This window comes from Xenopus laevis, chromosome 1S (assembly GCF_017654675.1).
Source record: "Xenopus laevis strain J_2021 chromosome 1S, Xenopus_laevis_v10.1, whole genome shotgun sequence".
Taxonomy (NCBI): domain Eukaryota; kingdom Metazoa; phylum Chordata; class Amphibia; order Anura; family Pipidae; genus Xenopus; species Xenopus laevis.
The window spans coordinates 20,318,445-20,390,533 of record NC_054372.1 but is presented as its reverse complement, the minus strand read 5'-3'; the positions used below and the strand labels follow the sequence as shown (position 1 = coordinate 20,390,533).

General features: G+C 38.1%; 1 pseudogene; it reads right to left on the bottom strand.

Annotated features, from left to right (window-relative positions):
• Nucleotides 1–39,224: 39,224 nt before the first annotated feature.
• Nucleotides 39,225–71,857, bottom strand: LOC108704208 (annotated as a pseudogene).
• Between the last annotated feature and the right edge of the window lie 232 nt (nt 71,858–72,089).

Sequence of the window (72,089 nt, the reverse complement as noted above, 5' to 3'; positions counted from 1 at the left end):
AGTAAGTGTTTTACAACTTGCACTGCTATCCTTTGAGAATATACCAGGATCACATGCTTTATTGCTTCTTGTATAGTAAATTGTTGTTCACATTTATCTGTAACTTGTTCTCTCTGGAATAAATTTAGAGTAGCATCTAATAAACAATATGCCTGCGTTCACCGAGGGATAGTAAATTGTCTGCTTTGGAACAAAAGGGAAAACAGTAAGATGTACAGCGACTGTACATTTGACAGAGATGGTGTGTCAGTTGAGGGATTTTTTTTCCTCATTTATCTCTACTGGCACTGTCCCATAAGGCAAAGGTGAGCCAGTAACTATGTATAAATATAAAAGGCAAATAAAATATGTAAACACGGCTGGAGATGATATGCTTCATTTTCTTATTTTTATAGCATGCCACTTTTATTGAAAACAGCAGGTGAAATTCAAATTGAGCCCATTTTTAGCCTCAAACTATCATGCAGATTGTTTGCTTTTACGTAATTGCAAAAAAAGACTGCTTTGGTCGAAGTTTTTCAAAACTTTAATGCTAATTTTGTCTATAAACCTGCTAATGAGTTAATTATAAAACATTAGTGAATCAAGCAATAAGAATCCATCTGTTTATAACATTTCTGAGAACTCTCTTGTGTACACTGTGTGGAGACATGGCAGCAGCCCCAAAAATGATGTCCCCTGCAAAATTCCCATTTTTCTTATTCATAGACAACACTGAGTTCACTTTTCAGATTGACACATTGTTATGTCTGTTTGAAGAAGGCACCGAAAGGACTGCTGCAACTTCAATTTGAATTTGTGTAATACTAAGAATAATTTACTAAGAAAATATCATTTATCTATGAAGTGTCATATTCAAACCAACTCAAATTGCCAGCTTTGAAAAAACAACAACAAGCTTATGAGCATTTAAAGATTCAGATTGCTAAACGTAGGTTAAAAAACCAATAATGAACACTCAAAATATTCGAAGTCTGATAATCTAAAGAGGTGTATTGAAAAATCTGTAAAAAATCTGTAAAAGAAATTATGTTTAGAAAAACAAACAGAACAAAATGGACTATGAACAAAGTGTACAACTGGTCAAAATGTATTAACAAAAAAATATAGCTTGATGTATGAAAGAGAGAAAAATGTACTCACACGTCTATACTGAATAGAGATGGCGCGAACTGTTCGCCGGCGAACTTGTTTGCGCGAACATCGGGTGTTCGCGCTCGCCGGAAGTTCGCGAACGTCGCGCGACGTTCGCCATTTTGGGTTCGCCATTGTTGGCGCTTTTTTTGCCCTCTCACCCCAGACCAGCAGGTACATGGCAGCCAATCAGGAAGCTCTCCCCTGGACCACTCCCCTTCCCTATAAAAACCGAAGCCCTGCAGCGTTTTTTCACTCTGCCTGTGTGTGCTGAAGAGATAGTGTAGGGAGAGAGCTGCTGCCTGTTAGTGATTTCAGGGACAGTTGAAAGTTTGCTGGCTAGTAATCGTTTTGATACTGCTCTGTTATTGGAGGGACAGAAGTCTGCAGGGGTTTGAGGGACATTTAAGCTTAGGTAGCTTTGCTGGCTAGTAATCTACCTTCTACTGCAGTGCTCTGTATGTAGCTGCAGTGGGCAGCTGTCCTGCTTCTGATCTCATCTGCTGACTGCTGCAATAACAGTAGTCCTTGTAAGGACTGCTTTTATTTATTTTTTTGTTGTTTTACTACTACTACTACTACTAGCCCAGTGCTATTAGTCTAGCAGTGTTGGGGAGTGGGACTGGTGTGCTAATCTGCTGCTCCTAGTAGTTCAGCAGCACCAACTTTAATTTTTTTTTTTTAATATTCATTTTTTTTTATTTTACTTTTTTTTATTTTACTACCGCTGTAGTAGTGTATAAGTTGACCTTTTAGGCATTATTTGCCCTGTAGGCATTTTTTGCCCAGTGTGTTATTCAACCAACTGCCATCTAGCTGTGTGACCTTGTTCACATTCTGTCTAAATATCCATAATATTACCGTCTCCAGAAAAAACACCGGAGTGACTTTTTTCAAGCAGCCATAATATATTTTACGTAATCCGTATCCATCGCTGTATTAGTGTATAAATTGACCTTTTAGGCATTATTTGCCCTGTAGGCATTTTTTGCCCAGTGTGTTATTCAACCAACTGCCATCTAGCTGTGTGACCTTGTTCACATTCTGTCTAAATATCCATAATATTACCGTCTCCAGAAAAAACACCGGAGTGACTTTTTTCAAGCAGCCATAATATATTTTACGTAATCCGTATCCATCGCTGTATTAGTGTATAAATTGACCTTTTAGGCATTATTTGCCCTGTAGGCATTTTTTGCCCAGTGTGTTATTCAACCAACTGCCATCTAGCTGTGTGAACTTGTTCACATTCTGTCTAAATATCCATAATATTACCGTCTCCAGAAAAAACACTGGAGTGACTTTTTTCAAGCAGCATTCATATATTTTACGTAATCCGTATCCACCGCTGTAGTAGTGTATACGTTGATCTTGTGGGCAGTATTTGCACAGTGTTTTCTTCAAACCGCCATCTAGCTGTGTGAGCTTGTTCACATTTTGTCTAAATATTGATAATATTATCGTCTCTAGAAAAACCACTTGAGTTACTTTTTTTCAAGCAGCATTCATATATTTTACGTAATCCGTATCCACCGCTGTAGTAGTGTATACGTTGACCTTGTAGGCATTATTTGCACAGTGTTTTCTTCAAACCGCCATCTAGCTGTGTGAGCTTGTTCACATTTTGTCTAAATATTGATAATATTATCGTCTCTAGAAAAACCACTTGAGTTACTTTTTTTCAAGCAGCATTCATATATTTTACGTAATCCGTATCCACCGCTGTAGTAGTGTATACGTTGACCTTGTAGGCATTATTTGCACAGTGTTTTCTTCAAACCGCCATCTAGCTGTGTGAGCTTGTTCACATTTTGTCTAAATATTGATAATATTATCGTCTCTAGAAAAACCACTTGAGTTACTTTTTTTCAAGCAGCATTCATATATTTTACGTAATCCGTATCCACCGCTGTAGTAGTGTATACGTTGACCTTGTAGGCATTGTTTGCCCAGTTTTTTTGGCCGCAGCCACTGAAGCACAGAGGCCAGAAAAAATATGCCATATAAATGCTGAAAATAGTCATTTTTTGCCATACGTTGACTCAACGTATATGGCAAAAAATTACTATTTTCAGCATTTATATGGCATATTTTTTCTGGCAACTGTGCTTCAGTGGCTGCGACCAAAAAAACTGGGCAAACAATGCCTACAAGGTCAACGTATGGCAAAAAATGACTATTTTCAGCATTTATATGGCATATTTTTTCTGGCAACTGTGCTTCAGTGGCTGCAACCAAAAAAACTGGGCAAACAATGTCTACAAGGTCAACGTATGGCGAAAAATTACTATTTTCAGCATTTATATGGCATATTTTTTCTGGCAACTGTGCTTCAGTGGCTGCGTCCAAAAAAACTGGGCAAACAATGCCTACAAGGTCAACGTATGGCAGTTGTTTAAAGAGAACAGTAGATTACTAGCCAGCAAAGCTACCTAAGCTAAAATGTCCCTCAAATCCCTGCAGACTTCTGTCCCTCCAATACAGAGCAGTATCAAGCAGATTACTAGCCAGCAAACTTACTATCATCTGTCCCTGAAATCACTAACAGCTCTCCCCCTATACTATCTCTTCCAAGCACACACAGGCAGAATTTTCAGATACATTTTTGCCCTTGATCCCCCTCTGGCATGCCACTGTCCAGGTCGTTGCACCCTTTAAACAACTTTAAAATCATTTTTCTGGCCAGAAATGTCTTTTTTAGATGTTAAAGTTCGCCTTCCCATTGAAGTCTATGGGGTTCGCGAACCGTTCGCGAACCGCTCGCATTTTTGCGCAAGTTCGCGAATATGTTCGCAAACTTTTTTTCCGACGTTCGCTACATCCATAATACTGAAATCTTCTACAGACAAATGAGAGTTTTACGGAAACCAATTTTGATTTCAGTTCAGATGATATGAGAGAATTAGTGGCTGCTCCTCCTCTTTATTCCCTCAAGTGTCTAGAGACTCCAGTGCCCTTGAAGTGTTCTAGTGGGATGAAAGACAAATAAGTTTGACATCCTCAGAAAGTGAACAGAACCCTTCTAGGGTTTCTACATTTAGGGGCACATTTACTATGGGTCGAATATCGAGGGTTAATTAACCCTCGATATTCGACCGTCGAAGTAAAATCCTTCGACTTCGAATATCGAAGTCGAAGGATTTACCGCATTTCTTTCTTTCGTACGATCGAAGGAAAAATCGTTTGATCGAACGATTAAATTCTTTGAATCAAACGATTCGAAGGATTTTAAATCCATCGATCGAACAATTTTCCTTCGATCCCAAATTGACAGGAAAGACTATGGGGACCTTCCCCATAGGCTAACATTGATGTTCGGTAGGTTTTAGTTGGCGAAGTAGGGGGTTAAAGTTTTTTTTAAAGAGACAGAACTTCGACTATCGAATGGTCGAACTATTTTTAGTTTGAATCGTTCGATTTGAAGTCGAAGTCATAGTCAAAGGTCGAAGTAGCCAATTCGATGGTCGAAGTAGCCAAAAAAAACTTTTGAAATTCGAAGTATTTTTTCTTCTATTCATTCATGTGCCCTTTAGAGTTGTTTATACTGTTTCTACAATTAGAAGATTTGCAGAGAGAAACCGATAAAAAATGTAGCAGTAGGAATAGACACCACAAGTAAAAAATGTACTTGCCCTTTCTACCCTGTACAGCTCACAGACCAAACGAGTCCTTTTTTTCAGAAACAGGAAGAACTCAAGCTGACAAATTTAAATCATGTGACACAAAAAAAATGAGATAAATGGGTTACTGTGGATGCTACATCCTTATATCCCTGCATACCTGACCATTTGAACTTTAGAGCCATTCAGTTTCATTTGCAATGTTACTGCACCTACGACATGAATTTCATTTTTCTGAAAGCAGCTGAATAGATCCTAACTCAAAACTATTTTATGATTGATGGCACTTGTTATTTACAGTATTGTGTCATCACTATGGGAGCTAAATTGTCTCCATCATATTCCAACCTATATTTAGGTTGGTGGGAAGTGATCTATAAATATGGACTTGAACATATTTAGCGATCACATCCACTATTACAGGAGATTCATTGATGATGATTTCCATCTGATCAGTCAAGCAATTTGACACACGAAAAATCAACTTAAAGGTGAACCTCCCTTTTATGTGCCCTGGTGTGGCACAAAATGTAAGGCTTCATAGTACCACAAATAATATCTTGTATATTTTTTAAATAAAAGTTTTTAAAGCAAGATCAAGTGAGGTCTGGTTTTGTGCCAAACCATCTACAAGGTTCTGAGACTCAAACCAACATTTAACATGAATCATCTAAATCATGGAACCTTTTTTAACCATTGGGTACAATTTTATGTATCAGTTGTCAAGAATCTAAAAAGGTGTAACATCTTTAAAAAAACATATGAAAAAGAAGAAATTGCTGGCTCCAATCCCTCATTGTGTAAGTAGCCACAGGTCTCTTAAAAGGCAGAATACATCTCTGTCGGGCAGCACTCGATCCAAGAGTGTCAGGAGGGGGAAGCATGTAGGCACCCACCTACCCCTAACGTCCGTGTCATTCAGATTTGAAAGCTAAGGAGTACCGGGAGTCGTACACAGAAAACACAGAAAAATTGCCAGAGCTCTGTCTAACCCACGCTGTGGCGTTTACCAGCTTCTATAAACAATAAAAAGACTATATTTGTACACAAACAGAGAAAAATGCCAGCGAACGGTTTGCCTTTAAAAATAATTATTACAAAAAGTGAGGTGTTCGTAGCATGTTTTGCCCAAAATATGCTAGCTCACGTGCCACATCAAGGCCCCTCTTTGTACGTGAGTCCTACACTATCTGTGAGCATTCGAATATCGGAGTCGAGGGATTTTTACCGTATTCGATAGATTGAACGATCATATAGAAATTGATTGAGGGATTTTTATTCGACCAAAAAAAACCTTAGAAAAGTGCTCTGAAAGGTCCCCATAGGTTAACATTGCACTTCAGTAGTTTTAATTTGGCAAGTATGAAGTCGAAGTTTTTTTTAAAGAGACAGTACTTTGATTATCGAATGGTCGAATAGTCAAACGATTTTTACTTCGAACCGTTTGAATCGAAGTCGAATCGTAGAATATAGCCTAATCGATGGTCAAAGTACCCAAAAATTTACTTCGAAATTCAACTTTTTGAAATTCGAGCCATCACTCAAGCTTAGTAAATCTGCCCCTAAGTGTGTAGTGCATTTCAAATCAAGAAAACTGGGAGCTTTTAAACCCCAGTCAACAAACCTACACCTCTGAATAATTCCCTTCCTCCACTATCTATTAACATTCTAAGTTTGTAGCGCATTTAAAATCAAGTCCCCCAGTAGACAATGTGATTGAGTAATAAAACCATGGTGCCCTTCTCCTTTACTCAGGAGCTCTAGTTAAAAAGCATGGAGCTTTTAAGTCCCAGCCAATTAACATACATCTATAAATAATTTCCTGCTTTAAAGGCTGAATGGTAGTTCTAGGCAATATATGTATATTAACGCTCAATCCAGCTGAAGTAGCAGAGTGCAACCCAGGATGCAAGTGCTTATTAAGTGACCACTAAGGGGCTAGCACTTGCGACCCTTTTCACTCTAGTGTTTGCACCCCTTTATATAATTAATATTGTCCAAAACTTACCACAGCAAAAACTGTTACTACTATATTACGTGATAAACCTGATGGAGTAGCATCTAAATTGAATAAGAATAGTTAAAGTTAGAGTTACAGAGGGACATATTATCCTAAAATATGCTATTTTTAACTGTGCACATCAGAAGAAGTAACAAGTCTAACCTTGTCTCTGCAGCCTTCACAATGCTAGTTAATCATTCGTAGCTTGTTGTGGGCAAACGGAAGATGAAGAGTCTTCTTTGGGCACCAGAACTGTAAGTACTAATAGAAAACAAAGCAAAGGATTTTTGAGATAGCACAAAATAACGCTCTGAGAGCCTACACCGCTTCCCTGAACAGGATTTAGTGATAGTTAAACTGTTCATATTATTTTATAAGTTGGTGTTTTACATTTTAATCTGCTTTTTCATCGGCAAGCAATGCACCATATTATATTACTAAAAGCTATATTGTCTTATAATTTTACACAGTATTTTCCAAGAACAAGCTAGGAATAAATGTAAGAACTGCTTTATGTGTAATTTTATTTGTGTTGCTAGTGTCTTGTAGTCAATGTCTTGGATATGTTTTGCTCTTTTTATTGTTTTGTGGTTAAAAGATGAAATTATGAAGAGCCAGTGCCATAACTGTTAAATATTCAATATCTTGCAACAAAATCACCATTGTACATCATAATAATATGTCTCATAGACATGGCTGCATCTCGCTGCTGGTATAATAAGGCATAACGTAGCAACAGATCATACTCCTAGAAAAAACAATCATGCTGCCTTGTCCACAAACTCACATGATTCCTTTTCTGGTATAATTTATTCAGTCCAGTTGATTTGACTTTTTAACATAGATATACCATGACCTGGGTGATTGAGAACCTTCTCAGACACTTACCCATGGGTTCATAAATAATTGTGACTTCAAAAAAGTGCCTACGGTAAGTTAATTTGCAGTTCTGCCACAATCAGGCAATAAATGCAGCACCCTATATAATTGTAGGTGTTGCCTGATTTAAAGGGGAACTATCGTGAACATGAAAATTTAGTATACGCTTCATCATCCTCAAATAAGAAACTTTCTAATACAATCAGTTAAAAATTATGAACCGTTTCTGAAATAATCAAGTTTGTCCTCACTATTCTTTTCTCCGCATCTGTTTCTCTTTATTCTGTCTTCATGCAGGAGTTGGGTGTCAGATATTCATTGACAGATCCAATATATCTTATAAGGGGGCTCCCTTTGCCTAGAATGTATTAGAGCTCACTCTATTAAAATTACCAGAAATCTTGTCTCTCTACATGCAGAATTGGTGCAAAAGGCAGTTATTTTGTTAGAATTTGTTTGTACTGGAATCAGTTATTTGAGTGAGCTCTAATACATCTGCTAGGAAAGGAAGCCCCCCCCTATGAGATATATTGGATCTAACTGTCAATGAATATCTGACACCCAACTCCGACAAGATGAGAGAATGAAAAGAAACAGATGCTGAGTGAGGATAAAATTGATTATTTCAGAAACAATGCAGAATATTTAATTGATTGTATTTAGTACATTTCTTATTTCAGTATGATGAAGCTTATTTTAAATTTTCATTTTCACGATAGTTCCCCTTTAAGTAGAAAGTTGCTATACAGCTGTTGCTTTGGCTGTTTATAGTGCCTATCTTTCATCATCTCTTTCTCTTGTTGCCCAGATCCAACTTTCTAAAAGGTAAACTAAATCTTAACAAAGGAGTAGGCTAGAAATGCTGTATATTATGCTTTGGCGTTCTGGACCAGCCCAAGTAGCTCCCCATCTTCTTTTCTGTTGATTTCCGCTTAGCAGCATATTCTCTGTGTTGCTGTCATTTACTTGAGCCAACTTACAATATATTTTTTATATATAGCATAGGATAGGACACAATATAAGGATAATTAGTCACATGACTGAAATAATGATTCAGTTTGCATTTAAATGTAAGACTCAATCCTGTACCATCAGCTTCTATAACATTTGTATCTCATTCTCTAGGTAACATACTCTGTTGGTCTAGCTGGGACTAGGGCCCGGCCCCCTCTTGGTTCAGCGCTAGTGTCCTCTATGGCACATGCGCCCGCTCACTTCCGGGTCTATGCCGGCGGCGCGTGACATCATCATGCTCTGCGCAAAATTCAGATGTATTTAAAGGGGCTTCGGGGAAGTAATCATTGCCTGTTGTTAGGTCTAACTTATTAGTATCTGGGTGCGATTCTGTTTTGTCCTGATTTCGGTTTTGATCCTTGCCTGCCTGACTATTCTTTGAACTCTGCCTGTACCGACCACTGCCTGTCTGACCCTGCTTGAACTCTGCCTGTATCGACCCCGGCATGTCTGACCACGCTTTTTGTCTACTCCTTGAACTGTTGACTTTTGTCCAAAACCTTGGAAACGAACATGCTTGTTCAGAACACTTGCTTTGTTCCTCTCAAGTTAAGACCTGGGGGCATCTGAGTAGCTGAGGGCTCCTCCTGAGGTCAAAAGCGGCTGCTACAGGCAGAATATTGAGCCAGGACCAGGGAGCTGGTCACATGACACTCTGCTTGATGATTTGCATGAAAGAACCCTAAGCTTAGCTTCTCAACCACTACCCAGAGCACACTGAGCATATGAGTGTCACTGGCACTCCAAACAAAATTCAAGGTGATTACCACTTGTGTATAACTTAGAACGACTGTATTATTACTGTTGTAACAGTCCTGAAAGGGGAACTCCGTGTTCCAAACCAAAATTTGATAAAGAGGACCACATAACACAGAAACCCCTAATATACCCATCACAGTTACCTGGTTCTTTCAAAAGTCAGCATGCAGGAACTACATAACCCACAATGCATTGCACTGTGATGTTCCTTTCCTTATTGAAATCACGTGTGCAGGGATTTGTGGGGTTTGGAGGATGCAGGCTAAGGACAGAAGGCTGCTGATACAAAGTAACAGTAGTCAGCCAGCTGAGCAAAGTAGTCAGAAAGATCAGCAGAAGAGCAGGGGGCTTGGCATAGGGAACTGTTCCAAACCATTAAAAATAATGAAAAGTCTGCATATTTTTCAATTGTTGTAAATTGCAAAGTTGCTTGAAATTATGTTTACTTTTCAAAAAAAATAACTTTTGTTGAGTTTCCCTTGAAGCTTTAATCTGGCGCAGTACATTCAGTATATAAAATATGGCATTTCTACTCATCTATGTTTTTAGGATTTAGTTTTCCTTTAAATGCCCCATATTTTGAATACTGACCTAAATATATTAAGTGGCTTTTCTAGTGAACCTGTATATAATTCAGAGCAAATGTATGTAACCGTTGTCAACAATGATGCATGGTTAATCCATAGATATTAATGCAAAGAGAATCTGTAGTGACACAAACATAAGCCTGTGTGTCACAACCCACACGGATAGCTGTCAAAGAGTGTCTGTGGTTCCATTATACAGGTCACAAAGCTGATTGAATTCTAATTTCCATTTTTTATATATTTTAGAGGAATCTTAGACCCTTTTATCCCTTATTCCAAATAACCAGTATTTGTGTCATATAAACCCTGTTTAACCATTGAGACAAAATATAAGCAAACATCCACTTGTTTATAATGATTAGGGGCATGCTTCACTTTAGCAAACTATTGTTACTCCAAACCACTACATTGAATATCCATGATGAGAACCTAGGCATAGCATAGTTAGACTGCGTATCTAATTTCCTAGTCTTTTAAAGAATGGATTATATGTCAGCCCCATGTATGTTCTTTGTGTGTTATTGGTAAACTTAGAGTGATCTGAGCACACAGAGGATCAATATAATTGAGCAGGCTTAATCAAATTTGCTTATTCCATACATGATTGTTCAGATTTAGATGGAGGTGAAACATAAACTCAATCCATATATAATCCATATTTTAATTTTTTTCCCACAATTTCTGTTAATCAAATATTTAATGGGCATAATAATCAAATTCATTCATTTTTAAACCATTTAAATCAACAATGTAGTGTAATATAGTACAGGTATGTGATCTGTTATCAAGTATGCCTGGGACCTGGGGGAAATTGAAGAGCTGCTGAATAAAAAGCGAAGTAATTAAAAAAACCTTCAATAATAAAAAATAAAACAAATTGCAAATTGTCTTAGAATATCACACTCTACATCAAACGAAAAGTTATCTTAAAGATGAACAACCCCTTTAAGTCTAGTTTCATTAAGTTTATTTGTTTGGCACAAATTATGCAGAGACAATTAATATATTTGTCTGTAGCCGGCTAATATTTCATATTAATATGACAAGCTCTGTTGCAAGCACTGAATTGAAAATACATCTACTTATCAGTTTTGCTTGACCATAACGTTCTTTAACATAGTCCTTTACTGAGTGATTATATATATTAGAATTCAAAAATTACATAAAGAGAATATAAGTATGATACAATAATACAACAATATGGCCATAAATGAGTTAGAGGTGATCACCCCACCTCCACTCCAGCATGCCTCTGTCTATTCCTGCTGTGTGGCATGTCATATTAAGTTACATTTGGTTGGTGCATCTGGAACCTACGTACTTAGCATAGTCAGAAAGAATACCCAGAAATCCAGGTTATATCACAAAATATTTGGTGTGAAAAGGCAGATATGATAATAATAATAGTGCTCATTCTTTGGCCCAGCACAGTCACCTTAAAACTTTAACTAACTAGCAATGGGGAGCACAGTTCTATCTTGAGTACTTAACCCAATACAGCTCTCCATTGCCAAAAGAACTAAGGGACTGACTTACTAACAATCGAATTTCTATTTTTTCCAACAATCTTGAAAAAGTATGGTTATTTTGTATTTCTGTATGTACAAGTTGTCAATGTCCTAAAGAAGTCAATGGCAGCTGCATTGATCTTATTAGACCATTTTTAATCAATTAAATTTTTTTTCTCTAGTAATTCTAATTTTTAGAGCTTTTAGAGGAGAACTTATTTTTTTTTGCACATTTTTTTTTCATTCATACTTTTTAAATTCGGATTTTTTAATACATTTCAATACTTCGTTGGTTTAAGAGAAAGTGAGTTTAGTCATGGTTAGTGATGGGCGAATTTGCGACGTTTCGCTTCGCTGAAAAATTCGCGAAATGGCGAAAAATTCATGAAAAGTCGCTGGCGTTTCGTCCGTTTTTTACACCAGCGTCCGTTTTTTTGACACCAGCGTCCGTTTTTTTTTTTGGCAAAAATGAGCTGGCATCCAAAAAACAGACCCCGGCGAATTTTCGCAGCCGTTTCGTGAATTTATTCGCCGACGGCAAATCGCGCAAATTCACCACGAATTCACACCTGCCGAATAAATTCGCTCATCACTAGTCATGGTATGAAACTTCTCTAAATACACTAAAATTCAACCTGTAATAAATAGGCTTCCTAAGTGCAGAAATGTATTACAGAATTTGTGCTTGGATAATTACAGATTGATTTTAAAAATTAATTTCAGATGGATATCCCAAAAAAGTGAGTAAATCAATATACCTACATTTTTTAACCTCTTGAAAATGTTACAAACATAGAGGAAGGCAATGGAACTCTTCCTGTATACTTTTATTATACATAATATTTCATCTTGTTGAAAAGAAGCTCATATACAAATCAAGGCAACACTGAAACAGTATCATTACACTGAGGTGCAAAAGGATACAAGGAATTCTTAAAATATATCCCGAAGTTGAATCATTTTACTGCAAATACATCTTCGTAAACCAGTTATATCAAGAGCATCTGGCCTTTGCTTCCCTTATAAATACTCTATAGTGGCTATCAATTCTACAGGATGACCTCTCCCTTGAAAAGAAGTAGCACCAGAGACCAGAATAACAAACTTGTCAATATCTACAGAAATAAAGTGGTGATGTCAATATTTTTAAACAGATTTTAAAGGGACAATATCACTTTTTCACTAATTTTGTTTTCATCTATAAATTCAGAACCCAAACCAGTAAGTTATTAATTGTTAATAATATAAATAGATTGAGCTAGCATTGAGAACCATAAACAATTGGCATTGTTCATGTTCATTTTCTGAAACCAGCCTTTCTACGACTACAACGTCTTTGAGAAGATTGCCTCCTTATACAGTGTTTCCTGATGCAAATGTTACATGGGCTGTTTGGGAGCTACTTGCATCAGGTTGAACAACCTTTGCCAAACCTTTATGAACTGACCTGTCTGTGATTCACGCATTTCACCGTGGGCATGTTATTGCCTAATGGCAGTGGTGGTCAAAACTTCCTGTTTAATACATCTAGAAGTGATGAGCAACTGAACTTACTGAGTAATCATCTGAGCTGTTCTAAGGCTGTGGGTTCAGGATATCCTCATAATTTATAAACCTTTAATGGTAATATAAACAACAAAATATGATCCTGGAACATAATATTCCCTTTAGGGCAGAGACACATGGTAAGACTAATCGCCTCTTCTTCAGGCAACTTATCTCCCCGAAAAAGTCTTCCTGCCAGCTAGAGTCTAAATCACTGGTGGGATGGCACTCGGAGTGCTTCATTTTCTGAAGTTGCTCAAAGTTGCCTAACGAGGGAAGGCTTTTCAGGGAGATTAGTCGCCCGAAGAAGATGCGATAAGTCGTCAGCCGGCTAAATCTCCCCGAATCTTCCCATGTGTCTCTGCTCTTTAGCATTTTTTCACAGAAAAAAATGTGTTGCAGTGAGAATCTCAAAAAACATGAGTGTTTTTTATGAACTGAGAAAATAAACAAAGTTGTTAGAGAACATTCTCGTTGATATTAAACCTTGCCAGCTTATACTTGCTGGGTTTTTTTCTGGCAACTTTTGGTGAGTTTTTTGTTTAATAAAACTAAGGCACTGGTTAGGAGAAAGCAGGGTCTGTCTAAATATTCGGAAAGGGGTCTTTACAGTAAGAGCTTGTGAAGTTGAGCAGCTGTGGCATTCACTCCCTGAATCAGTTTCAGGCTGATACATTAGATAGCTGTAAGAAGGAGTTGGGTAGATTTTTAGCAAGTGAGGGAATACAGGGTTATGGCTAAGGAGGAACATACAGGGTTATGGAAGATAGCTCACGGTATAAAGTGAGCCAGGGACTGGTCTAATTGCCATCTTGGAGTCAGGAAGGAATTTTTTTCCAGCTCTACAACAAATTAGAGAGGCTTTAGGTTTTTTGCCTTCCTCTGGATCAACTAGCAGATTATATATAGACATAAAAGTTTGAACTTGATGGACGTGTGTCAACCTAACTTACTATAAAGTATAATGACTATTCGATTCTTTAAAAATATTCAGGTTTTTTACCATATTTTTCTAGAACTTGGGCAAAATGCAAACTCGAATTTTGATGAATCAATCCCATAGTGTGTCAGGAAAGTGGTGGCAGTGTAACATTATTATAGGTTCCGAATGTTGTGGGAGTCTGGCATAAAAATGGCAATAAGATAGACGGTACTATGTTTGCAATGACATCATTCAGCCGGTGCAATTATTCTGAAATTCTGCATCGAAATGTGGCATGACCTATAACAGGTTGGTGACCTATAACATGTCTTTACTGTTTTCATAATTAGTATGAGACTTGTTGTAGGAAAGTATTACTATGATCTGTTAAAAAGTGTAAGCAGACATAATACAGAACATGTCCATAGTGAGGTTTTGCTTACTTTTGTATTTAATATTTATTCATGCAGCATAAAATATTTAAAGACATCTTTAAATCTTTACAATCTTAGATTTGTGTCCAAGTATGCATTTGAGAAGTTGTTTTAAGTGTTTTCCTTTAAGTTGATGTCGATATCACCTTTCAAGGAACCTTGAAAATAGATGTCAATAAGGATGTACCCAAGCTTGCCTTCTTCGGTTCAAAATGTTATTTCCCTAATCCTTATGGATTTAGAACATTTGTCATTGCATTCCTGGTGTAACTAAGTAGGCTTTTAGACTGAGATGGAATGATGTGTCAGAGATGTGACAGATCAGATGACACTAACCAAATTTTTTTGTAAGAAAAAGATGGAAGGGTAAAAACAAACAAAACGTCATTATAGTGCTCTTTCTTTTTTCCTTTGCTTTTCAGGCTTTACAGTAATTATTAGATCATAAGGACATATTTTCTTGCTCCCTAATGTTTTAGTTGACATACAGGCAAAATAAAGGTAGGATGGAATACATTCCCTTTTGTAACTAGAAAATACTATTGATCTTTATGCTGCTTCTTTTCACTGAATCCCTTTGAGAGGACCCTAAAGAAAAATCTCACAAATTTAGAATACTAAATACTGAAGCAAACAATGAGACAAACAGCAGGGGTACAAGAGTTCCATGAGGAAGACCAGTCAACTGAGTTCTAATGTGGGAGTTTGTCTTTGCTTTTATTAACATTATTTATTTTATTAACATGTATTTATATAGCGCCAACATATTGCGTAGCACTGTAGTAAATGTGATTATACAACTAAATCACATGAATTATATACATAGAACATATGGAGTTACATACATCACAAAAGGCAAGGAAGGCCCTATGCAGAAAGAGCTTAAACTCTAAAGGGAAGGGAGTAATACACAAGGTATAAGAGTGGGCAAGATGGAATTAAGTGGGTGAGAAATGTGGTACTGTATGTGGTGTTGCGTTTGGTAGTTAAGCAGAGTGACGGTAGGCTTCTCGAAAGAAGTGCGTTTTCAGAGATTTCTTGAAAGCAGAAAGGTTGGGAGAAAGTCGGACAGACCGTGGAAGTGAGTTCCAGAGGAGGGGTGCAGCCCTTGCAAAGTCTTGAATGCGAGCATGTGAGGAGGTAATGAGAGAAGAGTTGAGTAGCAGGTCAGTAGAGGAGCGTAGTAAACGGTTGGGTGAGTATATAGAGATGAGTTCAGAGATGTAGGGTGGGGCAGAGTTATGAAGTACTTTGAATGTCAGGGTCATTAATTTGAATTTGATTCTGAAAGGTAGCAGAAGCCAGTGCAGGGATTGACAGAATGGCGAGGCAAAGGAGGAGCAGTTACTGAGGTGTATGAGCCTTGCAGCAGTGTTCATTATGGACTGGAGAGGTGACAGTCTCTGGAGGGGAAGCCCAATTAAGATGGTTACAGTAGTCTATATGTGATATGATGAGAGAATGAATAAGAATTTTGGCAGCATCTTGGGTGATGAATGGTCGTATTTTGGATATGTTCTTTAGGTGGAAGTGACATGATTTAATAAGTGTCTGGATATGAGGAGTGAATGACAAGGCAGAGGGGGTGATGGTGAAATTGTTAGCTGTGGTGGATGCTTCCGGGATGTTACTGGTGTTAGTTGGAGGAAAGAGAACCATTTCAGTTTTAGAGAGGTTTAATTTAAGGTAGCGTTGCGACATCCAGGTAGAGATAGCGGACAGGCAGGAGGAGACGCAAGTTAGGAGTTCTGGGTTGAGATTCAGGAGATGAGCGATAGATCTGAGTATCGTCATCATAGAGGTGGTAGTGGAAACAATATGAGTTGATTAATTTGCAGAGGGAGGAAGTATAGAGGGAGAATAGTAAGAGAAAGACAGAGCCTTGAGGAACCCCAATAGAAAGAGGTAGGGGAGAAGATGCTATTCTGTTGTAGGAGACACTGAAGGAATGATTGGTGATGTAAGAAGAGAACCAGGACAGGGCTGTGTCACGAAGGACAAGCGAATGGAGGGACTGGAGGAGGAGAGGGTGATCTACAGTGTCAAATGCAGCTGAGAGATCAAGCAGTATTAGTAGTGAGAAATTATTGTTGGCTTTAGCAGTTAAAAGGTCATTAGTTAGTCGGTCAGGGCAGTTTCAGTGGAGTGTTGTGGCTTAAAACCAGATTGTAGGGGGTCCTGCAGGTTATTGTCAGAGAGTGAGGTTAGTAGGTTAGTCGGTTGTAGACTAGGCGCTCAAGTAGTTTAGAGATGAAAGGTAGCAGAGAGATAGGTCGGAGGTTGTCAAGATTGGAGGGATCAAGTGAGGGTTTTTTCAGAATGGGGGTGACAAGAGCATGTTTTAGTTGAGAAGGAAACAGTCCAGTTGAGAGGCCAAAAGCTTTGAGACTTTCTCATCAGTGACAGGGTGAAGGAGCACAGGAGAGACTGGGGAGTGTGGAGGGAGGGTGGTGGAAGTCTAGGGGGGTTGAGTAGTGTAATGTCCCTTCTGATAGTGTCAATTTTGTTTTTGAAGTGCTCAGCAATATCTTGAGCAGAGACAGATGTGCACGGTGGGGGTGGAGAAGTGGAAAGGAGAGTGCTAAAGGTGGAGAAAAGTTGTGCTGTTTTTTTAAGAAAGGGAATTAATGAGTGAAGTAAAGTATGTTTGTTTGGCTTGGAAGAGGCTCGTATTATAGTAGCGCAGGGCAGATTTGTAGCTCCAAAAGTCTGATTCTGAGCAGGATTTGCGCCAGTAACGCTCAAGTGCACATGAGTGTCTTTGGAGCACTTTTGTATGAGCAGTATGCCAAGGTTGAAGTGGTTTGGGTCTAGAACATTTAATTTTTATAGGAGCAAGCTCATTTAGGGCAGTGGTGAGAGTACTATAGTAGACAGAGGTAGCCACATTAGGACATGAGATGGCTGAGATATTAGAGTGAAGAGAGTCAAAGGAAGAAGAGAGATGTGACACGTCTACAGCTTGCAAGTCACGGTAAGTATGTGTTTGGGGAATAGCAGGTGGTGATGAGGGAGTTAGTGAGAGTTGAAATGTGATGCTAAATGCTATACTTTGTATATCTATAGCTATCTATATTGCATACTAGGAGACCAACAGGGATAAACAAACTTTTTTTAACTTTATTCATTAATCTAAAGTTAAAATAGTCTGATATCAAAATGACCCAATATAATTTTCCTGTTTGGCCAAACTCGGAGGACCCTATTTTGTGGAGGCACTGAGATAAATGTGCTACCAGTAACTGACCCGAGAGTGCCAGAATCAAATTAATTATTCCCATTATATTAACTTGTAGGACTGGCAGGTGCTTCAAAAACCTGATCCCATTTTTCATTGTTTGTGGTGTTATTGAATTGAAAACCGTCTATATAAAAATAACGTTTTCTCGTGGAATTGAATCTGGCCAGGTCTTTTTTGAAAGAGAGTGTCAGGGAGTTCAGTTATTCATTGTACATAGAAGTTCCATATATTTCTGGCAAAAGGAACATTGTAACCTAGGGCAATATTTAAAGACTCAGTTATAATTGATTTTTCTGGTCAAAATAAGTTGTATGCTAAACAAGTTAAATTTTGCATGAATTGACAAAATTAAAAAAGTAGTTCAACTTCCTGTTTTTATCCTTGGCTATTCTGTCCTTAACCCTTTATCATTGCTTTATACTCTCATCATCATCATCATCATTTATTTATATTATATATTATATAGTGCTTTACTGCAGTTATAGCAAACAGGGAATAAATGGTGGATAACAGACAAGGATTACAGACTACAATAGGGTTTACAAACTAAAAGGTTAGGGTACAATTGAGACATTAGGATTGTATAAACACTTTGTCATTTTTGATACAGCAATGATTAATTAAGGTACATTGAATAGGCCTCTTTAAACAGATGGGTCTTTAAGGAGCGCTTGAAAGTTTGGAAGGAAGGAGAAAGTCTGACAGCTTGTGGCAGAGAGTTCCAGAGAAAAGCAGAAGCCCGAGAGAAGTCTTGTAGACGAGAATGGGCAGTATTACAGTATCCACCACCTTCCCTTTTCTTTTCATCTTTTCTCATTGCTCTTCCTTTTTTGTTGTCCCATTTAGTCAGCTGAGAGAGATGTATTAAGAGTTTACCACGTTTTTATTATATTTAATTACATTTTATTATGTTTTCTCTACTGCAGAGCTCGTGAAAAATCATTATTTTCTACGGGGAGTACTGGAAATGCTACAAAGAGGTTTTCCAATTTTTTTTTTTTCCAAAGACTGATTTTTTGTTATTTTAATCCCTAATGGAAATACAGTTTGAGACAGGGAGGAAGCACTTTAACTAGATCACTGCTGTAATATTATTCTTTATCGTAATGTTATTAAAATGATTCTGGTTGGATACTCATTAATTCAAGCAAACAACTACCCATGCTGAAGGTCAATGTAGTGTGTTGCAGGGCAAGACTTTGGGGCACATTTACCTAGGGTCGAATATCGAGGGTTAATTAACCCTCGATATTCGACTGCCGAATTGAAATCCTTTGAATATCGAAGTCGAAGGATTTAGGGCAATTCGTTCGATCGAGCGATTCGAAGGATTTTAATCCATCGATCGAAGGATTATCCTTTGATCAGAAAAACCTTGTAAAGCCTATGGGGACCTTCCCCATAGGCTAACATTGGCCTCGGTAGGTTTTAGGTGGCGAACTAGGGGGTCAAAGTTTTTTTAAAGGGACAGTACTTCGATTATCAAATGGTCGAATAGTCTAACGATTTTTAGTTTGAATCGTTCGATTCGAAGGTCGTAGTCGAAGGTCGAAGTAGCCAATTCGATGGTCGAAGTACCCAAAAAAACCATTCGAAATTTGAACTATTTTCCTCTATTCCTTCACTCGAGCTTAGTGAATGGGCCCCTTAGACTTTGAGCATATATGATCAACTGTGTTTGTGGGTTTATCACCATATGGAACTCACACTGAGCAACCCTAAAAACAGTAAGCTCCACTTGACCAATTACCTGGGAGTAAGAAAGGTGATTTTCACTGCATTGTTCCTAAACCAGCAAATTAATATTTTTTACATAGTTTTAGCCAAAGTAGACAGATTGAAGGTCTGAGTCAATGCACAGTCTTCTGTAGCTATGTAGTATTGTGGTGGGTGTGAGTGAATTGCCACTTTAGAGGCTCATGTTAGAGATCTAGAACAACGAACAGTTAAACTGCAGTTGACTGATAATCTTGAGAAAATGACTCTCGGCAAGACCAAACTGGGTCAGAGAGTTTTGATGGAGAAGAAAAGCAGCAGGATGCAAAGGCAGACACTTGTGTAAAGGAGGCTGATGGGGGTTTATGCACCTCAATAGATTTGCCAGATTGTGTGTAGAAGATGAGTGTTTGAATTCAGGAATGGCAGTCCTAGGTTGGGCTTATCTTTCTAATAGCTGGGAAACCTGCCTCTCTAGTAGCGGTGGGGAAGAGAGCAGGGCAAGGCCTAGACAGATTGTGGTTACAGGGAATTCAATTATTAGAAAAGAGGCTAGGGTTAGCTCTCATCTGGATTGCTACAACCACCTAATTTGTTGTTTGGCATGTGATTGATTGGGTAGACAAAATATTTTGTGTGGCTAGGTGTGACCCAGATGTCTTGGTACACATGGGTACTAATGAAAGAAATGTGGTAGATGGAGGTCCTTTAAGAGTGAATTTAGGGATCTAGGCTCTAAGATTAAGGAAAGGTATTGCAAAGTCCTTATTTAAGGAAATTATTTGATGCAATTTTTGAAAACATTGGGAGCTAAGTGTATGGCTAAAGTCTTATCAAAAATCCATTTTTTTCCACAATTCAAATTTTTTTGCAGCCAAACTCATTCAAATTCTATTTTTGAAAACTCAAAAATTTTAATGTAAAAATATAAAAGCTGGTGAGGTCATGTAGAAGTCAATGGGAGTTGTTCTTGGCAAAGCTCAAGTTTTTTTGGATGATTTGAGGGGTTTTATCCAAAAACTCAATCAATTTGGGTTTTGAGGACATAAACAAGATCAATTCGAGCGATTCAAGTTATTTTGGGACATGAACTCAACCATTAGAGTTTTTGACATTCAGATTTTTTCATAAATAACCAAACATTCGAAATTCGAGTTTATCTGTGTTAGCAAAACTCACACAACTCACAAATTCAATTCTTGCTAAATATGTATACAGTATATACAGTATATGTATACATACAGTATACAATCTCAATTTTCAGTTTGTTGCTCCTGCTCTATTAAGATGCCAGTTAAATCAAAGTTATGGAGTATTAAACTGCTAGCAAGCTTGCTCAAAAAACCTTAGTGTCTCAGATCACACGGAAACAGCAGTTACTTACAAATATAATAGCCAAATAACCACTAACGATATATATTTAATTTAAAACTGCTGATTGTAAAACTGATCATCGCAAATGCGTCATTGTGAGCCAGTTCAAAACAGCCTTTAAGCTATTATATTGTCAATTATGATTAGCTTTAAAATGAAAATTCGAAGCTCAAGTTTCTAGGAGATTCTGAAACTTTAAAGTGAACTCCCATTGGCACCTAATATTATCTTATAAGCTGCATATTGCCTATTGTGCATTTTCTTTTTCGTCTTGTGCCTCCTACATATTTATATTGTTAATTGGTGCTGATTAAAACAACCTCTGATTCTATTCAAGATCTACAAATAGTAAAGGTATTGGAATATTTGCACTATTACATTATAGTTATATATATAACTGTTCAATAAGTAAAATCTCATATCTCCCAATACAAATCAACTATAAACTTTGGGAACATGGCATTACCACATTTTAAAGAAGATGGCCATACTATTTATGGTACTTGAGATGAGACCGTGAAATGAGATTTACAATGGGAAGTTTGGTGGATCAACAGGTTGAACTCACTTCACCCACAGGGTTTAAATATAGATTATAATTTGTATCTACTGTATTTTTATGATTTATATCTGTTCCTCCAATTTGTTTATATAATTTGGCGAAACTCTATGGGGCCGATGCATCAAGGGTCGAATATCGAGGGTTAATTAACCCTCGATATTCGACTGGGGAATGAAAATCCTTCGACTTCGAATATCGAAGTTGAAGGATTTTGTGCAAAAAGTTCAATCGAACGATCGAAGGAATAATCCATCGATCGAACGATTGAATCCTTCAAATCGAATGATTCGAAGGATTTTAATCCAACGATCGAAGGATTATCCTTCAACCAAAAAAACTTAGCCAAGCCTATGGGGACCTTCCCCATAGGTTAACATTGGGTTCGGTAGCTTTTAGGTGGCGAACTAGAGGGTCGAAGTTTTTTCTTAAAGAGACAGTACTTCGACTATCGACTATCGAATGGTCGAATAGTCAAACGATTTTTAGTTCGAATCCTTCGATTCGAAGTCGAAGTCGTAGTCGATGGTCAAAGTAGCCCAAAAAACACTTCGAAATTCGAAGTTTTTTTTACTTTGAATCCTTCACTTGAGCTTGGTGAATTAGCCCCTATTTGTTCATATAAGGTTATTTGTGTTTTATTCAGCATACATGGCAGGGACCCTGCATAGAGTACAATGAAAAAGGTGATATGTCATGTCACCATTGTTTCACATGGCCCATCTGGACCCAAACATTGCTGCTATATGTGCACATTTATGGTGATGTAACTTTTTTACTATTTAAATACAACCAGTGATGGGTGAATCTATCCTGTTTCGCTTCACCGAAAAATTCGAATTTCCCGCAAAATGACGGAAAATTTGCGAAACTTGAATTTTGGCGCCCACGTCAATTCGCGTAAATTTTGACGCTCGTGTTAGTTTTGAACCTGGCGAAGTGTGGCAAAGTCTTTGCAGCGAAAATTCACCCTTTAGTGAATTTGCCCCTATGAGTTTTTGCATTCTAAATAAATTTTGCCTTTCATTTCAATCATATAATACTATATGTAGAAAATGAACCTTAGATTTTTTATATCCTACTGAAAAGGGCCAATGGCAGCATAAAATTTGGTTCTACTGTTCACTCTTCCTCCGTCTTAATGTATAGCATTAATGCTGAGGAAGAGACGGGGTTATGTACATTTTAAGCCAGTGCTGCTCCTGTCATTTATCGCAAATGCAGATCTCCCTCAAGCACAATTACTTGAGTCTGAGGATCTACTGATGCAAAAATAATTAAAATTAATTATTTTTTACTTCATTTATATTGTAGAACTTTCCGTCTCCACATCCTAATTTTCTTTGTAAGTTTTTGGCTTTTACTGGAATGGCTGCCATAAGTGTATTGATCCAAAACTATTTACAGATCCTCAGTGCTCAAGGCCTAATACTTCAAGTCTGCTCCAATAAATTAATTATGGTTATGAGTGTTTTTAATATAGAAGGCACATTTCTTCATCCATTTGGCACTAATGGCAGTTTGAGCACTTAGGACGTTTGCCCAGCATTTATATACAAGATGGGTCATCCACTGACAATTCTTAGTTGGAGCCAGTAGAAGTAGTTCTTTTGACTAGACACTTTCACAAAGTTATTACAGTTCCTCCAGGCAGGGCCCTTTTCCACTGATAATGTTCCTCATATAGGTATGCTATGTCAAGTCAAAAAGGGACTCTCTCTGCCCTCTCCCTCTATGCAGTCTCCAAGAATCTACTACCAATCCATACTGATTGTCCCTCCTTTGTTGTGAAAATCCTTTGGACTCTAAGCTATTCCAGAATTACCTTATCTGCTTCTGTACGCCTTGCTCTGAACTTCTGTCACTTCTAACCTTTGGCACCTGCATCAGGTTCATATGACCAATAACCATCCATTACAAGACAGTGGCCACATAGAGAAAACATAAGACCTGATCACAACGCCTACTAGAAAATAGGACCAGATATGTTCCACTACAGCAGGGATCCCCAACCTTTTGAATCCATGAGCAACATTCAGAAGTAAACGGAGTTGGGGAGCAACACTAGCATGAAAAATGTTCTTGGGGTGCCAAATAAGTGCTGTGATTGGCCATTTGGTAGCCCCTATTTGGATTGTAACCCTACATTGAGGCTCTGTTTGGCAGTAAACCTGGTTTTTATGCAACCAAAACTTGCCTCCAAGCCTGGAATTCAAAAATACGCACCTGCTTTGAGGCCACTGGGAGCAACATCCAAGGGGTTGGAGAGCAACTTGTTACTCACGAGCTACTGGTTGGGGATCACTGCACTACAGAGTATTTTGAAGCTCTCAGCTCTCTATCATCTCATATCTTTGTAGAATATAAAACTATTTCATTGCTTGGTGATATCATTCCTTAAGGAGCAGACCTTGACAGAGATAAAAATGTTAACATAAAAAAGAGTCTTGACTTGACATTTTTTTTGGAAAATGGGTCTAAAGAAATTGATTTCAACTTAACTAATGCTATTAATGGCTTTACTTTATTTTATATTTACTTAATATTGTTTCTATATTGATCTTATTGACTAGAGGTTTCAATAGTTCATTGTGAACTTTGTGTAGATTTCTTGCTGATGAACCATATCAGCTTCTATTAGGGGCAGATCTATCAAAGGTTGAAGTAAAAATTTGAATTTAAAAACGTAGAATTTCGAGCTAAGTTTTGTTTACTTCGACTAGGAAATAGTCCAAATTCGATTTGAATTTGAAAAATCTAAATTTATCATGTACTGTCTCTTTGAAACTTCGACTTCGACCATTCACCATCTAAAACTTGCTGAATTGCTGTTTTAGGCCTATGGGGGACCCCCTAGAACCTATTTGGAGTCAATTGGTGGACTTTTTTTGGAAAAACTTTGAATTTAATTCGATCGAAAATGGACCTATTCGCCCAAAAAAAACTTAGATTTTTTGATAAATTTTGATTGGTCTTTTTTAATTCGAATATCGAAGTTATTACTTTGACCCTTGATACATCTGTCCCTATTAGTGTAGTGTAGCTTTTCAAATGTCATTTAAAAATGTTTTTTTTTTTAAAAAATAACCCTAGCAGTGTCCTCTGGAATAAGGTGGATGAATGTAAAATCCTACTAAGGGTAGGATCCAGTGAAGAGACCACAGCTGCTAGTCAGGTTCCAAGAGCAGCAGAGTTCTGAAGATACTGTTCTTCACTGATCCCCTTTTGGGGCACCTGGTGACACCTCATTCAAAACACATGCATGATCAAAGTCATCAAGTCCAGGCCAGTGGACAGAACAAGTGGCAGGCAAAAACATCCATGAAAAAGGTCTAAGGTCAGGGCAGTCAATCAACAGAGAAATTCAAAATCTGAAGAAGGATCAGTAATCAAGTAAACAAGAAAAGTGCAAAGACAGGTTTAGAATCTTATACCAATAAATGTGCATTTTGCACAAGACATTGTTGTCACACATAGGTATCAGAAAATTTGTTCAGTCACCTTCACCTGTGTATCGTGCTCACTCTCCAGTCAGGCCACACCAGAAGACCCACAGACAATTTCAGCAAACATAGGTATGGATGGAGCACATAAGACTCTCTGCCGCAAATAATTATTTAATGAATCACATGTTTCCATTTAACTTGATAAAGGATCCTTGTGATCCGAAACATGTTGGGGCAAATTCATCAAGGGTCAAATTTCGAGGGGTTAAATCCCTCGAAATTCGTCTGGGGAATAGAATCGAATAGAATCGAATAGGCAATTCGGGCGAATTTACGCGCTGGCGAATAGTCGCATTGGCGAATATTCGCCAGGCGAAAAGGCGCTCCATCGAATATTCGCTCGAAGGATTTTCATTCGATCTAATGCCTTTTTAGTCGATTAAAAACTTGGAAAACAAGCCTATGGGACTTTCCCATAGGCTTTTAAAGCAATTCAGTAGGTTTTAGGTGGCGAACTAGGCAGTCAAAGTATTTTTAAAAGAGACAGTACTTCGACTATTGAATGGGCGAATAGTCGCAGCGTTTTTGCACTCGATCCAGTACTTTGACTATCGAATGGCGAATAGTCATTCACTTGAGCTTGGTGAATTGGCCCCGTTGTGTTTCAATAAATAATTATTTGCGGCAGAGACTGTGTCTTATGTGCTCCATCCATACCTATGTTTGTTATCACACATAGGTACCAGTGGTTACAGAGAGAGAGAGAGAGAGAGAACAAAGTACCATCCTGCCAGGAAGTTGGGAGGCACATCGTACAGTGGAATTTATATTAAAGCACCAGTAACATCAAAAAGTAACACTTATTTAAATTTCCACACCAATTATTTCTGTAACAGTTTATTCACATTGCAAATTCACAAAAAAACGGAAAGACGGGCAAAGCAACATTTTAGCGTTCAGGAAAAAATATGGGCAATACAACCATTTACGAATAAATATGCGGTGCGCAAACTTTATAAATGACCCCCACAGTCTCCTTCCCAGTTCTCACACTCCGCCTCCCACACTGGAAAAAGTTGTTTAAATTAGCCCACCTGAGTGCACTGAAGAAACCTGGGGGCTGCTACATCTCCCAGTACCACTCCTGGGAGAAACATAAACTGAGTCCAGGACTTTCCCAGCTGTCAGCCATCCTGTTACACTTTGAACAAATTACCTTGTTTATAAAGTGAAAAGGAGGGAGATAATTCAATGAAAAGCTAAAATAAATTCCATTAGTGATTTATAATTGCACAAAAATGTGAAAATAATGTTTGTTTGTTTTTTAAATTTAAAGAATAGGCAGAATACATTTTCAACACATACTGGGGCTCATTTATTAACACATGGGCAGTTGCCTATAACGACCAATCAGTGAATAGCTTTTTGAAGCCAACTGCAAGTAGAACAATGAATGCAGCAATTTGATTGGTTGCCATGGGTTACTGCCCGTGGGCAAATTTGCCCAGTTTTGATAAATGACCCCCACTGTGTTTAATTCTGACGCCCATTGACTTCAATGCGTTTCACAAATTTTTTTCTGAGTGTTGCAAATTTTTTGGAGTTTGACAAATGTTACGGTGAAACGGAACAGATCCGCTCATCACTATTCCTAGGATGACAATTCATTTACAGTATTGTTTTACATAACAAAAAAATAGAGAGTCTTTGAATTAATTAATTAAATCTATAATCCATAGATCTCTATGATCACCAATTGACTGTATAAAGATGAAATTTAGAAACCTCCATTCAATAGAAGCGAGGTCACTGACATTTAAACTATGGTTTAATGCAAAAGATAACCTACTGCTTCAATGTCATTTTTATTACATCTAATTGACATTCTTAGTAAGGTCTGACAGACATATGCACCCGTGGCCTTTCTGAGGCACATGCTTGGACAGCTAATTGTGCTGCACTCAGGTTTGCATGCAGTTAGTGTGCAGTGACAACTGTTTTACAAGGAACGGGATTCTTGCTGATGTTACCTTTGTGCTGGTCGGACAGCGAAGAGCTGCATTTAAAAATGATTTTCTGCCAAACTTTAAAAGCGATAGTTGATAGGAACATTGTAATACCTGAGCAGAGATTTCTTAATATTCTACACGGGAGACAAAGAGGGGGAATTTATCAGAAAAACAACTCACAGTGTGGTAATTGGATTTGCTGCTCAATTATGTTTCCGCAACAGCAATGTTCTCATTCAGCATAACACAAAAGTTCCCAAGAACAATTTAACTGTTTAAAAAAACACCAAAGTTGAAAGCCATTTCTTTCAGATTGCAGGTTGCCTTTTTATGGGTTGATATGCAGATTTTGTTCATTTTAGTTAATCTTCTGTTTTTCTTTACTTCTGGAAATAAAACTAAATCTTATTATAGGTATACCGTTGTAGACAGAGTAATCCCAAAGACACAGAAAGAAATCGTCGGTGCTCCGTCTAACCCATGCTGTGTAGTTGACCAGCTGCTAGAAACACCCTTGTGCCAGCGCTCGGTCTAACCCATAATCTCGAGTTGACCAGCTGCTATAAACGATAAAAAGCCAAGATTTTGTACAAACAGAGATAAATTGCCAGCGCACAGTTTGCCTTTAAAAATAAGGTGTTAGTACAACACTTTGGCCAAAATATGTTAGGTACCACATCAAGACCCCTCATTGTACGTGAGTCCTACACTATCCATTAGCATTCTTAGTCTAATTGCAAAGGCATACCATTGTACCACCTCGAAATGATAACTTAAAGATCCAAGCCAGTTAAGGGGTAGTATACCTCCAGTGTCAGAGTGGGCCGGCGGGACACCAGGAAAAAACCCGGTGGGCCCCAACCCTCATGGGTCCCCGTCGGGCCAGACCCTCCCCCCACACATGGGATTCTATAAAATAAAATAAAAAATTGGCGCCACGTGCGCGCTGCGCCGAGCGCTCCGTCATGCTTGCGCGCCGGCTGTGTCTTCATGTGTGCGCACCGAGCAGCGCCTCATAGTAGGGGGCGGGCGGAGAGACTGGAGGGGGGCCGTGGACAGTGGTCCCGGTGGGCCCCGGGCCCTGCAGTCCAACCCTGTATACCTCTCTTGTCGAGTGCAAAAAGGGCTTCTGCCAAACATACCTTTGCCTGTTTTTGCCTTTTTCTGTTGTGATTTCTTGAGCCAAACAGAGCAAACAGGGAAATTAAAGGAAAACTATACCCTGTATAATGTAGGTCTCTATCAAAAATGTATGCAAAAAACAGCTCATATGTATCATGTATATAAACCAGTTTCATAATAATAAAACTTTTTTTTAATAGTATGTGCCATTGGGTAATCCTAAATATAAAATATAAACTATTTTGGATTCGGCCGAACCCCCGAATCCTTCATGAAAGATTATGCCGAATACTGAACCGAATCCGAATCCTAATTTGCATATGCAAATTAGGGCAAGGGAAGGAAATCACCTGACTTTTTGTCACAAAACAAGGAAGTGAAAAATGATTTTTCCCTTCCCACCCCTAATTTGCATATGCAAATTAGGATTCGGATTCGGTTCAATATTCGGCCTAATCTTTCATGAAGGATTCGGGGGTTCGGCCGAATCCAAAATAGTGGATTCGGTGCATCCCTACTATTAACAGACAGAATTCTGTCTTTTGCTCCCCTACTTCTTCCTGGGAGGGCAATATCTACTTAAATTTGTTGCTTAAGTATCCATTTTGGGTCTATAGTTTTCATGATTTTGAGTTCCATAGTAATTGTGGATGTCTTCTACATAGCTTCCACTTGGTTTTCATGAATTACATTGTGCATGGTTTCAGCGTGGGTTGACATGAATAAAATTATTACTCCCAAATCACTCCGTGCTAGTCAGCTATGTCCATGGCTGCAACTTGACCCAGGGGGTCCCCAACGGGAGCAACACAAGCATGAAAATAATTCTAGGGGGTGCCAAATAAGGGCAGTGATTGTCTGCTTGGTAGCTTCTATGTGGACTGGCAGCCTACAGGAGCTCTATTTGGCATTATATTTATTTTATGCAACCAAACCCTGCCTTCTAAGCAAAAATTCAAAAATAAGAACCTGCTTTGAGGCCACTGGGAGCAACATAAAGGATCGTTTGTGTCTGAAACATCGCTATGCTACATTGGAATAAAAGCGGTTTTAATGAAAAACCTGGAGTGCTGCAATCTATATACACAGCAACATCCAAGGGGTTGGTGAGCAATGTAATGCTCACTAGTGACTGGTTGGGGACAAACCATGGAATAATACACCAGATCCAAGCAAGTGGTTGATTCAGGGCCCATGTGTGAAATTGCACCCGGAAAGATATACTGGCACACAAGGTAAATTGCAGTGCAGGGTAAACCCTTGCTGTTTATTTGTGCGGACGTGCGACGTTTCGGGGCGAGCCCCTTTCTCAAGCATGCTTGAGAAAGGGGCTCGCCCCGAAACGTCGCACGTCCGCACAAATAAACAGCAAGGGGTCACCCTGCACTGCAATTTACCTTGTGTGCCAGTGTATCTTTCCTGGAAGTATTCGTTTGGGGATTGCCGTACCCTGTACTCTGTGCACCAGGTTATCTTCTAACAGAAGTGAGGAGTGTGCTCTGCTTCATCCTTGTTCCAGTGAAATTGCACCCAGGCCATTGAACTAGGCTGACCAGAACCAGAAGCATGAATAGGAGCAAATTGCTTTGTGAAAAATATCAGCGTGTGCTTAGTCCGTATCTATTCTAGTGCTCTCCACTCTTGCATTTGTAAATGAACTCTAGAAAGTCAAAATGTAGTTGAACCACAGAGCCACATATCCCTGAATGTGCCCAACTTCTTCATCACTGCTGGATTGACCTGCACACACTACACACACTACACAAATGTAGCGACTTTCTCTTTGTATCGCTAGCTAGCTGTATTGGTTATTATGCTATATGTTATGTTGAGCTGGTTTATTTTATATATATATTCTGTGTATTTGGGTTTGTAAACCCATTGAAAATGATGAATAAAATTTGAATTCCATGTAAATAGACAAACATTCAAGTTTGGTAGATTTTTGAGTTTATTAAAAATAATACAATTTTAACAAATAGACCTAAAGGAAAATTATACCCTAAACTGAATACTTAAGCAAGAGGTAATATATGATATTAAGCGGCATATTAAAGAATCTTACCAAACTGGCATGTACTGTATATTTAATTAAATATTGCCCTTTTACATCTTTTACCGTGAGCCACCATTTTGTGATGGTCTGTGTGCTGCCTCAGAGATCACCTGACCAGAAATACTGCAGCTCTAACTGTAACAGGAAGAAGCAAAGACAGAACTTTGTCCATTAATTGGCTCATGGGACCGAACATGTTTGGTTCTTTTGGTTGGTTTGTGTGCACCGTGACTTAAAGGATCCCAGGGGATGGCTCTTAGTTTTTTAAATTGGCAATTTTCTATTTAGGATTACCCAAAGCACATACAATTAAAGTATTTTATTATGAAAATGGTTTATTTATATGTAGTAGGGTTTTATATTTGAGCTGTTTTATGCAATATATTTTTAGAGACCTACATTGTTTGGGGGGTATAGTTTGCTTTTAAGTATTATACTTTTAAGTCATGTTAACTGACTTCCTTATATAACACACAAACACATACACATATTTAACTTTGAGTAGAAGATGGTGGAATGAGACCAGGCTCAACAGGTTAAAAAGTTAAAAAAATTAAGGTGATTACTAGCATTACATTTACATAATCCTCTGTATGTGTTTAGTGTTTTCTCAGTAATTTCATGCGCAGAACTTTATTTTTCTGCAGTGGAAATATTTCTGTGAACTTGCCCTTGGGAAAAAGCATTTGTTGAATGACTGGAAATTTTTGCAAAAGAGTTTATTCTTCGTATGATAAATTACCTGAAAAAAACCGGGACTAATGAAATACACAATAAATTCAATTTGACAGTTTAAGCCTAAATGTTTTGTAATTTATCATAAATTACACCGTTAAGATGTATCCAATTTTTATACAATGCCACCCAGAGTTAATTATTGGCAAATTAACTCTCAGGCACTGTGAGAGAACAAGGTTATTCAGAATGCTTTCCCTCTTTGTGTAGGATTGTATTAAAGAGACTCATCTTAGTTTAAAATCTTCGTTTACTGCAAGATTCTCAGATCAATTATCAGACTCGGTGAGAAAGGACTTATTTTAGTTATTATAATTTGGTCATAATCACATCTGTGGCCAATGCCATAACACTATAAATATTCAGTAACTTGTTCATGAATGACTTAGGGGAGGGTATTGTAAGTAATGTAACATGTCTGCAGATGACCTAAAACTATCCAGCCCAATTAATTCTGTCCAGATGCGGCAACAGGATCTTGACAAACTGGCAATCTGGGTAGCTAAGTGGCAGATGAGATTCAATGTTGATAAATGCAAAGTTATGGGATGTAAAAATTTTCAGCCACTTGAGCTGCATTAGGAAAATCTATAAAGGAGAAAGAACTGGGGGTTGTTATAGATAACAGTAAAAACGTGGCTGTAGCAAGCAAGGCCAAACAAGGTTTTGTGCTGTATTGAAAGGGGTATAGATTAACAGCAGGAGATGGTTATTCTTTATCTTTAAAAAGCACTATAAAGACCCAGTCTGCAATATGCTGTGCAGTTTTGGTCTCAAATGGAAAAAAAAGTTTAAAGAAGCCTTAAAAAAAGGATTTAGGAAAAGGTCAGCTAAACTGGTTAAAGGGCACCAATCATAACTAAAATCATCTATTAAGTAAATACACTATGTGAAAAGTCAAGAAATCCAATGTTTAAAACAGAATTGTTTGTATAATGTAAATCATCAGCTCACTATCCCTTCTGCAAGATCTCCCCTATCTCCACTGCAGTTCTAGCTGAGGCAGCCATCTTGGATTTCTCTGGCTCCTCCTACCTATATCTTCACAGCCAACTGCAGCTCTGAAATCATGCACATGTTCAGTTGAAATTCATTGGTTGCCTAGCAACCCTTCTAAGCTATTTTCAAATCAGCCAAACCTCTGTGTTAGCTGCTGTTCAGTAGTGCTGCCACCTGATAGGGACAAGATAGGGAAATCTCCTGATACTTCTAGTGGAGGAGTTTACTAAAACAAGACATTCTGGGTAGAATGCTCAAGGTCATGGCAGTGCTAAAATCGGAAATTTGCATGTTATGGCCACTGTTATAGTAACTGTATGGACTCCCTCAGTGAAAGAACCCATTTGACAAAGGGATTTTTTAAAACCTGCAGGTTTTTTTTCAAAAAACTATATGACCCAAATTCCCTAAGCACCGAAGCGCCTAACGCTAGCGTCAATTCGCTAGCATTGGGCATTTGAATTTGCGGAGCACTGGCAAAACTACGTCTGGCGAAGTGTGGCGAAGTGCGGCGAAGTTGCGCCTGGCGCAACTACGATTCTTAGTGAATTTGCCCCTATATGTAGTTTGATTAAATGTGTTTAGCTTGTACTGGTCAGATTCATAATATGTGTTTGATTTTGGCTGTGATAGGTGCCCTTTAAGAGTATGGAAAGTCTCATTTATGAAGAAAGACTGGCCAAATTGGGGATGTTCACGCTGAAGAATGAGGAGCTTGAGGGGTGATATGATAACTATGTATAAAGAAGAAAGGAGTTTCCATCTTAATATCCAGTAGGAGCTATGAAGCAGTGGAATTCTCTCCATGAATCAGTCGTACTGGCAGACACATTAGGCAGCTTAAGGGCTAGTCCACACGAGGAGATTCGGGGAGATTTTGTCGCCTGGCGACTAATCGCCTCGTCTTTTGCGCGACTATCTCTCCGAACTTCCTCGGTGTTTTTCCCCATAGGCTGCAACGCAAAGTCGCCTGCGCTAATGCACACGCGGCGATGCGTTTTCAATAGTCGCCCAAAGTTGCCTCGCATCGGCGCGTGTGCATTAGCGCAGGCGACTTTGCGTTGCAGCCTATGGGGAAAAACGCCGAGGCAGTTCAGGAGATAGTCGCGCAAAAGACGAGACGATTAGTCGCCAGGCGACTAATCTCCCCGAATCTCCTCGTGTGGCCTTACCCCAAAGAAAGGTTGGATACTTTTTTTAGGAAATATAGGGCTACTGAAAATAGCACTTTGTACTAGTTGATTCAGAAAAGGAAAATGCTTGATCTCAATTGTTTACGGTGCCTGATCTTGAATTTTAATACATTTCTCACTATTACGTGTTTGTATTTCCTTTACTACACCTTAGGGACACAGCTATTTGAAAAGGATTCTAAACAACACTCTTTTAAAGCCAGGCAACTATCATTTGCAGTAACTATAGAGGAAGCAGACCTCGAAAAGGGGTGGCTCCTTCCTCAATAGCTTGACTATCCCCCCCCCGCCGTATCTTATTTACATACTATTCTAATGGCTAATGCTAGCGAAAATTCGGCAGTGTGACGTCATTTTGCCTCTTCGCTGATTTAATAACGGGTGCTAGCGTAAATTCGCTAGCGAAGTGGATCTACTGTAGCGCTACTTCGCACCCTTACGCCAGACGAAGTTGCGTTATGGCGATGGGACGTAACTACGCTAATTCATTAACTTGTGGATTTTGGTGAACATTACCTCTTGCGCCAGACTTTACTTTGTCACCTCAGACCAGGCGAAGTGCAATAGAGTCGATAGGGATGGTTCAAATAAAGTTGAAATTTTTTTCTAAGACCCAAAAAAACGCTGGCGTCTTTTACTTTTTATAGGGTGATAGGCTGAAAAAGATCAAAAATTTTATTTTAGGGTACCCTCCTTCCCCCCTACATTTGATAACATATGGCACCTAAACTGCACCGTGAGCACAAGGGCAATATAACAACTCTATTTTATTTTATTAAGGTTCCCTGGCCTTGTGTAATGTAATGTATTTGCTGCAACATATACGTCCATTCAACTTTAACTGCACGCCGTATGCAAATTTGCCTTTGCTAGCGTAACTTCGAACCGCTGATCGTAACATCGCTAGAGCAACTTCGCAAACGATCGGTAACTTGTACGCAACTTCTGATCTTCCTGAATTTGCGCAGCCCTGGCCAATCTACTCCTGGCGAAGTGCGGCGAAGCCAACGCTGGCGCAACTTCGAAAGTGAGTAAATTTGACCCACAGACTCCAATCTATCTGCTCCTGATATTGTTAGGCCCCTAACAAGTAGCATTGCAGAGTACGACACATTGCAGTGATTTAGTGTTAGAATGTATTAAAGTATTCCTTTGTTGGGTGGTGATTAAATAACAGATAAGCAGTCACAACAAAAGCAACTGATGTTCCACTAGATGATATAGCATACATACTCTGAAGGTGGGCTTGCTAATGTGCTTATCATCATCCCATGACATAATTTACATCTTCACTCTGTGTTTGAGTACAATATATTGTTTCAAATAATACTTTAGTACAAATATTATTAGGTACCTCAGTAGCAGCAAGATGACGCTACAGATTTTTGTGTACTCCCCGTTTTATCTACAATTAACAATGCACATATTTCTCTCCAAGGCATCAAATCCTATTTCCTACACAGTCAAACTCAATCTATTTTCTTCTCAAATGCTAATACCACTAATCAAAAATAACATTAATTGAAATACTGCAGGGGCTGATGGTTTTTATTATTTTAACCTCATGGCAACACTAATTTATGGCCCTAATTACTAAACTGCTCTTTGTATTTCAAATATTTGGCAAGCTATATTGGTCTTTCAAATCTAGTACAACTATACAGGTCACTCTTCCTCAGTGAGTCAGCATGCTAGAAATGCAAATATTTTTATTCCTAAATGTATAGAAATAGATGTCACTTTTTATATCAAACATTCATTGACATTCTTGCTGAGTTACCCATTGGGCCTTACATATGTCTTTTAAATTGCTTAAAGGGATACTGTCATGGGAAAAAAAAATTCAAAATGAATCAGTTATTAGTGTTGCTCCAGCAGAATTCTGCACTGAAATCTTGTCATCAGAAAACATGTTTTTTTCAAAATACATCAGTTAATAGTGCTACTCCAGCAGACTTCTGCACTGAAATCCATTTCTCAAAAGAGCCAACAGATTTTTTTAAATTCAATTTTGAAATCTGACATGGGGCTAGACATATTGTCAATTTCCCAGCTGACCCAAGTCATGTGACTTGTGCTCTGATAAACTTCAATCACTCTTTACTGCTGTACTGCAAGTTGGAGTGATATCACCCCCTCCCTTTTCCCTCCCAGCAGCCAAACAAAAGAACAATGGGAAGGTAACCAGATAGCAGCTCCCTAACACAAGATAACAGCTGCCTGGTAGATCTAAGAACAGCACTCAATAGTAAAAACCCATGTCCCACTGAGACACATTCAGTTACATTGAGAAGGAAAAACAGCAGCCTGCCAGAAAGCATTTCTCTCCTAAAGTGCAGGCACAAGTCACATGACCAGGGGCAGCTGGGAAATTGACAAAATGTCTAGCCCCATGTCAGATTTCAAAATTGAATATAAAAAAAATCTGTTTGCTCTTTTGAGAAATGGATTTCAGTGCAGAAGTCTGCTGGAGTAGCACTATTAACTGATGTGTTTTGAAAAAAACATGTTTTCTGATGACAGGATCCCTTTAAGACAAGCCTTGCATCATCTCAGAATCTTGTTTGTGCACCAGAATGGGGGACCTGATGTCCATTCCCATGCACTGGCTACACAATTAAATGGTAAATAGTGATGGGCGAATTTGCGCCGGTGCCTTGTTTTTGACGCTGGCGTCCGTTTTTTTCCGAATTTTTTTTGACGGAGGCGAATTTTTGCGGGTGTTTCGCAAATTTTTCCGGCGGCGGCGAAGCGCGCAAATTTGCCGCGAATTCGTGCCTGGCGAATAAATTCGCCCATCACTAATGGTAAAGAGAGAGGAGGAATGTGGGGAGAGCAGTGACATCTAGGAAGTACTGAATGGAAAGTGAAAGTAATTGTCTGTCCTGCCTCTATCCCTAAGGCCACTCATCACATACATTGGGGATTGCCTCTTAAATCCCTGACAATGTGTAATGTTTTGATGGACTGAAACCAGTCCTTTCCTAATCTACTAAAAACAACTTGCAGCAACTGATATGTGATTTATCTTACTTAAATATAGTGAATTTAGCTGATGCACAATGGCCATTCTATTCTGTACTGTCTTCAATCTTATAAGTGTAAGTGTTGCAACACATGTGGGGCAGATTCACTAAGGGTCGAATTTCGAAGTTAAAAATACTTCGAAATTCGACCCTCGAATTGAAATCCTTCGACTTCGAATATCGAAGTCGAAGGATTTAGCGCTAATCCTGCGATCGATCGATCGAACGATTAAATCCTTCAAATCGAACGATTCGAACGATTTTAATCCAACGATCGAAGGAAAATCCTTCGATCAAAAAAAGGTTAGCAAACCTATGGGGACCTTCCCCATAGGCTAACATTGACTTTGGTAGGTTTTATCTGCCGAAGTAGGGGGTCGAAGTTTTTTTAAAGGGAAAGTACTTCGACTATCGAATGGTCGAATAGTCGAACGATTTTTACTTCGATTCGTTCGATTTCGTTCGAATTCGAACGAATTTAACCAATTCGATGGTCGAAGTACCCAAAAAATACTTCGAAATTCGAATTTTTTTCATTCGAATCCTTCACTCGAAGTTAGTGAATCTGCCCCATGTGTGTTGCAAAAATGTTGCGCATAAATGCCAATGGGTGAAAAAATGTGTCTTGCATCCAAAAAAAAATTGTCGTCCATAGACTTCAATGCATTTGGCAAATTTTTTGCTGTTTTGCAAATTTTCTGGGAATAGAAACAGGTCAGATTCGCCCATTAATAGTTACTAATGATTTCCTACTACAATACAGTTGTACAGGAGTCATCTTGATATTTCAAGACAGGTACTAAAGAACACAAATGACTAGCAGACAATAAATATAATTAAACATAATCCCAACTGGTATTTGCACTGGGAAAATATCTCCAGATTTACAGATGAGACATCACGGTACATACCATAATGTAAAATACATTTAATATGTAAAGATAATAAGATGGAATTGGAAAACAACAAAACACAAATGATAGTATACATTGTCAAGATGCCTAACAGAAATAAAATTATATACTAAATAAGATAAGGCTAATAAAGCACCATGGTATGAAAATCTCATATGGCCCTTGTATAAATTATAAAACCAGTTTACTGTCCCATGACCTTTTCCTTATGAAACATAAATGAATTATGCTTGCATTAACAATTAGATATTTCTGATGCATGTATTCATTTCACATTACTTATGAATATTTATTCTGCGGATTTCTTGTTTGTAGTTGTGCATTTTTGTAATTGTGTACATATATGGGATCCATAAGTCTTTAAGATCAGAATTGCGGAATGGCCTTCTCCCATAGACTCCATTTTATCCAAATAATTCGCATTTTTAAAAAATATTTCCTTTTTAACTGTAATAATAAAACAGTACCTTGTACTTGATCCAAACTTAGATATAATTAATCCTTATTGGAAGCAGAACCAGCCTATTAGGTCGAGTCTAATAGAATAAAGGTATGAAGATTACAAAAGATCTGTTATCCAGAGAATCCAAGGTCCCAAGTGTAGATATCAGGATTTTAGATTTAAGCCATAAGTGGTTATTATCAAAGAACAAAGATTATAGAACACAACACTAGTTACAGAATTGCTGTGTTGTAGAAGAAGCTCAAGGTTAAAGGCCATTCTGTTATTAGAATGTAGAATGTTTACACAGAACAAGGAATACATCTGTTGTCTCATGTCACAAGTATAGTGCAAGGCCAAGCAAGACACATCGTCTCAGAAACTACAGCATAGATACCATTCTGGACACTGAGCTGACACAGTAGTTACACCTTATTTGGCTTTTGTACTGAGACTGTGAGTCTGTCCCTAAGATGGAAATAGTGACACAGTTATGCTAAAACAAGAATGATGATTGGATCTCTCTGGATCAGCCCCATGGAAGAAGAAATGGTTAAATAGTCATCTGTTGTATTGCTTATTGTCCCCCCAACGTCCTCACGAGCTTTCAGGGCGTGTGAGCTATTATTTAATACTCTGTATTGTAATACTCTATATTAATGTATACCTCAAATAAAGCTGTCTGGTTAATTTCCTGAGAGAATCTGTTTGGTTCAAGTCAGGCCCAGGGGGAACTTTGAGGCCAGGCTCGATTTGAGTAAGTATTTATTAAAATCCAAGAGGGACTTACTCATCGTGGCTGAGAATCTTATATCCCTGGAGGACTATAGGAGCATAAATCCGACACCAAGCATTCTGGATAACAGGTCCCAAACCTGTACATTATGTATATGAATACATATCTTTGTTATCCTCCTGGGGTATTTTAAAGGATAAGGAGTTTATTTTTAAATTAGTCTTATAATGAAGACCCTTTTTAATAAATCTTCCCGTTTTTCAAATCTTCCTCTACCCCCCACCCTAGGCATAGAGCATGAACATTGCAAGATGGTAGATGGGAGCACCACTTTATGGAGGAAAATGGATGGGTTGGCAATGCTTTAGGTGTTTCATTGAGTTAATGGTAACATATAAAGTAGATGAAGAGTTGCTGAAATGGGTTTCCTTATGCAATACACATTTATTAGGTGACTTAAAAAAGGTCTAAAACTATTTTTACAGTGGTATTTATTGTTATTGCTTGGAAAAATTCTGTATTTAACACATTTACAGGATTTAAAAAGTTAAAGTAAATTATAGAAATGTAAAAATGATATATACTCTGTTTGTAACATTTATCTGTTAGCAAATGACCACATTTGTATAGCTATACTGAATAGAACAAACAGTACTTTGCAGCAGGTAATTAGTTTAATTTCTACCTAATTATTTGATAATTATTAAAGTCATTCTGGCACTTCTTATTCTTATAGCAAAGAATCTTGGTAACATCCTTTCCCAAACAAGTCATATGATAAAATAGAAATGTGTTATTTTAGGGTGGTATTACAAGTTCCCTATGCTCATACATGCAAATACCTATGAAGGCAAAGATTTATATTTTCTCTTTGTAAAGGCTATATGAAAATCTTTGGAGTTACTATTGGAAGGGACAATGACACCCTGTTACACATATTCTGTTGTACATAATTTTTTTACTTTTTACATTTGTTCATATGGCCCCTTTCAATAGGTGGTGACATCAGAAAATAGCGATGAAACAGAGATGAAACATACAATCAGCAATTTTGTTTAATTGGTGCATAGAGTTCCAGCCGAGGGGAATAACAAAGGGTATTGCTTTCAATAATATTTATATACAGTAAAATTATTGAACATCTGTAATGAATATATATATATATTGGAATTGCTTTCATTTGCCAACATGCTATATTTGGGTTTATGACCCCTTTAAATGAATCAATTTCTGATTTGATGTCATTGGTCCTTTAATTATCTGCCTCTCCTCTTAATCCATACCCTTTTACAACATTGCTGTATTTTATCGCTGAACGGTAAGGTGTCCTTGGAAGGGTAGCCTGATCAAAATCCAAATGATACAATCCAAATCGTGTATTATATCCATATAATACACAAAAGCCATGAATATCTTGTAAATTATATCCTTATAAACGGTGACTAGTGATGTCATCAGTTATAAATGGTGAGTAGTGATGTCATTTTTGTCACATGACTCACTAAAACTTGTGTATTATAATAAATAAAGTACCCCTTGTTGGAAAATATGAGGATATTAGAAGACAATAGCTTGAAGTTACACTTTAAAATACAATTAAGCAATATAATAAAAAAAATAAAATGCTTCCATAAAGCTTGCAAAATACGCAGGGAAACATTTGGAATGCCTCAAATTCTGCATGTGGTTTGGGATACACTTTTGCAGGATTTAGATTTCATCAGTCGCTTATTGTTAATCCAAACCAAATGGGACATTTATGATGATGCTGTTTTTTTTATTATTCCCAAATTTGAATATAGGGGCATATTTATCAAAGAGTGAATTTAGAGATCACCACAGTCATCTAGAGTGAAAATCCGCCACTCTCCATTCATTTCTATGGGATTTTGAAAGGCATATTTATCATATGATGAACTTTCACTTTCACCCATTAATAAATACTCTTAAAAATCTTATAGAAATGAACAGAGAGTGGTGGGATTTCACTCTAGTGGACTGTGGTGATCTCTAACTTCACTGTTTAATAAATATGCCCCATATAATTTAAGATTTTGTATTTGGTTGGGTATTTGCCCAAAAATTTTGAGGAGAATTTGTTGAGTAATTGAGATGGTCAACTTATAATCTATAACCAGTAAAAGTAGGAATTCTAATGAGTCAACAGGCAAAGTTAAGAATAAATGCATCATATAAATATTTATTGAAACAAGTCTCAAAATTGCATACACTTATGGGACCAGTTATCCTGAATACCCAGGACCTGGGGTTTTCTGGATAACTGATCTCTCAGCAATTTGAATTTTCATACCTTAATAAACCCAGTATGCTGGTTTCGCCTCTAAAGATTAATTTTATCTTAGTTGGGATCAAATACAAAGTACTGTTTTATTATTACAGAGAAAAAGGTAATCATTGGATTATTTGGATAAAATGGAAATTGTCAGAGATGGTCTTTCTGTAATTCAGAACTTTCTGGATAACGGGGTTCAGGGCAAAGATCCCATACCTCTATTTAATGTAGGGACTGAAGGTTTCATATAGGGCATATACACAATATGACCAAAGTTTGTGAGGCTGTACCTAATGAAGGTTTATGAATTACTAATAGGATTTACAGAACATTATCTAGGTAGAATCTACTGTTTTATTGAAATAAATTATAGCCCAACTCATAGTGGGCAAGAATTTGGATCCCCTTAGAGAGCTTTGTAATAATACTGGCATAACACAGGAATCGAAAATTAAATTTTCTAGAGAAAGTTGGGGGTGAACTCTGGCGTTCAAGGGAAGGGAATGTCCACCCTCAGAGCTCCCCTTAAAGTTAGGGGAAACTTTTCTAGATACAGTAGATCAGTAGAATTTAAACAGTTTCAAGTTACCTGGCTCTTACACTTGATATAAAATTGTTATGGTTTTTATGTCCTTGTGTACTGTGTTCAGTCTAATAAAAATAGCTCCATGGATTCGACCAATCTTGAACTACATTGCATTGAATTAAATTTTTTGGGATTTATTATACCCCGAGGATGGAAAATTCTGAATCCTAAAATCCAGTATCTCAAACCTACCGAGTGGTATATAAGTCAATGAGAGAAGTCCTGAAGATATCCTGATCTGCGCTGGGTTTCGTGCAATAATCCAAAGATTTCATGGCTTTCAAAAAATCCCCCCAAAAAATCTGATTTCTCGGGCAGAAAATCTAAAAAGATCTGTACGATTTGAATTTTCATAAGATTTTGAAAAAAAAATTGTTTTTTTTCCCGCACTGGATTTTTTTGGGAAAATGTATTGATAAATAAGGGGAAAAAAACCTGTGAGATTTGGTCTGAGTATATTTCAGAAAATAATGAGATAAATTTGGATCTTGATAAATAACCCCCACCTTTTTATTTTATACATAGCGATTTGCTAGTTTCACAGCTAAGTTTCCATCTATTTATTTTCCGTTTCTGTTTATAACTACAGTTTATAACTACAGTTTATCCGGATTAATGTTAAGAACAAATTCATGCCACTATGAATGAATATGAATATATTTACTTTGGGGCTTTACCAACAGATATCTATTGGTATAATAATAAAATGTTGAGATATCTTTTACAACAAACATTATTTATGCTGTTTATGTTTTGTAGTGAGATTCTTTTTTCATAGAGATTTTCCCATGTTGGGAGAAAAAAAAAACCTATTTAAATGACCCTGTGGTGTAATTCTTTCTTTGTATAATGTATGCATTGTGTATCTTCTTATATAATTGTACACAATAATAGACACTTGAGATTTTTGTGAGAGAAGAACACACTTCCAAGTAAAACTTTTGCAATCCATCCACAAGAACTAAAAGGCACAGAGGTGTAATAATATGATATGGCAATATGATTTATGAAGCAGGGAAGCAGTGAAAATAAAGTAAAAAAGCAACCTTTGTGTTCAACTTCTCCTTAAAACGGAGTGTTATTTAAAGATAAGTGAGACAGAATGGAATGACTGTGGATCCAAGGAAACTGGAACAAATGTGATAAGCACAGCTCTTCTTATGTTTCAAGAACATTCACTTTTACCTGAAAACTGTATTAAGAAGAAAGGAAAGCAACGAACAGGCAACGTTTTTTTTAAACATTCTCATTTCTTTCACAAAAGTTAAGATAGTAAAACAAAAAAGCAATTACAGAATGATTAGGAGCATTAAAACACTAAAATATCTACAATTTTTCTAATCTTGGAAACTGTAGATGTACAAGGTGCTACATTGGCATTTCTGAGCAAAAGCAAACTGTGCTATGCTTAAATCTGCAGCTGAGCCATCAGAAATAGCTCTTAGCTCATGGAGAGCAGACAACCCACTGAGTATAGGATCCAAATCTACAAAAAAAAAGTATTTTACTCCTTCCCGCAGAGGTGCTTTCTATTGGCAATTTATTGACAGATAAGACTAATGACAGTGCCTAAAACTGCCTACGATGAATCTCACCAGGTGTTGTGAAAAAGGTGTATGTTCCATTATATTCAATGCAAAGTGTTACTGGTATGGATGGGCTTTTCTTCGCTTGTGAAAATGCACTGGCAGAGAAAATGCCTCTTTTAACGTTGGCCTCAGCAGCTTGAACATACTCCTGTGGCATTTTACAGGTCAGTGGGCCAAATACCTGTCCACAAAGTTATGACTAAAATAAACTATAATGTTAAATAGTACTAAACTAAAAGACCACACTTAGGGGCTGATTCACTAAGGGTCGAATATCGAGGGTTAATTAACCCTCGATATTCGACTAGGAATTAAAATCCTTCGACTTCGAATATCGAAGTCGAAGGATTTAGCGCAAATACTGCGATCGTACCATCGAAGGATTATTCCTTCGATCGAACGATTAAATCCTTCGAATCGAACGATTCAAAGGATTTTAATCCAACGATCGAAGGAATATCCTTCGATCCAAAAAACTTAGGAAAGCCTATGAGGACCTTCCCCATAGGCTAACATTGACTTCGGTAACTTTTAGCTGCCGAAGTAGGGGGTCGAAGTTTTTTTTAAAGAGACAGTACTTCGACTATCGAATGGTCGAATAGTCGAACGATTTTTAGTTTGAATCCTTCGATTCGAAGTCGTAGTCGAAGGTCGAAGTAGCCCATTCAATGGTCGAAGTATCCCAAAAAATACTTCGAAATTCGACGTTTTTTTACTTCGAATCCTTCACTCGAATTTAGTGAATCGGCCCCTATAACAGGTGCTAACTGCCATGTTTTTCTTAATAATATCATGACATCAAGAGGATATTCATTACAGAAACTAAGGATTCTACATAGGTCTTCAACTTTAATCATATGGAAAGTGGAAACATACAGGCTGACCAATTAGTGGGTCCCTCTAAAATTTTATATACTGGCCCAATTATATATTTATTCCACCATAAGTGGGTGGCTAATAGATGGATGCAATATTATCGTGCAAAATTTTACATTCTTTGTAGGACAGAATTGTGTCCCTTCAAAGCATATACTACCCCAATGACTACCTGCACTCAAGCTTCAGAAGTGCATGAAAGCAATATATCCTTAGGCCATGGACAGTAGACATTTTTACCATGCTTCTGACTCCCTGCACTGAACCCTGTTGCTGGAACTGACTCCTTGAACTGCATGGTGGACGTACATGTTTCCATCCACTTCTCTAGTCTAGTTTTTAAAACTGCAAAAAAAAACCTCAGAGTATGAGGTGCTGAGATTAGTAGGGTTATAGTTCAAGGACTATTAGTAAGTTTAGTTTTTGCAGATAAAAATATTTCAAACTTCAATAGTGTCCAAAGTTAATTTTGTTAATTCTTATAGGCATTCTTTCTTTAAAGGACAAGGAAAGGCAAAAAAAAAATAAAATCCCATTTTTACTTTCTTTAATGAAAAAGAAACCTATATCCAATATACTTTAATTAAAATATGTGTACCGTTTTTATAAATACAAAAAAGAAAGGTTGTGGGTGCACACCTGAGGCCAATTTCAAAAAGTCTAATTCCCTGTCTCAATGATTCAAGTAAAAATGCTAGTGCATATAGTTTTGAAACAGGGTTTTTTAGTTACAAAGTTATGATCATAAAATTGATAAGCCACCATACCACGTCAAGGTAAACCCCATACGGTGGTCCCTAACTTGTTTACCTTTAATCATAGTAAAATAGGTATCTTACTACCTCTCTTCTTAATAGCATTACTTCATGTGAACAACTCCTATGCCTTGGTTTTAAACTGTGTGCTAAATCCTCCCCCGCCAACTGCTATGCGGCTTTTAAATGGGAGAGACTGCCTTCAGGCTAGATCCTCCCATGCCGCTAGCATTTTCGGCTTTTAAGGGAGAGTGATTGCACAAACCAAAGCAAATAATTAAAGGGACAATAGGACCACCAAAAATCTAAAAGGGTGGGTATGAGGGTGCAACAAACCACATGGAGCTTAGCCATAGCTCCCAGCAATTACAAATACAAAAAAGACCACCGTATGGGGTTTACCTTGACGTGGTATGGTGGCTTATCAATTTTATGATCATAACTTTGTAACTAAAAAACCCTGTTTCAAAACTATATGCACTAGCATTTTTACTTGAATCATTGAGACAGGGAATTAGACTTTTTGAAATTGGCCTCAGGTGTGCACCCACAACCATTCTTTTTTGTAAGAAACCTGACTGTATGCAGTGAAATTCTCCCTTCATTTACTGCTGTGGATAGGAATTGTCAGATGGTCCCTAACTGCTGAGCAGGGAAACAATCATACTTATGAACAGCAGGGGGAGCCCCCGCCTTACTTCCCAGCCATGCAGAATTCAAGCATCTTTGTTTATGACGATCCCTAAGCAGCCCAGACCACACTGAGCATGTGCAGGGTCAGGCAAAGATGTTTAACAAAGTTACAAGATGGTGACCCCCTGTGGCCAACTTTGAAAGCATAAATTATTTGTTTGATTAGGCTTTGTGGTGCAGTAAGTTCATGGTTATGTTTAGTATACAAAATATAGCATTTCTAGCCTTATTCTGTTTTAGACTTTCATTGTCCTTTAAAACTCATCTTTCAAAAGTCTAAATTCATATTTCTTCACTAGAGGGATAACTATATGTATTTTAATAGCTACCTTTATTAAAACCAGGAAAAGGTGTCAGTATTTAGCTTAAAATGCATTAATCAATTTAATCTTTAGAGCATCTAGTTGGCACTGCACATTTATAAGCTACAAAATGGTAAATCTTGCAAATATTACCCCAATATTTAGACTCCTAATAAAAAGTTTGTGAGTTAAAATGTATCAAACTCTGCAAAAAGGAATTTTTTTTGCAGTCTGGCACTTCACCTCATTAGCCAAATCATCCCTTGGCAGTCATACCAAATACCAAAGATATTACACAAACTCATGGGCACTTCTTCCTATGTGTCAGCAGGTTAAGTTGTTTTAGGATCACTGATGGCTTTGCCGTCCCAATACCCAGAAACAAGAAGGAAAGTTCTTACATGAACAGAGCGCACACTTTTGTGGCAGATTTCATGCATCTCTCTGTTTTAAAAGGTTGCTATGAGAGATGTTCTTTAGGTTAGGACAAAGCTGCTTTTGTTGCATGAAAAAAGGCCTTTTATCTCTGCTTTTAGTACAGTCATTTCTAAACATTTGGTATTTTAATGAATGTGCTGGTCTAGAAAAGCTTTTTGTTTAAGTGAAGACCTTTTTCATATCAACTTAATCTTTATTTCGTATAACAACTTCTGAACAGGTGTACATGCTTAGCATACCGATACGTGGAATATTTGCATAAAATCCCTTTAATTTTTCTGCACAGAACAGAACAAGGTAGAAGTGGCAGAACACTGCCATCTCCAGTCTACACATGTATAAGTGTGCAGTATATTGGCTTTATTATCTAGGCACCAATTGTTTGCAGCACTCTACGGAATGGGTAGCTACCACATCTATAGTCAAGACAGACACATAGAATGCGATAATATATGCAAGGATGCTATAAGCTTACACTCTGGGTTTTAGAATATTTTCTGTAGTATTTGTTGTTGCCTCATGGAGATAAGAATATAGGATAGAAGAATGAAGATAAAAAAGGTTATATAATTATTTGCCCCTGGAGGCAATTATTTGCAATGATAACACACTCAGTCTATTATTGGATTATATTATAAGGGGAACTATCACAAAATGAAAATGTAATATTAGCTTCGGCATACTGAAATAATAAACTTTCTGTACCATTTCTGAAATAATCAAGTTTATCTTCACTATTCCTCTCTCAGCATCTGTTTCTCCTCATTCTGTCTTCATGCAGAAGTTGGGTGTCAGATGAATGATCCAATTTATCTTAAAGGGGAGCTCCTTTTGCCTAGAAGATGTATTAGAGCTCACTCTATTAAAATCACCAGACATCATGTCTCTCTATATGCAGATTTGTGCAAAAGGCAGTTATTTTGTTAGATTTTGTTTGTAGTGGAATCAGTTATTTTAGTGAGCTCTGATACATCTGCTAGGAAAGGGAGCCCCCTATAAGATATATTGGATCATTCATCTGACACCCAACTGCTGCATGAAGACAGAATGAAGAGAAAGATGGTTGTCTACTAGAAAATCATGTAAACATGAAATAAACCTAATAGGCTTGTTTTCAGCTTGTGTGCACATCCAGGCTGAGCTCTTCTCCTGCTCTCCCTTCCTGCAGCCTAGCACTGCCTGCTTCCGGCGCCTAAATTTATAGACTTGCGCCTGTCCCTTTTGTGATTTCACTGCGGGGCGGGTCTATAAATAGAGGGGAATGGCAGTCCTGGCTGGGAGCAGGTTGGGAGGGGGCGGGTTAGGGTCGGGTGCGGGTCAAAATATAATAGATATTTCAAAGAAATACAGGTATTAGATTCATTATCCCGAAACCCTTATCCAGTAAGCTCTGAATCATGAGGAGGCCATAGATTCCATTATAAGCAAATCTCTAAAAATGTTTTAAATTATTTTCCCTCCCCCTGTAGTAAAAAGAATGTACCTTGTATTTGACTCCAACTAAAATATTTACCGTATATACTTGAGTATAAGCCGACCCGAGTATAAGCCGAGGTACCTAATTTTACCTACGAAAACTGGGAAAACTTATTGACTCGAGTATAAGCCTAGACACAACTACAGCCCTGTCTCCCAGCAGTGCACATTCTGCCAAAGCGACCCCCCAGCGATCAACTGGACTTCTTTGCAAAGTTGTTGGTGACAGAGAATTGCCAAACGGATTACTGTGTGCATTGTCCCACTGTCCCACTACCATGTGCAGAGGGGGCTGTGTGATATTGCCATCACTGTTAATCTTTCGTATAAACACAAGAGAGGGTGCTGTGTGATATTGCAGTCACTGTTATTCTTTCATATAACCAACAGATGGCGCTGTGTGATATTGCAGTCACTGTTATTCTTTCATATAACCAACAGAGGGCGCACTGTTATTCTTTCATTTAACCAACAGAGGGTGCTGTGTGATATTGCAGTCACTGTTATTCTTTCATATAACCAACAGATGGCGCTGTGTGATATTGCAGTCACTGTTATTCTTTCATATAACCAACAGAGGGCGCACTGTTATTCTTTCATATAACCAACAGAGGGCACTGTGTGATATTGCAGTCTCTCCCCAAGCGAACTGTATAGGAATGATTAAAAGTGACTGCAATCTCAGCTACTGCCCACTGACTCGAGTATAAGCCGAGGTAGACTTTTTCAGCACATTTTGGATGCTGAAAAACTCGGCTTATACTCGAGTATATACGGTATATTTCTTGGAGGCAAACAATCTTAATGGGTTTAATTCATGTTTAAATTATTTTTTAATAGACAAGTAGTGATGGGCGAATTTATTCGCCAGGCGCGAATTCGCGGCGAATTTGCGCGTTTCGCCGCCAGCGAATAAATTCGCGAATCGCCCGCGAAAAATTCGCGTCAAAAAATTCGCCGGCGTCAAAAAAATTTTTTCCGAAAAACGGACGCCGCCGCCAAAAACGGGCGCCGGCGTCGGAAAAACGGGCGCCGGCGTCAAAAACGGGCGCCGGCGTCAAAAACGAGACACCGGCGCCGTTTCGCGAATTTTTCACCGTTTCGCGAATTTCGCGCGAAATTCGCGAATTTTTCGGCGAAGCGAAACGGAGCAAATTCGCCCATCACTATAGACAAGGTATGAAGGACCAAATTATGGAAAGTGATACAATAAACAATGTATTCCTTGTTAATCCACCAGTTTAAATTGTTTCGATTTTTTTAAGGCTCGTCAACAGTTGCTGGAGTATCCACCTCCATGTACTATCATAGCCAAAAAAAGTAGGAACTGGAGAGCCTTCCAATGTAGTTTGTATTTCTTTATTGAAACACTACATGTTTCGGACCACAAAGGTCCTACCTCGGGTGCAAGGCTCTCCAGTTCTGACTTGTTCTTGACCCCTACAAGACTCCCTCTGCATTTAAAGATTACAAGAAGTAACCGCAGCATATACACACAGCAGATATACCTGGCACCGCAGACACGAGGACTCAAGTTACAGGTATTGACCCACGGACACAGTTCTGCATGACCCGCTATAAGGATGGTGTTACAACAAGTCTTTCCGTACACATGGCGCCAGAAGCCATGAAAACTGCACCATAAGATACAGATTGACATGTTCCGCTACAGTGCTGCGTCCATACAATGGCGCGTGAGTATTCTAAAATCTGGAGTCGGCGATCATTGGTGTCCTTGGGTGTGCCATATATACCGGGTCCCGGTTTGTTCTGTGCGGTGGGGCCGCGGTTGACATCTGCTCCCCGGTCGGGATGTGGCGGTCGAACTCTGTGGTGCGGGTTGGAAGGGGCGGTGCTGCCCATACACTGCGGGAGGTCCACTCTTTGCTCCGTGAGACGGGAGTCGTGGAGTGTGTACTGTTCGATCTGCTAATATGTAATGAATTGATGAGATAATACTCACCCTTGTAACAACTACAGTCTCGACGCCCACAAGTGCAAGCCACAAACCTCAATAACCCAGATGAAAATATCTATTTCTATCAAATGGTTTTTTGACTATATGAACTTTTGGACTGAATCACATGTCTCACAAATTTTGGGAATTTTCCACACAGTATGGTGACTTTTTCATTTTTTATTTTTTACTTTTTATCTTTTGGGTATTATCTTTTATGTATTTTTTATATATTTGTTATTTTTTATCCTGTACACTTCTATTATTATTGAACATCTAACTAGATACACATCTAGGGGCAGATTCACTAAGGGTCGAATTTCGAAGTTAAAAATACTTCGAAATTCGACCCTCGAATTGAAATCCTTTGACTTCGAATATCGAAGTCGAAGGATTTAGCGCTAATCCTGCGATCGATCGATCAAACGATTAAATCCTTCGAATCGAACGATTCGAAGGATTTGAATCCAACGATCGAAGGAAAATCCTTCGATCAAAAAAAGGTTAGCAAGCCTATGGGGACCTTCCCCATAGGCTAACATTGACTTGGGTAGGTTTTATCTGCCGAAGTAGGGGGTCGAAGTTTTTTTTAAAGGGAAAGTACTTCGACTATCGAATGGTCGAATAGTTGAACGATTTTTACTTCGAATCGTTCGATTTCGTTCGAATTCGAACGAATTCAACCAATTCGATGGTCGAAGTACCCAAAAAATACTTCGAAATTCGAATTTTTTTCATTCGAATCCTTCACTCGAAGTTAGTGAATCTGCCCCCTAGTCTGAGTAGCGTGACACTTAAATTGTATGCACATTTGTAGTATATATGGCTGTTCATAAAAGCTATGGGACAGATTGGAAACAGGGGTAGTGTCCACACTAAGGGTTAACATTCCCAACACAAGGGGTTATATAACAGGTACTGGTTGTCACATTATAGACACACTACACACTTCTCAATGATGGGAAGATGGTGACTTTATCGGCACCTACACTATATATTAACAATGGGTTCATTGTAAAAATACAACGGCATACTGAAGTGAGAGGGTTAGTGCTGCATTGATTAAGGTATAGTACGGACACCTGACCTGCTTGAGGGCTTGCATTTATGTTTTAGACTTCATGTTTTAGTCTTTATGTATCTATGGTTATTGCAATTGGGGGATCTTGTAAATCAGACCTTTCACCTATACTCAAATTTTATACTTTGTAACATTAACAATACAGCCAGGTTGACTGTGCGTTGCATAACAAGAAGTTACAAATTATATTGTTACTTAGTATGTTTTTATTTCCTTATTCAGTGGAATTGGGGTGTTTAATATAAAAGTGTTTTGAATTTGAATGTGTTTTATATGTAAACTTTCACAACTCTAGTACTTGACGCATAGTGATGATGATGATGATGATCATTGTATACCAATCTGTACTTTGAGAAAGGCCTCGGAGAGGCCGAAACGTTAGTCTTTTTAAAAAAACCATTTTTGATTTTTAAGACCTGAGAGTGCGGACCTTCTTTGTTGAATTGTAATTCTAAATATTTTGGACACTGCACCCAGGCACGCTTATACCATGTTACGTGAGTGCTGACTTCTCCATGGATTGTTATTATATATATATATATATATATATATATATATATATATATATATATATATATATATATATATACAACTCTTGCTTCTGATTTTTTTACTTTTGAGTGTGTGAACCCATAGACAAATTGTATTGTATTCAGTTACTCTATGTAGGGGTAACTCTCTGGTTTCTGCACCTCACATTTTGTTTCTCAGAATATTTTTTGCTGTATTGGCGTGCCCTCCATCCATTAGTAACAGCTGCTGTAAAACCCAGGTCTGGCAGGCCAAGAAAAATACAGGAGCGGCATATGCGGGGGATTGTGAGAATGGTTACAGACAACCCAAAGATCACCTCCAAAGACCTGCAAGAACATCTTGCTGCAGATGGAGTATCTGTACATTGTTCTACAATTCAGTGCAATTTGCACAAAGAACATCTGTATGGCAGGGTGATGAGAATGAAGCCCTTTCTGCACTCACACCACAAACAGAGTCACTTGTTGTATGGAAAAGCTCATTTAGACAAGCTGCAGTCATTTTGGAACAAAGTGCTTTGAACTGATGAGACAAAAATTGAGTTATTTGGTCATAACAAAAAGTGCTTTACATGGCGAAAGAACACTGCATTCCAAGAAAAACACCTGCTACCTACTGTCAAAATCTATGGGATGATTTGAAGCAGGCTGTCGGCATGCCATCAAATTAAACTGAACTGGAGAGATTTTGTATGGACAAATGGTCAAAGAATCCAAAAACTCATCAAAGGCTATAGGAGGTGTCTAGAGGCTGTTACATCTGCAAAATGAGGCTCAGCAAAGTATTGATGTAATATCCCTGTTGGGGTGCCCAAATTTATGCACGTAATTTTATGATGCATATTGCATATTTTCTGTTAATTCAATAAACTTTATGTCACTGTTGAAATACTACTGTTTCCATAAGACATGTTATATATTAAAGGGAAGTTGCTTCTTTGAAAGCTCAGCCAATGCTAAACAAAACTCCAAAGAATTAAGAGGGGTTCCCAAACTTTTTCGTATGACTGTACTTATATGTATATACTTATATACTATATTTATTTTTTTGCCAGGTAAAACCAGTGATGGCTTTTCTGGAAGTGAGACCACTGCACTGCACTGCTCTGCTCAACACTGCTCAACCACACTTGTGGTTGCTGGACTACTAATCTCAGAATAATGTGTAACACCCTCTTGGCGACCCCCCTGGTGCCAAGGTTGTACCAGCATACCAACTCGGGTCCTGAGTTCCCTTTGCAAGTTGAAAGGTACTGGGAAAACTCTTCTCTGGCAGTGCCTCCACCTAATGGGTTCCTGGAATACTCCTGAGGATATTCCCATTAGGAAACAAATCACCCACACACTTTATTATATAACAATATAACTTTATATAAAACAAGTGTACTATTAAAGGGAAAGTAAAACACATTCACATCATATAAAATGACCCACTCCCATGGGAACCTATGCAAGTCCAATCCTGACACCTCCTTGCCAGGCAAAGTCCCGCACTACTCCTTCTGGCAGCCAAAGAGTTCCATCCCTTGTCCCCAAAAGAGTACACTTGGTCCCAGGTAGTGCTACAGCCCAAAATATCTTTCCCTCCGGTTAGGTACTGGCTCCCTCGTGGCAGGCATCAACAACAGCCTGTGTCATAAACAGAAACCATCCTGGATCCTCTCTTTTTCTACCCTCCCCATGGCACACCTTACCCTGGGGATTCACACAGATGGGTAGGCTCATCCAGAGCTGGAGCAGGCATCCACAGCGATGAATCCATTCCATGAAACACATGCAGCTTGTTTGATCCTCCATTCATAGCTCCCAGCACTGTCTATAGCGCGAGCACAAAACGACATCCATGCTGAACTGCATCTCTCACCCATCTCCAAAAGGTGAATACAGAAATCCGGCATCCAAACTCCAAACCATCTCAGTTGAGTTACCCAGGCACTCAGTGGCGTAACTAGATGTTACTGGGCCCCACAGCAAATTCATTTTATGGCCCCCAACATAACCACAGGTTGCCCTTTTTTACCAATATATATTGAAATTGCTCGTTAATTAGGGCCTCATGGGGCCCCTATACCTCCTGGGCCCCCCTGCAGCCGCAGGGTCTGCTTCCTCTGTAGTTACGCCCCTGCAGGCACTGGAGGATCCTGCCCAGCCTTTGGCAGGCCTATCATACTCCATTAAAGGCCTACATTTTGCCGGTGTTGTCACTCTATCCCAAGTGAAACAAATATCTGCAACAGTCACTGTAACCTGAACTGTAATGGCTGACAGAGCACATGGCATCATCTTTTATAGGGTTGCACAGCACCACCTTGTGGTTCCTTTTGGGATTAGCCATGTGCACCAATCCAAAGGCTCTGCCCCTGGAAAATTCAAGCAGAAAACCCATATCTCAAGCCATGAGGCTCAGGGGAGGGGCCCTTAACCCTCTAAACCGTGGATTAACTCTACGGGTCCCTACAAATGTAAGATATAATTAAATAAAGGTTGAGGCATGCTGGGAGCTGTAGTCCATCAACATCGGGGCTGTATTCTTAAAGTAATATTGCTCAATAAAGCTTTTCCAACAATTTTCCCCACATCTCCCCAGCCAGCATTCATACAATCCTCCAATGAGAATCCCAGCTGACCTGTATCATCCTGTCTCCCTGTTACAGTTGCAGCTGGAAGCATTAAACACAGTTTCATAGCACTGAACAAGTCTGTCCTTTATCCCCATGTGTAATCCCAGTGTTATATAATGAAGAAAACAACAAAATAACAGCATCATTATCTCTGTAAGTAAGATAACAGAAATATGCCTGACATAGTGCTAGGATTCTAATTGGTCAGTTTTTTTGCATGAAGTTACTGCTGGGTTAACATCTTCAAAATGGGAAATAATGAAAATAGGGGTCCCACATACTTGGCAATCAGGAACTTTTAAGTGGTGTAATAAGTCATGCATGTTTTATTATACCTGCCAAAAAAGAAAAAACTGGGCAAAGACAGTAAAAACATGTACTGAAATGTGTTGTTAGGGTTAAGGTTAATGTACACCACTTCCTGAATTGTAAACAGTCTAAATAGATTATGACACTTAATCTGACAGCAGCCATATCGTTGCTAATAAACCACCATCTCTGTCAAAGAACTATTGTTTATTAATATTTCTAGGATAGGTAATATTATTATGACCACATTGGCTTCAGAGACTAGACAAATTATATAAACCATGGGTTGTTTGTTTACACCTCCCGTTCCCCTCCTGACCTCATCCGTCTGCTGCCTGATCAATACTAAGGGGCACATTTACTTTGCTCGAGTGAAGGAATAGAATAAAAAAAACTTTGAATTTCGAATGTTTTTTTTGGCTACTTTGACCATCGAATTGGCTACTTCGACCTTCGACTACGACTTCAAATCGGACGATTCGAACTAAAAATCGTTTGATTATCGACCATTCGATAATCGAAATACTGTCTCTTTAAAAAAACTTTGACCCCCTACTTCGCCACCTAAAACCTACCGAGGTGCAATGTTAGCCTATGGGTAAGGTCCCCATAGGCTTCCTAGCAATTTTCTGATCGTAGAAAAATCGTTCGATCGATGGATTAAAATCCTTTGAATCGTTTGATTCGAAGGATTTAATCGTTCGATCAACGATTTTTCGTTCGATCGAATATTTAAAGTCGAAGGATTTACATTCGGCAGTCTAATATTGAGGGTTAATTAACCCTCGATATTCGACTATATGTAAATCTGCCCCTAGTTGTTACAAAAGCTTAAATCCAAGCTTGTATAGGTTTTTCATAGGTTTGTTAAAAAAAAAAAAAAAAGCCACTATACCTTAAAATTTTTGTGTTGGATGTTTATCGTGGGAATACTATACAGGCATAGATTTAAGAGCTATAAAAAATGAGTGCGTAATTCGTACCAATAACATCCCTATGAAAATGCATTACATGAACAAATTATTGACTTCCAATCATAACCGTCCATACTGTGACATCAGTCACTCCTAATGACATCAGGCCATGTTGTGACATCAGTCACTGCTAATGACATCAGGTCATCTCTACTAGCTTTTCACTTTCTGGATTATTACAGCAAATTAGGGTTATGGCAAATGATAGGGAAAGGTGAGGCTGGACAGCCAGAGACATTACCCAAGTACAATAATCTGTTAATATTAGACAGAAATAAAGGGGAAAGTGACGATGAAGCTATAGCTACACATAGAATTTTCTCATTTCCTATACTTAAATAGCCCTATAAGAGAAGAATAAAGAATTATTTTCAGAAATGTATTGATTAAATAACTAACTGTATTGATGTTAACTAGTGAACTACTATTTTGAGTGATGGTTGGGAAGGAGTATCAAAAATACACGTTACTAAAGATTATATTACCTGCATGAAAAACACCAAAATGCTTGTATGTGGAAGAACTACAACTGTAGGATAGTAATAAAAGATTTGAAGATTTTTTTTTTTAAGAAAAATAACCTTTGGAAATCTTTTTCTTCAAACTATTTCCATCTTTGTATGTCCTCGAGTAATGGAGGATCATTCTGGCCAAATCCATTCTCAGTTACGCAAATGACTGGGTTGTTGAAGGTTTCCTAGAGAAAGCATAAGTAATCATTAGCAATTTCCTGTTAATTAGCAACTAGGCTGGGAAAGTCTCTGCTTAGTGAAGCCACTCTTTTACATAGTTTCCCATACTGTTAGTTAAATGGTATTTTACAGTGCTGAGTTTAATAGGTTCCTGATAAAAATGCCCATAACGTATGTGAATGTGATAGGCATCTTAGAATGTAAGCTCCACTGGGGCAGGGTGTGATGTGAACAATGTGTAATCTCTGTAAAGCACTGCCAGCTCTATTATAATAATTCAAACTTAATGTGATACAAGTGAAAAAACCTCCAGTTTTCCAGGTAGCAGCCCAGTGAGAACCTTTCCTGTTCTATTTTCATGTTATGCTCTCTTCTTGGTTTCATATGATCATCCCCAAAGACATTAAGGGGCTCATTCACTATGGGTCGAATATCGAGGGTTAATTAACCCTCGATATTCGACTAGGAATTGAAATCCTTCGACTTCGAATATCGAAGTCGAAGGATTTAGCGCAGAGAAGGATTATTCCTTCGATCGAACGATTAAATCCTTCGAATCGAACAATTCGAAGGATTTTAATCCAACGATCGAAGGAATATCCTTCGATCAAAAAAACTTAGGCTAGCCTATGGGGACCTTCCCCATAGGCTAACATTGACTCCGGTAGCTTTTATCTGCCGAACTAGGGGGTCGAAGTTTTTTTTACAGAGACAGTACTTCGACTATCAAATGGTCGAATAGTCGAACGATTTTTAGTTCGAATCCTTCGATTCGAAGTTGTAGTCGTAGTCGAAGGTCGAAGTAGCCCATTCGATGGTCGAAGTAGCCCAAAAAAACCTTCGAAATTCGAAGTTTTTTTACTTCGAATCCTTCACTCGAATTTAGTGAATCAGCCCCTAAGCTGTATTTCTACATCTGGACACATGAAGAGCACCCATACAAACTCATAAGCCAAGGTTCCGCCTGCTGCTGCTGAACTTAAAGAGGCAGCGTGACAAAATAACTAAAGTTTTGTGGCCTCAGGTTGCAGCTACTTTTAAAAATATACAAGGCACATTATGCTACAGCTCATGAATTGTGAAATGCAACACAATATAGGAAATATAGATTTACCTTAATATGTTTCACCAACTTACGAAGTCCCCATGAAACTACAGCCAACCATACAGGGGCACATTGTGGCCATGTCTTCTACAGTGCAATGCCTTATTTTTCTAGAAGTATAATAATTTAAACAGAAGAAGTCGGCTAAATATCTCTCGGTGGCTTCTTTATCTAAGGCAGAGCTTGGATTAAAAGGTTCAGCCCAGTCAGAACAAAGAGCAATGGAAACAGCTCCATTTTGCTGTTTCCTAAAATTTGTGTTTAGTTATGCTATGCTTTAGCATATGTCCGTAACATATTGTGGCCAGCTTCATATGCTCCATATTCTGGGTTCTTTTTGGCTGGTGTAAAAATGCCTTCCTCATAGCCAAATACTGTATGGCAACAACATTGGGTTCATTAATGGTAATCCAAAGTTTTACTCTGTCTCCAAATGTTTCATTACAAAACTGTTTCGAAAACATCTATGTTTTTTTTTAGAACTCCAAACACCAAGATCTTCAACAGCTTGAGGCATATCAAAATGATATAATATGAATAATATCAGTGGGCTGATATTGTTTTCAAGGAGGCTGTTAATCACCTTGCTGTAGTACTCTATACCTAAGAATGATACAATTATGGGCTGATTTATCAAGGGTCGAATTTCAAAGTAATGGGAGTTTTTTTGAATATCAAAGTCCACTAAATGACTCCAAATAGGTTCTAGGAGGTTTTAGATGGCTAATGGTTGACGTTTTAAAGAGACAGTACATGATAAATTTCCATATTCGTATAGTCGAATATTTTTCAAATTTGAATAGAATTTTGGCCTATTCAATAGTTGAAGTTCACAAAAATAGCTCAAAATTAGAATTTTCTTATTTTAAATTTTCACTTGGCACCACCTGGGACTTTTTTCATGCTTGTCTTGCTCCCCAACTATCTTCACATTTGAATGTGGCTCACGGGTAAAAAAAAGGTTGGGGACCTCTGGTCTACATGATACTAAAACTTTATTTGAACGTGAACTACCACTTTAGAGGCGGGGACTATGGGAAATCACCAGAAATGCTACTCATTCAGGTCAGATTAAACCAGACAGATTGAGATTCAGTGTCAATATCTTCATGGCAGATTAAAGGGATATTTATTCACAGTCTGCCTTTAACATATTCAAAACTGGTTAAAGGCCAAAAATAAAAGTAGACTGCTTGGGACCTGGGGTTTTCCATATAACAGAAATTTTCAATTTTTGATATTCATACCTTAAATTTACTAGAAAATCATTTAAAAATTAAATAAAACCAATAGGCTGGTTCTGCTTCCAATAAGAATTAATTACATCAAAGTTTGGATTAAGTACAAGGTACTGTTTTATTACAGAGGAAAAGGAAATCATTTTTCAAAAATTAGGACTATTTGATTATAATGGAGTTTATGTGAGACAGCCTTTCTGTATTTAGGAGCTTTCTGGATAATGGGTTTCTGAATAACAGATCCCATACCTGTAATAATTAAATAATAAAAGTTTGTCCAGGGCTAGTAATTGATTGCAACCAATCAAGCTACTGCTTTCCTACAGGTAGCCAATAAATGCATCCTGAAGATTGGTTGTGGATTATTAGATGTGGTGGAAACTTTGTGACGTATATTACATTACTCCCATTGAATCTCAGCTTCAAACTTTTTAAGGTCCTACTATTCCTGAAACCTTTGTCAAGATGACCTTATTCACACGTATGTTGAAACTGCACATCATATGGCAGGACCCTCTAAACACCTTATGAACAAAGGGGTTTGATGTCTTTACAGATGAGCGTAGGTTCAAAGAACAAGATCAATCGTGTAGATCTCATAAAAACTGTTATATGCTGTTTTACTAGTTAAGGTAACACATACATGCAGGGAAATAGCATATTGTACAATGCCTTGCCTTCTGTTTAAGAGCCTTAAATGCCACATATAATTACCACACCAATTCCATCCAGGATTTAACGTCCTTGCAACAGGATCTTGAAAAACTGGCAATCTGGGCAGCTAAGTGGCAGGTGAGATTTACTTAGCCCATTTACTTAGTTTGAGTGAAGGAATAGAGGAAAAAAAGTTTGAATTTTGAATGGTCGAATATGGCTACTTCGACCATCGAATGGGCTACTTCAACCATCGACTACGACCTTTGACTTCGAATCGAACGATTCAAACTAAAAATCGTTCGACTATTCGACCATTCGAAGGATTTAATCGTTCGATCGAACGAGTATTCCTTAGATCGTTCGATCGTAGGAATAGAGCAAAATCCTTCACTTCGATATTCGAAGTCGAAGGATTTTACTTCGACGGTCGAATATCGAGGGTTAATTAACCCTCGATATTCGACCCTAGGTAAATGTGCCCCATAGTGTATAGCAAACAAATATACATCAGACAAACTGGTATATTATGTACAACAGTATTAGCACAAATATATATACAGTATACCATCAGGTTACAAGATCAAGGCAAAAAGGGACAAATCACAGGGAGCAGATACACTTGCCAATAATGAGAACACCCCAACGTTTCGGCACTATAGCCTTTGTCAAGGGGAATTCTGAAGCTATCTAAAGTATAAATACCCCATTCAATTAGACTCCCAGTGGTATTATTTTCTTCATTGAGTGTGCATCCCCTCTCTATTCTTATATATGGTTTTGGGTAACTGACTGTGGGGTTATCCCGGGGTCATCTGCATCTCATATTTCTTAAAAAAGAGAGTTTTTTCCCTTTCCAATACTGGGAGTGCCCTCCATTAACTTAGAGAGGGTACAGAGAAGGGCAACTAAGCTGGTAACTAAGCTGGTAAAAGGTATGGAAAATCTTAGCTATGAGGAAAGCCTGGCCAAGTTGGGGTTGTTCACACTGGAGATCATATAATAATCTCTCTAATTGTTTACCAGTAGGTCTTTCCAACTAACAAGAGGGCACCCATTCCGATTAGAATGAGGCTCAAGCTAAATATTAAAAAAGTTTTTTTTTAAAGTGAGAGCTGTGAACATTGTGGAATTCTCTCCCTGAATCAGTCGTACAGGCTGATACATTAGATAGCTTTAAAGAGCACCTGTTGGGTAAAAATGTTATCCCCAACCAAAGGTGCGGGCATATATATATATATATATATATATATATATATATATATATATATATAAATATATATATATATATATATATATGTGTGTATATAGTTTTTCTTTTTTTAAATGCCCCCCACCAGTGCTAGGCTACATGCACCAGGAGGGAGCTCTCCTGTGCAAGCAGCCATTTCCGGTCACTCACATGCGCATAACGTGCATGTGACGTCACGCAAATGCGCGTACTGAGCAATTCGGGAAGATTTTAATTATGTGCATGCGAGTGGTGAGTGGAGAATGGCTGCTCGCACCAGGAGCTCCCTTAGTCCGCACTTTTGGTTGGGAATAACATTTTTACCCAACAGGTGCCCTTTAAGAAGGGGTTGGGTGGTGTTTAGCAAGTGAGGGAATACAGGGTTATGGAAGATAGCTCATAGTACAAGTTGATCCAGGGACTGGTCCGGTTGCCATTTTGGAGTCAGGAAGGAATTTTTCCCCCTCTGAGGCAAATTGGCTTCAAATGTTTTTTATTCTTTTTGCCTTCCTCTGAATCAACTAGCAGTTAGTCAGGGTATATATAGGCTAAAAAGTAGGGATGGGCGAATTTTTTCGCCTTGTTTCGCTGAAAAAATGACGCCCATAGACTTGCATGGCGTCGCACGACAAAATTATTTTGACGCCAATAGACTTTAATGGGCGTCGGCGACATTTCGCCGGCGGCAAATTTTTGGCGAAGAGGGTAAAATTCGCCCATCCCTACTAAAAAGGTTGAACTTCATGGACGTGTGTCTTTTCTCAGCCTAAGTTATGATGTTACTATATTACCTCCAGTTTAAATAGTGCCAATTATTGTGTATACTACTTTGCCATGGAAAATGTGTCTATACAAACATTGTATATCTACTAACCTAATACTATTAGACAATGGCAGCAGCTAATAGCGATGTACAGATATTTATGGTAGTTTATATGAAGAATAGAAATGCATCACCCTTTCAAGTAATTACATGACATTAATATAACAAATTAAACATGTAGTGGAACACGCATTTGTTCCTATTGAAATAAAAGTGCCCATGCAAGATTGCCCTTCTAGAACATCTAGAACAGAATTAATTATGCAATAACCTTGATTAAAGCTGCAACCTTGTATTTGTAAGAAACAATTACCTTTCTGGTTGATAAAACCTGTCGTCCCATCAGGTAACAGACGTGACCAGGAAAGGGAAAAGCAGTAATGATTCAATCCAAGCTGTTTGATGCATTTCAAATCTTCCTCCCACAGAGTATAGCTGCCACAAGCTACATCTCCAGTCTGGTTCTTGAAAACTCTATCTCCTCCCTGATGGGTGAATGTATCCCAGACACTGGGGCCTTTCCCATCTGCATCCCATCCTCCTGATGAATAAAAATAAATAGATGAACAGGCAATCGCTTATCCTTCTGCTTGCATCAAGAAATCAACAATGAATATTAATGCAATGTGATATAGGCATTCAATCATACATATACATATAGAATAATAAACACAGGATCAGATACAGAGGGGTGGCACAGCAGATGTTTGTCATGCAACTCTATCTTTAGTACCTTATATTCAAAAGTAGAATTTAAGACAGGCTAGAGAGACCATTTGACTTACCACTGTACCCCAAAAAAACAGTGGGGTTCTTAGCTAAAGAACATAAGTTTCTACTAAGGAGCAAAGTTCTCATCATTGCTCTGAAAACCTTTAGCTGATGGTGGGTTTTTGGGTGATGTAGTACTGAAACAGGAGACAATAATTGCTTGCATTCCTGGGTTAGACCATGTAGCCAATCAGAATTTTAGAAACTTCACAGAAGGTAACCAATCAACGGATGTTAATTATCACAATTCAATGCCTAAGGCATAGAAGAGGGGCAGGCAATATGATTGACAGCCGAGACATTTTAACAAGTTTATAACTGGTATGGATGCTTTAATTAAAACAAAAAAAGAATTTGGGTTTCATGTTTAATTTGAAAAGAACGTTCATTATACAGCTTTTTATGTCCGGGAGACAGGCCCCCTTAAATGACATGTTGGACTCATTCTAATCACAATGACCTGTACTGATAATATTTAGACAATTTAGACACCTAGTAGCATTTGCATTGGCTCATTAAAACAAATGTTTTTTTGGATTTTGATTGGCTGAATCTAGAAATGACTTTGCTAAAGGGATGTTTCAATTAAATAGTAGCATTGGCGCATCACTGGCTGATGCTCACTTTTCTATAAAATACGGTGACTTGTTTGCGGCTCCTACCGAGAATGCCCATGCCTTTGCCTGAGGCTTTTGCTTTCACTGGCATTTATCTCCATCACTGGATACCACTTCATTACAGTCACACATAGGAATGTCTTTTAATTGAGATCTGCTTTTGAATAAGGGAACCTGCGTATACTTTTCAAATAATGCAGAAGAACTGTCCTTTCTTTAAGATTTTATTTAGATTTTGTTGGAGATTTCTTTGCCACATACTAGGATTTTCCTGTGGCAGTTGGTAAAAAAAAACAAAATAAGCTGCACTTATAAACCAGTATAAAAATCCCTGTAATGTTTATGGGTAAAAGCCAGTCATTTCACATACAGTATGTGGAATGGGCTTGAACCTCATCAGCAAAGTCTGAACTAGGGTAGGTATGATAGGAAGCTGCCTAGGGTGCAACTCACCCCCCCCCCCAAATAATGCTATAATAGACTTTGCTCCCACCCTCCCTGCTTTACTTTAAAGAAACAGTAACACCAAAAAATGAAAGTGTTTTGAAGGAATGATCATATTATGTACTGTTGCCCTGCACAGGTAAAACTGATGCATTTGTTTCAGAAACACAACTATAGTTTATATCAGTGATCCCCGAACCAGCAGCTCGTGAGCAACATGTTGCTCTCCAATCCCTTGGATTTTGCTCCCAGTGGCCTCAAAGCAGGACCTTATTTTTGAATTCCAGGCTTGGAGGCAAGTTTTGGTTGTATAAAAACCAGGTGCACTGCCAAACAGAACCTCAATGCAGGTTGACAATCCACATAGGGGCTACCAAATGGCCAATCACAGCACTTATTTGGCACCCCAAGAACATTTTTCAGGCTAGTGTTGCTCCCCATCTCATTTTACTTCTGAATGTTGGGTTCAAAAGGTTGGGGATCCCTGGTTTATATAAAAAAAAACTGCTCTGTAGCCACAGGGGCATCTATTCAAAGCTGAACAAAGAAAAGAGGCACAGGGTATACAGTCTATCTGTATATCCTGTGCCTGAATGGCTGCCCCCATGGCTACACAGCCGCTTGGTTATATTAACTATAGTTATGCTTTTAAAGCAAACACACCAGTTTAACCAGTGCAGAAACAGAACATTGTATTGTCCTTCCTTTAAACCACTTTCATTTTTTGGTGTTACTGTTCCTCTAAGTTCCGGAACGGGCGATCAAAAGTGGTGGCGAGTACCCCATACTTGTATTTAACTATATAGTCCAATAACTTCACAGAACCTTATATTAGCCCAGTTTATGTAGTCATACCATGAAGGGCCAACATTGGCTGCTGGTTATTGGCAAGCTACCACAAAAACACTGAACAGCACTGATATTCATAAGTATAATTAAATGGCCTTTATTAGAACAGTGAGATTAAATATTCCCGCAATGTAAAGCTTGGAAGTACTTGTTAAAGCGCACAATATTGTCCAAAACACAATTATTTCTTGCTAGGTCAACATGTAAAGAGTAGTGCTGTCAAATGTCTTCACGATTTGATTAAGCCTAACTTAGCCTTTCTTCTAAGGGCAATGGTACACAGGACGTGTCTCCTGTGGTAGATCAAGTGCTACCTGAGAAGACATAACGTCCCTAGTTTCCTTCCCACTGGCAGTAATATGAAACACCAAAGGGAAAAAAAGGGACATTTGCTGCCGTGTGCCATTGCCCTAAAGAAGCAGTTGTTGGACCTTTTCAGTTCACTCCCTCTTGGGCATCTAAACTTTGTTCAGGCAGCCCTCACTTCATCAGAAAGTTACAAGAAAACATTGGTGTTATAGGGAATGTTGTCTATTTTGCAAAAAAAAGTGATATCATTTACATCATCAATGCTCCAACTTTTTTCCATTAATGTAAAACAGGAAGAAAAGCAGAAAATTAAAAAACGAAGAAAGGATTGTTGACAATGAAATTTGATTATAAAGAAATAAGCTTTGAGTATGGACCAGAATGAGACTACCACTCAAGCCAAAATTTTCATAACTGGTCCAGTGCTTAATAATAGTACAGGTATGAGATCCGTTATCCGGAAACCCATTATCCAGAAAGCTCTGAATTATGGAAAGGTCAATGTCCATAGACTCCATTTTATCAAAATAATCCAATTTTTTATAAACATTTAGGGGCAGATTTATCAAGGGTCAAATTTCGAAGTAAAAAATACACCGAAATTCGACCATCGAATTAAAATACTTCAAATTCGAATATCGAATTCGATCTTTTTTCATCGAATTTGTGTATTCGCTGTCGAAGTAAAATTGTTCGATCGAACGATTAAATACTTAGAATCGTACGATTCGAACGATTTTAGCGTATGATCAAATGATTTTACTTCGACTTCAAAAAAACTTGAAAAACTGCTGTTGAAGGTCCCCATAGGCTAACATAGCACTTCAGCAGGTTTAATTTGGCGAAGTATTGAAGTCGAAGTTTTTTTTTAAAGAGACAGTACTTCAATTATAGAATGGTCGAATATTCAAAGTATTTTACTTTGAATTGAATTCGAACTCGAAGTCGTAGTATCCTATTTGTTGGTCGAAGTATCCAAAAAATTACTTCGAATTTTGAAGTTTTTTACTTCGAAAATTCCCTCAACTTCACTTCAACCCTTGATAAAACTGGCCCTTAATTTTTCTTTGTAATAATTAGGGATGCACCGAATCCAGGATTCAGTTCGGTATTTGGCCAGGATTTCAGCAGGATTCAGATTCAGCCGAAACCTTGTCCCTGGCCAAACCAAATTTGAATCCTTAAAATTACATGACTTTTGTCACAAAACAAGGAAGTACCTTCCCCCTCACTGATTTGCATATAGGTTTGGTATTCGATGAATCTTTCACAAAGGATTCGGGGATTCGGCTGAATCCAAAATAGTGGATTCGGTGCATCCCTAGTAATAACAAAAAAGTACTTTGTACATGATCCAAACTAAGATATAATTAATCCTACTGGAAGCAGAACCAGCCTATAAGGTTTATTTAATGTTCATTTTCTAGTAGACCGAAGGTATGAAGATTCAAATTACAGAAAGATCTGTTATCTGGAAAGCCCCAGTTCCCGAGCCTTCTGGATAACAGATCCCATACCTTTAGAGATTTAGAGATTAAACTCTTTCTCTCATTCTAAGTACAAAAGATCCACAACAATTCTTTCTTTTCTGGTGTTTCTTAGCCCCACAAGAGAGGGACCTGTCACTTTACATGTTTACATGGGTCAAGTCACTGTGACAAGATGGCCCACTTATACAACTAAAAAGGAGAGAAATGATTTGTATACAACTAATAGGTGCTCAGATGTGTAAAAAATGTAACACAATAGGGTGCATACCTCTGTGCCCATGAAAGGTGTACCCTATTAAGGGATTACGTTTTTCTCTTAATGTAGAGACTCAGGTTTTCATTAATATAAATATCAGCAGTGTAACTACAGGGTGCTGGGCGTGCACTGCAACCCCTATGCGCCCACTCCCCTGCTTCCCTCTCACCGGATCTCAAGTAGAATAGCGGCAGGGGAAAGTGGATCACAGCTATAGAGGAAACAGACCCTGTGGTCTAGGCCCCTTGCAACTTCAGTGTCTGCTTCTTCAATAGTTACTACACTGGTAAATATAATGAAACCTGGGACCATTTTGATGCTTCTTGTTAAACTTTTTTCATTTTAACCATTGTTCTTGATCCTTTTAAGTATAGGGCAGACTGACTTAAAGTGTTTAGAAGTGTCAAGAACGACTCCACAAATGCCTTATTTTGTTCCTCTGTACCTGTAGTCACTCAAGAACTCTCTTACCATTTCATGTAGTGACAGTGGATTCATGTACAATTGGTATTTTCCATTTTCTGACTTCTGCCTAGTGCTACATATCAGAGAAATGAATGGCAGACTGCTCTATTATCTGGAGGTGCAGCTGATCCCACTTTACTGAGAGAATACTAGCCAGGTCTTTGGTGCAAACATACCAACACATGCCACATATCTTCTTGCTGCAAACAGCCACTTCTGATTAGCCCATTCTAAAAGACTTGGTTAATTATGTGGCACTAAATCTAAAGTCTCACAGAGGAGGACCAGCTAGTATTATCCCTCCTCCAGCCCCACCCATCCCCTGACTTTAACCTTATTTAAAGGTCATGATTTTTATGATGTAGTTTTATTTCTAAATGACACTGTTTACACTGCAAATAATTCACTCTACAATATAAAATGTCATTCCTGAACCAGCAAGTGTATTTTTTTTGTTAGAATACTGTGTGTAGGCACCATCTCAGGTCATTTTGCCTGGCCATGTGCTTTCAGAAAGAGCCAGCACTTTAGGATAGAACTGCTTTCTGACAGGCTGTTATTTCTCCTACTCAATGTAACTGAATGTGTCGCAGTGGGACCTGGATTTTACTATTGAGTGCTGTTCTTATATCTACCAGGGAGCTTTTATCTTGTGTTAGGGAGCTGCTATCTAGTTAACTTCCCATTGTTCTGTTGTTAGGATGCTGGGGGGGGGGGAGAAGGGAGGGCGGTGATATAATTTCAATTTGCAGTACAGCAGTATAGAGTACTGAAGTTTATCAGAGCACAAGTTACATGACTGGGGGCAGCTGGGAAACGGACAATATTTATAGCCCCATGTCAGATTTCAAAATTAAATATAAAAATAATCTAACTGATTTCAGTGCAGAATTCTGCTGGAGCAGCACTGTTAACTGATGCCTTTTGAAAAAAAAAACATTTTCCCATGACAGTATCCCCTTAAAGGGATACTGTCATTGGAAAAACATTTTTTTTCAAAACGAATCAGTTAATAGTGCTGCTCCAGCAGAATTCTGCACTGAAATCCATTTCTCAAAAGAGCAAACAGATTTTTTTATATTCAATTTTGAAATCTGACATGGGGCTAGACATTTTGTCAATTTCCCAGCTGCCCCTGGTCATGTGACTTGTGCCTGCACTTCAGGAGAGAAATACTTTCTGGCAGGCTGCTGTTTCTCCTTCTCAATGTAACTGAAGGAGTCTCAGTGGGACATGGGTTTTTACTATTGAGTGCTGTTCTTAGATCTACCAGGCAGCTGTTATCTTGTGTTAGGGAGCTGCTATCTCGTTACCTTCCCACTGTTCTTTTGTTTGGCTGCTGGGGGAAAAAAGGGAGGGGTGATATCACTCCAACTTGCAGTACAGCAGTAAAGAGTGATTGAAGTTTATCAGAGCACAAGTCACATGACTTGGGGCAGCTGGGAAATTGTCAAAATGTCTAGCCCCATGTCAGATTTCAAAATTGAATATAAAAAAATCTGTTTGCTCTTTTGAGAAATGGATTTCAGTGCAGAATTCTGCTGGAGCAGCACTATTAACTGATTCATTTTGAAAAACATTTTTTTTCCCATGACAGTATCCCTTTAAGGTGGTAAGGACAGGGCTGCCTTACGCCTGCCTCAGCCACAATTCCAAAGTGAATGAGCAAAAAGAGGCATGCTTTTGCATCCATTAGTTTTCCTATACGTACTTGCAGAAGTGGCAGTAATAAATTACCCCTTAATATTTCAGGCCAAGAGATCGAGCGATAGATAAAGAACAAATGACAATTATAAGGGCACTTGATACATTCTATACCATGTTATCTTCAAATTATGCCCCCAGAATATCAAGTATATCTACATTACTGTAGATCCTGCGTCTCTTTTTTCAATATTTGTCTCCCTCTTATGGACAAAGCATTTATATTGCAACTTCCACACTGGTTTCCCAGCACACTACAGTATTACTAAGTGCAGAACTAAACAAAAGCATTTGTGAGTTTCCTTGCATTGAAAGAAGCATGCTTGACAAAGGGGGTGACCCCGAAACGTTGCAGTGCACTCCGCTTCAATAAATCACTGAAAACTTCATGCAGACCTGTGTGCCGTGAGGTTCTTTCTACATTACTGCTTTGAGGGGTTGCCGAGCCTCCACCCACGTGCACCAGGCATATCTTTGCTTATCTATAAGGTGGGTGTGCTAATCCACACTACATTGCTTGGACTTGCATTGACAGATCCCATCCTACAAGTTGAATGCAGTTGTACACATGCTAAAAATATATAAATGGAACTAAAGTCTGAGCTGCAACACAAGACTATGGGGAGGGAACGCTGCATTCCGAATGGTCATCCAACAAGTTAAAGTTGTATATACTTAAAGGGATACTGTCATGGGAAAAAAAAATTTTTTCAAAATGAATCAGTTAATAGTGCTGCTCCAGCAGAATTCTGCACTGAAATCCATTTCTCAAAATGCAAACAGTTTTTTTATATTCAATTTTGAAATCTGACATGGGGCTAGACATTTTGTCAATTTCCCAGCTGCCCCTGGTCATGTGACTTGTGCCTGCACTTTAGGAGAGAAATGCTTTCTGGCAGGCTGCTGTTTTTCCTTCTCAATGTAACTGAATGTGTCTCAGTGAGACATGGGTTTTTACTATTGAGTGTTGTTCTTAGATCTACCAGGCAGCTGTTATCTTGTGTTAGGGAGCTGCTATCTGGTTACCTTCCCATTGTTCTTTTGTTTGGCTGCTGGGGGGGAATAAAGGAGGGGGGCAGTACAGCAGTAAAGAGTGATTGAAGTTTCTCAGAGCACAAGTCACATGACTTGGGGCAGCTGGGAAATTGACAATATGTCTAGCCCCATGTCAGATTTCAAAATTGAATATAAAAAAATCTGTTTGCTCTTTTGAGAAATGGATTTAAGTGCAGAATTCTGCTGGAGCAGCATTATTAACTGATTCATTTTGGAAAAAAAATTTTTTCCCATGACAGTATCCCTTTAAATAAATAGTCTTCGATACATGAACTTTTGGATGTAAACATAAACATAGTATAATAAGGTATATGGACTGTGTCCCAAAACTCCGCTGGTAGTGCAAGTAACTACTCTGTGCCACCCTTCTGCCGTTGCTTATTATTTGCAATTCATTAGCAATAGACAATGTATAGGGTAACTTTATGATCTCCATTTTTACATGACTGCTCTGTAATAATGTCCATTTATTCATCTTGTGTTATATGCAGGTACGCAGTAATACCATGATCTTGTATTGTATGCAGGTACATATTATTTAAAATAAATATTTATTTTCTTTATTACTAGGTGTTTCCTTCCAAACAAAAAAAAAAAATTCTTATACTGAGTTGGAGGCTCTGTCCTTTGAAAAGGACATTTGGTATTAATTTCCCAAAGCTGTAAAATACTCACAACATCTGTAACCCAGAGCAGTGCTAATAACAAGCCACAGCAGAGCAGCAAGAGTATTGTGACGTCTGTGACACTCCATTAATCAACTGCACAAAGGCTCAGTAGTCAGACACATGGCCCATCAGGCAACAATTAGTAAGTTTAGTTTGGGACATTTCCTCATGTGTCTAACCTGCTACTGTGCTTGTTTTGCAGAAAATCCCATGCAACTTGACTGTTTTACATTTGCATTATTCCACTGGATTCCATGTAAATCAAATGAAACCAGTGGGAACTTTCCATAGAGATGAATGGGGATGTGGTCCATAAGCAATTAACTGCAGCAATACAGCTGCAAGCTCAGGAACACTCTTGCTATAAGGCAAGGTGAGAACTTTATCCCAGGCAGCGATTGTCTGGTTACCAGGGGCAGTTAAAAGCTGCCTTTAAATGTAGGGGTCGCATTTCGATTAAAAAAAGTGCATTAACACTGCTGACCATGAAACACCATTATGCATGCTGCAGTTCCTTCTGATGCTCACATTCAAAATATCTAGGGCTTGATTTATTAACATTCAAATTTGATTAATTTTTTCCACGTTTTTTTTTTTTTTTTGAGCTAAAACTCAAATTAGAAACCTTTCTCAAATCTTTCCTAAGCAGAAGAACACCGGAGCAGCCTCTATCTTTCTCCTGACAACTTCCTTGACTATTGGTGGTCAGAAAATTACCATCAGGTGGCGCTGTTGTAACAAAATGCATGCATGTTAACATGAATCTTTTAATATCTTGGAATTAAAAAAATAAATAAATAACTAACGAATGTACATTGCAAAAGAGTTTAGAATAGCACCCTAATAAATTTTACATTCACTTATTTTTAAGGTTCAATTTGAGTTTTTCCAAAAAGTGATAAGATTCATTGAAAATGATTAGTAGGATGTGACTGAGCTGTGTTACGGTTTTTTTTTCTGTTTAAGCAATCAAGATTCAAGTTTTGCGAATTAGAAAAAAACTCAAAAATTCACAAATTTGAATTTTAAAAAACGGGTAGATTACTCAAAACTCATCTTGCGCTCTCTCAGCAAATGTCACTCAAGAGTGATACTGAACTTTTCTCAACTTATTTTCAGGTATTATTTTCTCAAGTAAGAGAGAGAAAATGTTTTGAATATGGCACAAGGGTACCATAAACTTCATTGGTAAACCAACTCGAGAATTCTTGACAGGTCTTGATGGAGCAAAACAAATATTGAGGTGTCCATTGGCTGTAATGGATCTTGGCAGCTTTGATCATTTTTAGTGTATTAACTCAATATAGAAAATATTTTAATGCCCTTATCTTTGGTGGAAAATAAGTAACTAAACAAGAATGTACTCATCATCAACAACAAGTACTCCGCAACAGGAAACAATTCCAATTGCACAAATATCACTTACCTCTCGTTTGTTCCCAGATCTTAAAGGAACAGTTCAGTTCAAAAAAAAAAAAACAAAAACTGGGTAAATAGATAGGCTGTGCAAAATAAAAAAATGTTTCAATATATTTAGTTAGACAAAAATGTAATGTATAAAGACTGGAATGAACGGATTTCAAATGTAAAAGTTAGAACACTACTTCCTGCTTTGCAGCTCTCTTAGCTGTTAGTCAGTCAACAACTTGAAGGGTTGCCACATGGGACATAACTGTCCGGTTAGTTTGCTTTTGATGATTGAACAGGTGAATTTCCTGGGAATATTACGTAATGAGATAGGAGACTTTTCTACTAATTAAAACTGTTCAGATTATATATATTATATATATTTATATATATTAAACACGGAAACAAGCAGATTATCTAGCGAGAGAGAAAATAGAGAAAACAAATAAAATACAGGTATGGGATCAGTTATCCGGAAACCCGTTATCCGGAAAGCTCCGAATTACAGAATGCCCATCTCCCATAGACTCCATTTTATCCAAATAATGCAAAATTTTCTCTGTAATAATAAAACAGTACCTTGTACTTGATCCCAACTAAGATATAATTAATCCTTATTGGAAGCAGAACCAGCCTATTGGGTTTATTAAATGTTTACATGATTTTCTAATATGAAGATCCAAATTACAGAAAGATCCATTATTCGGAAAACTCCAGGTCCCGGACATCCTGGATAACAGGTTCCATACCTGTACAATCAAGTGATCACCCTACAGGAAGAGAAGACATTACCCGCATTCAGTGATACTTGATTATCAATGATATTGTTAATGAACGAAACTTTAAAATGTCCTAAAATACTGAGAAAATTAGAAAATGTCCCAAATAATGAGGTGAAAACTGCCTGTACACCGTGATCTGAGACCACAAATTCTGGATTATCAGGTGTCATTAAAGTAAAAAGACAAACTTTAGTTTTATGGTGTATGCACTATGGTCAGCCCCCTTAGAAGACATTTCCTAATGCAAAGGAGATTGTTTACCCTGGTCAAGCTGTGAATAGATATTAATTACCATTCTTTATATTATATTTAATGCAAACATATTATATAGAAGGGTCACTAATAGTCACGGGGGTCTTACTGTGCAGTTAGCATAAGGATGTGCACAGTTTTCTGTGACGTTAGGAGAAGGAAAGAAAACATCTGATTTAGGGGTTTCACGATTGCAGTTTGTCCTTGTTATGTTCTGTTTTACGCCATTTGAACTTGTTTATTTACATTAGCCACGTGCTGACGTTAAGGCTAGCGATGGAAGAATTTATTCGCCAGGCGCGAATTCGCAGCGAATTTCCGAGTTTCGCCACCGGCGAAAACATTTGAGAATCTGCCCCGACAGTTCCTACAATTAAACTGACTTTATTGTACGTCAAAAGTCGCCATAGTCGAAAATTGCCGCTGGCGTCAAGTTCACACACGACCCATGACAAATGATTCTTTACTTTTATTATACAATACTATTTCTGTGCGAAAAGAAAGCTCAGTAAAAAAAAAAACCTTCAACTTGATAAGCAGCAGTTGCTGCCCCCCACACGAAAGACACTGGAAAGGTGTAATTCTTCATCTCTGAGGTTTCAGCAATAGGCAAACTACAAACAATATGAAGCTACTTCTTTAGCAGGTTTCATTTTAGCTTAGCATCCTAAGAATAAGAAATATTAAATGGGCATGCATGAAAAAAACCCTAAATGTGGTATTTTAGACTCCACCAAATGGATAAAACATTCAGCAATGCAGACATGAATAGCAAAGATCTAACACCAGGTGGCGACATTGAACTGTATGATAGTACATTT